The sequence below is a fragment of the Aquila chrysaetos genome, chromosome 5 (genome assembly GCF_900496995.4).
Source record: "Aquila chrysaetos chrysaetos chromosome 5, bAquChr1.4, whole genome shotgun sequence".
Classification (NCBI taxonomy): domain Eukaryota; kingdom Metazoa; phylum Chordata; class Aves; order Accipitriformes; family Accipitridae; genus Aquila; species Aquila chrysaetos.
Genome location: NC_044008.1, coordinates 6,175,945 through 6,248,033, shown reverse-complemented (window position 1 = coordinate 6,248,033; position 72,089 = coordinate 6,175,945). Strand labels below are relative to the sequence as shown.

Below are 72,089 nucleotides of genomic sequence, written 5' to 3'. Positions count from 1 at the left end.
TACTGGAGCAGGTTTAAGAAAGACATCATTTTTCTGGAACTATTTTGCCACAAAATTCTAAAAGCAAAGTTTGGGAGATCATTGTTTTCCAGTCATTTTTTATGAAAATGACACAAAATGATAAGTATTGCACTTTGACACACCGTAGGTATTTGGTTTAACTTATGCAGTCAGCTAATAGGAAATCTGTGGAGATAATGCGAATCTTCTGGTATTTAATTATACACACCCCAAGTATAGAGATTATATGGGCATGTAGGGTAAGATTCAAAGAAGGCTCTAGGCAACCAAATTGCCTTGTGGGTAAAATTTCGCTTCCAGGATGTCATAGTTCAGTGACTGTCTACTTTTAAGGTGTTTAAAGTGACTATTTGCAGAAAGTTATTTTGCTGAGGTGATTTCTCAATAGCTTGTTATTCTCCTTTTGAACTAGACCAGAAATACCGTGTGCAGTTATGTGCTGTGGTCTGAACAGCTACCTGCTGCCTAAATCCCATGTAAACTCATGGGACGATGTCTTAGCTCCTTCAGTTGCCCACGTTGGTAGGTCTGTGAAGAGCGTATTTGACTCACATTGACATGATGGGACTCCTCACAAAAAGCATTACTATATGTAGATATATTTTTTTAACTTGTTGAGGTTCTTTTACAACCTTTTTACAATTTGTTGATCCCCTGGTCGATACAGTCAAAAGAACCTAGAGAGCAATTCAGCTCACCTGAATGTAAACAAAGATTAAGTTGCTTAAACATAGGTTTCTAGTGCCACCTGATGTACCCTTGAGGATCTGAGGTGCACTGGGAGACTGGCTCATATAACACAAAATGTATAATCCCCAGAGCTTTCTAGAGGAGCGTCTGGAGGACAGGCTGGATGCCTGACTCCATCCCAAATAGCACTGGATGCCTATTTGTGGGCACTTAAATTGAATCCCACATTTCCGATGACTATAGTGGAAGCTTAGGCACCTAGCTTATACATAGATATTTGTAGATCTTTTTGTAGATTTGTAGATCCTTGCCTTCTCAGGGTTGTGAAGGATCTGAGCTCTGGAATCCCAAATGAATGGAGATGCTTCCCTGCATCTTTTAAACAGTTTTTTTGGAGGAAGATCCAAAGGCACTCCTGACTATGGCAGCTCTGGTAGGAGCCTGCCATTTACCTGGTGGGACTTGTAACCCCAGGAGCAGGCACCAACATGCAGTGCATTGAAAGGTCTATGCTGAATATGTCCTAAATCCTACCTGTTACTCTGAGTTTGAGTATTATAGTGTATCTATGAAATGACATGTTACTAATGCTAAACTGTATTCTGCAATTGCAGTGTTATGTACTAACAAATGTATAAAGTAAGTATATAAAAGCAGGTGTTCCTTATTGAATGTACAAGAGTTTATTGTCATCTAGGGTGCCACACACTACTTATTTCTTATACGTATCTCTATGTACGCCTATATATGAATATACAGAGGTATGACTATGTATTTTAAAAGAGAGAGATAGGCACATGTATAGTAGGTATAACTATATGTAAGAATTGTTATGAGTTGTGAAAAGCTAGCGTAAAAAAAGCATCTTTACAGAAGCATAATGGAGCAGTAATAAATCAGCTTAGCGCAATTCATTATGCTTGCACTTTGGTTTTTCAGCAAGACAGCACTGCTCTTTGCACTTAAAATGTTAACAAGGGAACAATGCTTTTACTACATCTGTGGTCCAAAAACGTGTGTGCAGAGAAGTGGTTACGTAACTCAGCAGCCCTGGATGGGTCTGTGCATTCAAGCTCTAATGGATCCATCTGTGCTTCCCTACGCTTGCACCTATGTTATACCCACACCTGTGACTTTCAGAGAGGTGGAGCCGACATGTTAGAAAACAGAGAGGAAGAAAAATCGAGTTTGTGAAAAACCTGTTGAAGAGATTAATTAACCTCCTTCCATATGGAATCTCTTTCGTGAACCTATAGCTGAACATAAATTCACTTTACATCCAGGAAGATGGGATTCTGTTTTGTGTTTGTGTCTGACGATATTGATGGTAGAAGCGGGCACGCTGCTAACCTTTGGAGTCTCAAATCCTTGCTGTGCTCTGCAAGCCACATGTATTGTGGCAAGTGCACAGTTACCCACACTGGCATGTCAAGGCAGCTCAGCCTTGATATCAAGACATGGCCTCAATGGGAGAAAATTAAGGTCATTTCCATCTTTGAGTGTTGAGAATGGCAACAGGAATAACAGCAGAGTGTATACTATGGTTACTAGGATGTCGTTCTGCCTACAGGGATGTGGACTACGTCACTTACTTTCTTAAATGGCTACCAGACGGTAACAACTTCTGACTGATTCATAGCTGTTGAGGTCCAAGTATCAATTTATTGAGTAGCCTGCTTCCTCATGCATTCATGAATATGGCATTTTATAGCTGACTAAAAAATACCTTAAATATATTTTTAATTTTTTTTTTCCCCTCTGTCATTAGTGTCTTTTCAGAGACAGTAAAACTGGGGGTATTCCAGGGTTTGGAAATGTAGCCGTTCCCCTGCATTCAAAGCATTTCACAGTCCACAGAAAGTCTAATATACCATAATGGCATTTTATTATGGGTACTTTACCCATTGTACAATAAATGTCTTGAGGACTGCCTTTGTACATGTATTTTTGTCAAGTGCAGCATCGTGACCTTGCTTTCTAGTTCCAGCTCAGGAGCTGGATCAGGATAGTTGAATAAACTACAGTCCACCAAAAGGAAAGTATATGGTGAAAAAATTGTCTCTTCAGGAACTGTGTAACTGGGACATCTGTGAACTGGTCAGAGATAATTAGGCTCAAAATCAGTGTGTTTCTGGCAGGAAAACAAGTTAGAGAGTATTAGCTACACTTCTGGACTATTATAAACTTTTTCTAAGGTAGGTTTTATGGTCTCCTTCCTTCCAGCTCAGTGATTTAGGCATCTGATTTTCACTTTGAAAGCAAAAATTCCTTGATTCAAATTGCAGATGAGCTGCTCCCACCACAGCTTTCTTGAAGGCATTTAAATACCACATAGAAAAGTGCACTTTAGAAGCCCCCCTGAGTATTTGCAGAAGATGGTTATGACCCTCATGACCCTCTCCAGAACACAGTGCAAAGCTCCACCAGAACCACACGGTATTTGGCCAGGCCTATTCTGGTCCTATACACAAAATTTTTGTAATTAAGAGCTACTCATCTTCTTCACCCCAGCCATTCCTAACCTCTGCTTCAATTCTCAAGTCTGTGAAATGTCTGGTATGGTTTCTGACCTTAAACAAATCCAAAGCAGCTAAATGTTTCTTAGAAGTTGTTTCATTCCTCCTTCTTCTTTCTGTTGTTTTATGCAATTCATCTACTGGCTCAATCGCAGATAAACTAGCACAAATCAATGAAACAGATTTCAATCTTAATTGCCTCTAATTCTCAATGGAATAATTAATTGAACATACTGTATCCTGCAAAGATTCTGTCCTTTGTTCTGCAGTTTTACTGTGCCATGTTTAATTGATTCTGGTAGAAGCTTATAATGGACTGCAAGAGCTCTCTTCATAAAATAATAAAATAAAAAAAATTGTAAAAAAGGCTTACTGAATTGCATGTGAAAAAAGGCACGTTTCCAGCAGCTGGATGGACTGTAACTTGTAAATTTTACCTTGGCTCGTAAAGCAAACAGCTCTTACAATAGTCTTCTATACCACCCCCTTCTCGACAAAGCCAGCAGATAAGATTTATTGGAGAGATGTAAGAAAGAGATAAGGATACATTTAAAATTACTCTGAACTAAACTGTGATCCTAATAGCAATGGTATAAAAGAGACAATTTTCTGAAAGATGTCCCAGCATCATCAACGGTATGTAATGTTGCTGCTTTAGCACATGCCCGCTCCTTTTGCAGAAAAACCCGAGGAATTATTCATTCCTCTGAACACTGCATCAGTAGAAGGAGAAGTGATGATCTTTTTATTAGGGCACTGTGATTTATTAGGGTACTCGGACTCTTCCATTTCTTTTTTTACAGATTTTAGACAGCTCACTAAACTCTGACTATAATCGAGTAAAGTTAGTTGTCAGTCAACACTGCTTTTTCTTTTATTATTTGGCTTGTATATTACCCTCTTTGGTTGTGGTTTCACGAGAGTTTGAAGATTTTCTTCTTTTTTCCCCAGTTTCCACCAAATTCTGTGCTCCAAGTTCCTTATTCCTTCCCGTGTGTCACATTTCTCTCCACACAACTGTGGAACTGTTGTTCAGGTTTTGGTTTTTGGGGTTTTTTTTTTGGTGTTTTTTTTTTAACTCAGTGCATTTTAGAAATCTATCTGAGTTATGGTGCAACTCTGCAAAAGCAGCACTGGTAGAACAGAGGTATTGAATTATTCTGGTGAGACATGGGCTGGAGGTGCCCGGGGCATGATGGGGTAAGAAAATCTTATACAGGTTTTTCAGCTGGAGAAAATGTACCATGGAATGACACAAATGAATCAGACAGAAAAAAAGATGACGAGCTATTAGGGCTGTTGAAAGGGAAATTCAATTGACTGTCATCTTTATACAAATCTGTGTGACTCAGGCTTGAAGTTACAGTGAAGAGGTCTGAGAGAGCAGAGATAGTACTGCTAAAGTGCAGGTTTTTTTGGCTGCTTTTTAGCATAGCCTTGTCCCATGTGTTAAATTACAGCCCTGTCCTACTTTACCATTGAACAGTACCACTGAAATGCATTTTCATTTACTTGTTCTTTTGTATCATGTAACATCCGCTTTGTACAGAGATGCAAATAAATATAAAAAGTGCAGGGAAATAGTGAACCAGAACCTTTGTGTCTTGTTTTGAGCTAAGACCCTCTCCTTTTGTGCTCTGCTCCCTTTTTCTGCATGCCTTCTACCTTGTCATATTCAGAGCATGCCTCATTTAGCTGAATTACTCAGGTCACCTTAGATTAATTGTGCAATTTGGCACTGATGCCGCTGATATATCCCTATCTGAGTGCTGTGTCAAAGAAGTCATAATATAAGCAGGATTTAAGAAGATATCTGCTAGCAAACAAGAACACAGACTAGGAAATCTGGTATTTGCAATCACCTTGTTTTTTATGATTAATTAGTGGATGTACTGGAGTAATAATCCTGTACATGTGCAATTTTGCTCTATATTTTCCAAGCTCCATCCCTTCAATTCAACCTCCCATCCTCATTAATTTTCAGTGCGTGGTGCTGAAAATGTTCCCTTCCTACAGCAGCTTTGTCTTGTAAATCTATTTTCTTAATTAAGAATTTTGCAAACAGAGTGGCAGTGGGACCATAGGATGCATCCCATTTAAAAAATAGTCTACCCTGAAAAGCTGGCTTTCATTTTCAGTTAAAATCAACTAATATGGGAAGAGATTCAACTGAAAAGAGATCCCAAATATTTGCATAGAAACCTATGCTGTCATAGAAAGTCTCTGAATGAGAGAAATTGATGTTGTTTAAAACACTATCTTCTTCTGTAGGCATTGCAAGTTAGCCTGTCCCCAGAAACCCTAATCCAGCAAAACATTTAAGCATATATTTGCTTTAATCAGCGACGGCAGTGAATGGGATTCTTGCAATGCTTAAATTTCAGCATATGCTTAAGTTTCATGCTCAGATTCCTGGTGTATTACGTCAATGTTAAAAAAGTATCACAGCTTAGAAAATCACAATCACATTAAAGCTAGATTCTTTTCTTTGCTTGACTTTTTATTATATGTTCAATATGTAACATTAATATTTATAAGCATATGGAAGGCATATTTAGAAGCACTTTCCTGTAAATAAGATGCTTGGAATCATTACAGCATTTCTTGGTTTTATTTTTCTTCATCATTTTCTGCTTCCTTTTTCTGTTTTCATGATTTTTTCCTGAACTTTTCCACTTTAGGTTTACCATTCCTTTAACACACTGAAAATAAGCAGCATCCTTCCTTCTTTTCTCATTTTGAGCTGTTGTGTCTGTTTGTTTCTATTGACTTCTTTAACTTTTTTTTTTTTTTTTAAAATTGTCAGTGATTTTCTACACCTTTGGCTTTCATTCAGGCTTTCTTTTACTTTCTCTTTTTCATATCTTTCCCATTTTGTTTCTATCTCCATTGCTTTGCACAGTTTCTGCTATGTATCAACAGTGACAAAGAATGAACGAACAATATCTATGGTATTTTCTTTGCCTAAGACCACCAGGAGAAACTCCAGTCCCTCAGTATTTCTGACACGGTGTGCTTAGAAAGTGGAATGCAAAAAGCAATGTACCCGAAGGATACTTTTCAATGTCAGACCTGTAAATATCTGCATATCTAGAGGAGTAAGGATTTTAATTCCAAAGCAGAATCTTTACTCACCCAAAAAGAAGCACAGATAATTACCTAGCAGTACATATATTTCCTGGGGAATGCTTTGGAAACATTAGAAACCCACATCCATAGATTTTACTCTTTGCTTCCTGGTATTGAAACTATGAATGTTAAAAGTCTTATACTATCAATGACCTGAAAAGAGCCTAAAAAAAAATCAGTTTGGTGAAGCTTATTGTCTCATTTAAAGCTCTAAGTTCTGAAGGCTATTTTGTTAGGCTCTGAGAGAACAAGAACATTTGTAAGGTAGCCGAATAGATGTTTTCAATGTTTATTCAGCAGTCCTCTTCAAACCAAGAGGAAGAAGTTTTTTTACTCAGCTTTATGCTAGTAGTGATTGGAAATTTTTGGACAAAGTTAACAAAAAGAAATTAGATGTCACAGTCCAGACTCTGTGAGACACCTCTGACACTGGTTTAGCTGTGAGGCAGAAGAGCACTTAAAGCCAGACACCGTGGAGATATGAGGTCCTCACTTCTGGGGTGGTTTTCCTGGGTGATTTGCCCTAAAACCAGGGAGCTTATGAAAACCCCGCTGCCGCCTCGTACACCTGATATCCTTGTAGAAACACGTGTTGCCAGACTCCCAATTTCAATACCTCAAGAGCTTCTACTCGGCAGAAAATTTTCAGACCAGTTCAGACTTTTTCAAAAAAACAAGGATTTTTTTCCTCAAATTGGAAGCATTGCCTCTTGTCTAAATTATCCTTAACACCACCCATTTGGAATTATTAAAAAAAAAAAAATATTGCAGCAGCAGATTGTTCTCATGTTATTCTTAAGTATGGGATGATAATTATGTATATTCACAGGATAAAAAAAAAAATCAAACTTCTTACATTCCAGTCCTGACCCTCCCTTTAATATGTCACATCACCTAGATTAAATTGTGTAACCTCAGTGTCCCTTAGATTAGCCTTCTGAAAAAGTATGGAATACCATGCTTTGAATTATTTTTCTTTAGTACTTAATGATGAAAGTATGATTTAAATGCTTAAAATTTGCTATTTCTTTTTTTTTTTTCCCCTGTAAAGAAGGGAGAAGAAAGTTGACGGAGGGATTTTTTTTTAATTGACAAGTACAACAAGTCTTTCAGTGGAATCTTAATCTGAAATGCTGGTTCTCTAAAGGGATCACTAGCCCTTGTAAGCACTGCAGCAAGCCTAATTAAAGCAAATATTGAATCAGACAAGATTTACATGGATGTATAGTATATTGCTTTTTGATTATTCAACAAGAAGTTCTGCTAAGCGTGTTTTCACTGACCTGCAAGAAAAAATGCATTCCCTTTAGGTTTACTATAGTGAAATCTCATAATTCCTCATTTCTACACACAAATACCCAGCTCTTCCCTGAGAAATCCTTGTAATTTATGTAGAAAAAGGTGCCTTTCAAAGTCTGGATTGAAATATACAAGGAATAAAAAAAATTATTCTTACTTGAAAAATATCTTGGGTTCTAGTTATGATTCTGCCTATGCTCAGGCCAGCTATAAATGTTTTGACCATGAATTCAGTGTAAATTATGTCTGGAGTTGAAAGTATGTCTGTCTTGTTATAATACCCAGGGTTTAGTTTGCCTGGCAGCTGAGGATAATCAAAGCCTTGTTTTGGATAGAATCAGAGAAACAATCCATATTTTGTCACTGATGCTTCAGTGCAAATAAACAAGTAGGACATGGAGGCAATACTATCTTTTCATTTTAAAGGGTATGCTTTAGAGCTGCCTGACACATCGTTTAACATCCATTCAGGAATGCAGTATTCTTTGCTTAACATTGAACATTCATTTCTGTCTGAATTTATCTGAATTCTTTCTTCAGCCAAAGACTAACCTGGATCCCATTGTACAGGGCAATTTGAGAGTGTGGATGTCTCTCCCAAATGGACTCTCTCCTTTAGAGCCTTATGCACCACCAAACAAAATAATCGGTGTCAGAGGTACAAGGCAATCGTTTTATCTAAAGCCACCCACTCCTCTTTTGTTTTGCTGAGAACATTGTGTGCTTTTTATTTTACATCCTCCTCTTCAGATCTGCAGATGTGAAACCTTAAATGCAGGGTATTAAAAAAAAAAAACATGAAAATTACAGAGCTTTGCAGTCAAGCACTATGTGTCTACAATTCTACAAGAGAAGAGTAGAGATAATTTTACATGTTACTTACAGACATCTATGTGATAAAAAGAAAAATAATAACCTTTTTCACAAAAAAATGCAAAGATTGCTATCTGCATTTAATACCAAATACTAGAAAATGAAAAGTGCATTAGTTTCTATGAAACAGATAAGTCTTTACAATGAAGCTCTAAAGGTGCATTTTTATGAATAAAGGAAACTGTAAACTGAATATCAGAAAATGCTTCCTAGCTGTTAGATCTAGCATAGGTAGACATAAGCAATGACACAACATGAACTGTAAATTTATGAGAAATGGATACTGTAATGGCAAATGAGCCAGAGGAACAATCGTTAAGAAAATCCTCTAAAACCTAAGAATAGTTCCCTCTGTGTCTAATTCTACAGTTATCTGATAAAAAACCTGTTACATTGCACTCTGCCATCACACCTTGCTCTTTTTGGGTTTAATAATAGATTGCAGTTAAAATTGTGGCTGTAAAACTTACTTTTCCTTCAATGGGCCAGAAATTGTCCCTCTGGTACAGAAATATTCCTGGTGTAGGATATAGTTGGCCTTATATCTAGCATGCTCAGAAATAAAAATGAGTAGCTTTTCTCTCTGTAAATGTTAGGTTTATTATAAGCATAATATATTATTATTATTAATTAGTTTCCAATAGCACTTAGAAGTCCCAGCTGAGACTGAAATGCAGAGACGTTCTTTGTCCCAGAGATCTGACAAGATAGAGATAAAAAGTGAAACAAAGAAAGAGATTTGTCTAAGACTGAAATCAGTGAATGAGCTTGGATGAGACCCTAGGTGCCCTGATCCCCATGGACTTTCTGCAATCCACCACTTTTTTGTAGAAGTGTTTTGTGCCACCAAACTGTAAAGCACAGACACTGGAACAAGGTCTAGAGTTCTAGAGAATAAATTTACACGGAGTTCAGAAAAGATATACTGAAGTGTACACACATTCAAAGGCAGATGTAACAGAAGTACATTTATTTAGACTCCCACATACACTTAGGTTGACGTAAGACACATACAATATACAACACCTCAGCAGGAATAATTAACGTCACGTACATATAAGTATAGCATGAAGAACAACTGGTCATGTAGCTTTTCTGTGGAAAAGGAACTGGATTTACAGTGTCTCAAAATGGGCCAGAGCTATACTGGGAAATATAAATAAGAGTATAACCTACAAGACACAGATGGATTCAGCTGCCTGAACGTAGGCAAGTAGTGCCATTTTAGACACCCTGGGATACCGGAGATCTCTGTATGGGACAGACAGATGACACAGAGGAGCTGTATGAGACTCATCCCTTTCTGAAGAAGAAGGTGGAGACCAGATGAGATAACCCTACGCTATCTCTATGGGTATTAGATGGCTACATGGGAGCAGCACACAACTAAAAGCAATTATCTCTGGAATCACTGTTCCAGAATCCATATCACCTTATTCTGGCATCTACAAGATGTGCTGTCTATACACCTACTGTACACAAATGAGTCTTCCCCAATACAGACGTTGGAGTTTAGGATGCAATTCCTTTGGCTGAAAGCGAGCATCCACTTTGTAATGAAACCATTTGTGCCCTGAACACTGCTGATTTTAAGGAGGTGATGAGCTCTCTGGTGAGTATAAAAGGAGCCTATGGTGACTTGCTCCGCTGCAGACATCTACATCACAGAAACTGGAATGAAGTTCCAGTGAAGATGAAATCCCTCCCACTGTCCACATTTTGCTCACAGGGCTTGGGTCATGCTAGACAACGTTCAGAAGAATAAGGAAATATGGCCTATGAGAAATCAGTGAAAGAAATTAATAACCTGATGTAGGAATGGTAGCAGTCTTCAGATACAGAAATGGCCACTGCAGTGTGAAGGGTAGCAATCTATTCCTCAGGCCAGTGCCAGAAAGGATCAGAAATAATGGGTTTCAGTCAAAGCAAAGACATTAGGAAAAAAAACCCCAAAACCAAACAACCCCCCTTTTGAACAGTGTGGATAGGGAAACATCGAGCAGACTGTCTGGGAAGTTGTGATCACTGGAAATCTACGAGAAGACCTTAAACAAGCATCTGTCAGGACTAACACATCTGCTGTTGATGCCTCTTAGGGCAGGGGGATAGATGAGATAGCCTCTGAGATCCCTCCCAACCATATGAGTCTATGACACAGAAATGAATAATTCACTTTTTATCTTTGCAGAGATGTGGAAATAAATAATAACCAAAAGTCTAATCTTAGCAAAACTCAGAAGACTAAGAAAAACACATATAAATCATTGGTAATCCCGTAAAATAATTTATACTGCACTGCAAAAGTGCTCAGCACCTAGACAGTTAGGCAGCTTTTCATAATAGCCCAACTACAATTCAAATGTCAAGTGAAAACAGACTTGCCAAGTCTACCAACCAACAGCTTAGAGATTTTCTAGGCAAATTGCCATACGAATTTTGAAAAATAGAGCAAGTAAGGTGGAGAAATAGTCCCTTCTACCCCATAATGTGTCAGATCTTTGACTGTACATGATCCATCATTGTGACAAAGACAACATTCGATTAATTTACAGTCAGTTTTATTGCTGAATCTACTTACTCATAGTCTGTGCTACAATTTAGCATAGCCAGGCGCCCATACATAGAGAAGAAAGGATATTTGAAGTATCCTTCCCCCAAGATAGCCCATGTCAGTTACTAGCATCAGTATTATTAACTCTGGGAGCATGCACTTGAACAAAACAGGGGCTGCCTACAACAGATAAAAAACAGATTAAGAACATTTGTTTTAAAAAGGTTAAACTGTGTATGAATAATTTATTCAAAATGCCCCATGTAATTAGCAATACAGAAATTATTTGGTAATAACTAAAGCATTACTGTGCACTTTCTGAATTAACATAACAGCCTCTACTGTCAATCTATGAAAATGGTATAAGAACTCAACAGTTTCTCAGATAACTGCTTTTGCATAAGCAGCTTTGGTGCTTCTGAAACTATTTTGGCTGGATTAACAGCATCAGGTGCCCTAGATATGAATAGTATTTTTAATTGGTTTTAATATTTCTTTCACTGATTGGTATCAGTGTCAACCTCTGTCCTGAAGGTTTTGAACTACAATACTTGTGCCTAAAGCTTCACAGTTACTTTTCTTGGAGTGTCGCCAAAATAATGCATCTCTTTTGCTGTCTTATCCCCATTTATCTCAGGTTCTGAAATGGTGTTAGTATGAAATAGTCATCATTTAAGAGCTTCATTCTCTGGTGGCCTTCACCTTTGGGTTTATGTGGCTTTGTCGTGGTACCCCATTAGATGTACTGGTTGTTCTTTTCCACCTCATTCAGTGTGGATGTGGGTGAAGGTGTTAACATAAACATTTGAATTGATTCCTTTGCTCCCATCTATGCTTCCCAGGGTGTACAGAAGATCAGAGAGGTGAATGAAGGATAAAGACAGACTACTGGCCTGAAACCTTGGACAGAAATTTCTCAAGAAACAAGTGGCAAAAGCTGAACTAAGGTCCAAGTGAAACTGTCTCTTAAACATGTTCAAATAAAGGTTCTAATTCCACAAGCACAGACCTTTGCTGATTCCTGAAATATCACTGGATTATGAATACAGAAATTTCCAGATATTGTTTTTCCATCTCTCTGTCTTTTGTACTCCAGCTTAGGCTTCGCTGAACTTGACTGAAGCTGTTTGTCTCAAAACCACTGAAATCCTTTGTTACTTTGGTGCATATGAGGGGGCCTCAGGGAGAGTTTGCAAGTTTCTAAATCTCAGATCTGTGGAAATACACCAATGCCTAACTCTTGATCTTGTGTTTCAAAGGAGCCTTATCGGTATGATATGTGGTTTGGAGGTGTTGGATCAATGCCACGCAATGAATTTAAAGCTCTCTGCTTTATGGTGGAGAGGTCTAGACACTACAATTGACATATCAAAGGAAGAAATCTGAGTTAAAGGAGCACATAGAGAAAGGGGAAGGCAGGAAGGGAACGATCCAACATGCAGCATAAAAATGAGTGAGAGGTGGCAGGGCAAAACCCAGACAGCTGAATAGTGGACTTATGGCTGGATGTTAGCATGAGACAGAGAAGATATATAAAATACAGTTTTGCTGTCTAACTTTGGTAAAGCTGCCTGGATGGCAAAGGCCAGTTTCTTAACAGCTTCTCTGATTTTCATGTTGTGTAGCACAGAGGATTAGCCATTGGTGTGAGATGCAGAAGAAAACCCTTCCAAATCAGGCAGAATGGGGATTGAAACCTGACTTTTGCTCTTCCCAATCCTTTATACAAAACAGGGACCAGTTGCTATCTGTCTACTAAGGTGCCATAAACCTAAAGACACTTTGAGCAGCTGTGAACTGTACTTTGCTCTTCCATTGTCTGTAAATGGAAAGCCTTTAGTCCTTGTTGCTTGCTTTCTCTTTTCTCCCCCTAAGTATTGCAAATCTGTAAAACCCACTTAAGGAAAACTTAATGGGTACATCTCTGCAAAGATTTAGGACTTTGAATTTTGCCAAACATTGTCCAAAAACTTCTAACCAAATTTACTTAGGAGCTCCTTTGGTATTATCCATTTCTCACTGGCAAGCAAGCCTGAAGTACGCTTTCCAAATACATATGAGTTTTGCTGTTTGGATGCTCAGCCGAAACCATGGACTTAATTTTCAAAAGTAATGAGTACCTACACAGGCCTGCTGATTCCAGATGGCTGAAGACCTTTGATGGTCTTTGAAAGTGCAGGATGTAATAACCCACTGAACATCCCAAAAGGAGGCAGATGACGTTGATGAACATCACCGAAAACGGCTTTGTTTTTCTCCTGATTTCTAAAATTCATACCAATAACACTTAACCCTCTTGGGGGGACATGTATTCATGAGCCTAAATTTGAAAACGTAAAGAACTGCAGACAGCTATGCTAAAAGAGGACCAAGGAAGACACAACAGAGTTCTCCCTTGGAAACATGCAGTGTTATTGTGCTTGCTGTCAGCTTTACATTTCAGAACTGAGCATGACACCCCAAGCATGCTTGCTAAACCAAATGTGAATAAAAATTCATTTTACAGTGGTTCTGTTACCAGGAAACCTCTATTAACGATGTCCAATTTTGCTCCAATATACATATCCCATGCTTAAGTGTATCGCAGTCTGTATTATTTCTGTGTGTGTTTATATGCCTGCTAAGATTTATAGTGTATAACCATTCAATTGACACTGCATTGGAAAAGAAAGCTCTGCAAATACAATGAATGTACATAAAAATCTTTCCTGTAAGAAAGCAGAGGAAACTTCTTTTTACAATATATTGTATGCAAAGCAGATGCTGATGCTGCTTTGAATGTTTCATGGGGTTTTTGATAGCATCTAATTTGCCTGTACTATTTACAGCATCAGTAAAAAATGTTCTTCATTTTACAAATGGAAAAATGTCAGAGAACGAAGCCGTATGTTTGAGACAGCAAGGAATTCTGTAAGTTCAGTCTCCTTCGTACTTTCAGGGAAATGCAATGAAAAAAATTTAAGAAAAAATAATCAGGTGTACAGACTCCTTGTAATCACCTTTTCAGATCATCTTAGCTCTTGGGCCTGTGATGTACATAAATTTAATTTATAATGTGGGAAGGAGACTTTTGGAAAGAACTTTAGCCTCATTTCCTCCTTATGGCCACTCCTGTCTGGGCTTTTGAACATTTTTCTGTCTTGAGGGAATTCTGTCACGTACTAAACATCCTGTTGAGTTTACTGGGAGTAAAAAGGACATTCATAGTTCCTTGCAAAGTAAGGTTCTATACATTGGTTTAGATAGATTTCAGGAGCATGTCATAAATATAATTGTGCATATGTTCGTATCTCCCCCAAAATACATCATTATACCTTTCCCCTCAATATACATCAGCTGGAATGACTTTCCACATTCTGTGTTAAAAGGACATTTTTTTCAGATGATATATTCATTGTTAGTAGATGCAATAAAAACTATAAGAGTAGATTGTAGAGAATTGTCAGATGTAGCCTGTGGTTAAAATATTAGCTATTAACTAATTTAAGAATCCAGAAAAAAAAAATTTAAAAAATTTCAGCCCTTCCTGCTAAGTGTTCAGTATAAGAAACATGAAAAATTGTCTAATACAAGTCACATATGAGAGATGTTAAAAGTCTGTCTACTGAGATGCTGATCAGAAGTACTAAGTGAAATTGTAAGTTCTTGCCCTTCTAATTCATTTGATTCTCCAGCAAGATGTCCTGGTACTTTCAGCTTCCTTTAAACCCTTCTGTTGTATTTCATCTAAGTTATCTATGTTTCCATACTTTTGTCACATTAGATAGGTATGAAAGCACATTATATATACTTTTTAAGAAACCTCATGTTTGTCCAGTATAAAATGAATAAAATAATCTATAGCTCAAGACTCATGGCATGATTTCAATGGCTAGGTTCCAGGTTTGTACTCAGAGCACAAAACTTCAGACCTAAGTGATAATGGATTATTTTCTAACAAGCATCACCCTGTTCTAAATATTAAAGTACATTACACACCGTGACAAACCCCTGAAACTACAATGCTTCATCATGCAAGAGCATCTCACTCTCTTTGCTTACCACTTCCACTTGTACTGTTAGTTTTCCAACTATTCAAAGAGAAACTCTGTTTTGGTAACAGCTTGTTGACAGAACTCCATGTTTTCCCAGTATGTACTTGAAGAAGATTAATGAATCTTACTAACATGCCAAGTCAATCTGTTCCCTTCTGTCAATCAACTCCCATAGAACAAGTATGTGTGTCTCACTGGCTATATTTTCATGCGGATATGCTGCAAAAGTTTAATTAAAACGCTAACCAAAACTGATCATGAAATACATTTTAGAACACTATTTAAGAAATAATTGGATAGGTATTAGGTAAGCCTTTTAATGAAGGACTGTTTCTTCAAGAGGTCAGTGAGGATGAAGGAAATAAACAATATGAATAATTTGACAGAATAATTCTTATGATTGAATTTTGATTTCTGCTGTCATCTGGGTCAGCCTATTTTTAAAAATGATGCCTACTTGCAACACCTTACTTGGCTATTGTCCAAGAATAAATAATTTACATTTAAAAGGAAGCACAGTATCACTCTTACCTTGCTGGCTAGGGTGGGGAGGAGAAGAAATTTTGTAAAGAGGGAAAGGAGATGACAATTTTTACAAGACTGACTTTTCATGTCAGCAAGCAATAATGTATCAGCCTATACTATGATATCCATTTTTAAAGAAAGAAATTAAGAAACAAGATGGAGATTTCTCCTTCCCTTGAATTCCATGGAGTTCCAGTGTGTGCAGGACACTGCCATCACTGGTGCAAGTAAAAAACTGTGGGGTAGTATAGTGCTGCCTACCCTACATTACATAAAACCTGAAAACCCGTAGACTTCAGGTCTCAACCAGCTAAATTTGCCATATTGCAGGTTAACTATGAGTGAACCAGAGCATGGATCAATTAGCCAGCACAGTCAGAGCTGATGCTGTGGAGGGAGCAGTCCTTTGAGAAGGAAGTAATAGGAGCCAGGGGAACACCCAAGGGGAAGTCAATCATGTTAAGGGAAAAAAAATGAAGGACTGGAGCAGAAGCAAAGAGAAAGAAGATGAAAGCTCATCTGTGGAAGACTGAGTACCACTTACAGAGGACGAAAACCTGACATTCCCAAAACCATTTCTACTTTTATTACTCCAGTTTTGCAGTGATTAAATGCTTTCCTCAAAACATAAAAATAGAAAAATACATAGGATGTAAAAATATGTAAAGATATACGTGTATATGTCTTGAATAGATTGTTAACAACTGTAATTCCTCTTGTACACTGAAGTAGGTCAGCTTCTAATCTGTTTTCTAGTTAACAAAGAGGTCCAAATAGAATGAAAATTCAGTAGGGCCCAGAAAAACATAGTTAAGGCACTGCAGACAACTTCAACAGCTGAAACACATTTATTTTTTCATAAACAGTAAATGTTGGTCAATTGGCCTAAAGAACAAGGAATGATTATGCTTGCAGTGATATTACATCACTGAGGGAAAAATAACAACAGTCGCATGACCTGTTTCAGAGAACATACATGTAGTCCCTACCCATCACAGTCATTGGAAAAGGAGCCAGACTACCCCATCTTTTCTAGTGATTGAAGGTATAGCCCAAAATCTTGAAAAAAGTTTCAGCGGACAAAATTCCTGCAGGGTCATGGGGTTTTGTCCCCTACCACAATGAGTGCTGGTAGTAGCTCTGGCACTGTCCAGCGTTTAAAAGCTGCTTTTCTGGCTTTTTTTTTGGTCCTACATCCATAGGCCAAGAACTTCTGGTGGACCCAGCCCATTGTCAGTTGACTTTAGGTTGATCTTCATATCCTTCTGGATGTAGGCTCTCACTTCAGTCCTCTAGTTGTCTTGCAGTTTCTCTGCCATATCATCTGCTCTTGGTCCACTTGAACAGGCTGAAGTTGCTTGGAACTTGCATGGTGAAAACGTCCTGGATCAGTGTCCCTCCTTTATATATATCTGTGAGAAAAAGCAAAGAACCAATCATGTAATTCCTTTGCATGATCAGGAAGACAGAAGATAATACACCACATCAATATCCAGACATAGACTACTGAGACATCTACCCACAGGTCAGATTTTGTAACTTTGCATCTGGAGCCCAAACCTGACTGTGTTACCCTGGAGATCACACAAAGAACAGGACATCAGAAAACTACAAGTAAATGTCTGAGAGTCTAGTAGAAATGGCCAAGAACCTTTTGCATTTTGGTAATCTATAGATTATGCTATTGGGGATGAAGCAGGGAGCAATGGAGCTGATCTGTTTTTGTGTATGAATACACTATTTCAGGAAGAATCCGAGAGAGATGGGTGAAACTGTGCTCCCCTCCACCCAGCAATGCTGTGTTGTTACCATCTCACTGATCAGTTGCTTAGTAAAACCATTGCCCAGTGAGGGGGTTATGCAGAAGTAGCCCCAGACTTCAGAACTAATCTGGATCCTGCCATGGAGATGATATGTACAGGGACAGGAAAAATGCAGGATTGTGATCTGAAATGGGATGGGCTTCCTGCTATCATTCACTATCAGGCCTGGGAATATCAGCAGAAGATGGAATTTGATGTGCTGGGTGAGGTACATGAGTGAAGTCTAGCTAAAGAGGTGAGAAAAGGCTACTGCTGCTATGTATCACTAGGTAGTGATTAACTCTACAGTTAATTGACTTCACAGTCTTTTGGGAGCTAGGTTTCCACCTCTAAGCAGCTCTTGCGGACAGAACCAGGTGGCCCAGCTCAGACATAGATTTGGTGTTGGGCAAGGGAGAGACAGGAGGACACTGCAGGCTGGGGTCTTCTACTCAGATCAGAAATGACCAGACTTATTCCAGTTGCAAGCACTGAAGTGTGTGGGGCTGGCAAAGTTGGACAATAACATTTCTGGTCATGACACAACTGCTTACATGGAGAACTTCCATCTGGCTATGTTTCCATGCCTCTGCTGTCTAATTAAAGGAAGTTTCTGGTTTCATGTAGTTAGAGGTCCAGAGCAAGTTGAGGAGGGCATCAGTTCCTGAAGTGATGGTGGGCAGTTTTAAGACAAAAGGAAACTTTAACGTGCTGTTATTGCAGTTGTCATGCCCAGAGGGCCACATCCATCATCTGGTCCCTTGGCAGGATTCATGTGCCCCCCACTCACGTGCCCCCACTCCATGTCCCCTCCCCCAGAAATGTACTCACCAGAGGCCAGCTCTTGGGCTGTGGAAGGGGTCTGGCTGTGCCTGGAGAGATCTGGGAAGGTCATGTCTTGGATGATGACACCAGGTCTGAGTTTGGAAGTGGGCTGAGCCTGAGGTGTGTTGAGGACCCCTTGCCGAGGTGGCCCTGGCACTTCTGTTGGACACTCAGCTCTGCCCTGCTGACAAGAGCCCGTGAACACTAGCACTCCCTGGTGATCTGCCATCCAAGTATCCTGTGAAAATAATCTTAAAAAGGAAAAGTGCATCTCACGGACCTAATTGGCTCAGTCCTTTCTCTAAGGGAAAATCTTTTTTTACCTTTTGTTTTTGAACTGAACACTGCTCCGTTGATATAAGCCTCAGCCTGGCTTCTCCAAGTAGTGTTTAGTTTTCCAAAGAGTTTTTCCATAGGTCTTCTCAGACAGAAACCCACGCCATGGTTCCATCTAAGGGCCAGCCTCGGTCCTTCCCTGTGACCTGCTGTAGCAATAACAGCGGGTGGAGAGTTCCTTCACAATTACAGTGCTTTCTTAGAGACCTGCTGAAAGTGAATATTCTTGGGATGGGGGGACTGACAGGCCAAGAGAAATCATGACGATGCTGTTACATCTAACAGGACATGTACAAAGAGAACGTGAGCGTAATGACCTCACCATGAAGAACTTTTCCTCCCAACTTGCCTACCTAGGCCACTGTAGGCTCAAGCTGGAAAGCAAGCAACTGGGGAGTCTGCACTTCAGCGCAAACTGAAACCTAAATGTGTATGATGGCATATACATGATTTATGTGACTTGAGAGCCTGGTGGCATGTGTTCATGGGGAACAAGAAAGGGTTGTCTCCTCTGATGGTCCATGCATCAGGGATGCAGAGCAGGAGGCTGCCATGGGAAAACTTAGAAGAACTTGCACAGTCCACAGCAGTCTGCTGTGTCCAGGAAAGGAGCAGTTTCTCTGCTCTGAGGTTCCCAGGGCTAAGTGGACTAGAAGAGCTCTCTTTTCCAAGGTCATAGTTCGCTTTGTTTCCTTTAATATTAGCAATTATTAAAATTCTCCTGTTGAGTGTAGAATGACATTTCAAGATTTTATTAAGTAGGCCTAAGTATGCATTTCTTCACTGAAATTTCAAGTAGGATGTCCTGAGAGAAGCCTTAGGAAGGTTTGATTTGGGTTTGTTGTGTTTTGTTTTGGTGTGGTTTTTTGTTTTTTTTTTTTGTTTTGGTTTTTTTTTTTTTTTTTATATTTTTGATGCTTTAAACTGGGGCTTATACTGGCAAACACAGGAAATGAAAGGTTCTTATTCATAAGAATGCCTGAGGCACAGAGCATTAGAAATACCATATACATTACTAAAGAGTTTGATAACTTAATTGTGGTATTGAATAACTGCAGAAGCCCAGCACATGCCTATATAAACTGCCTGTTTGTGTTGCATGGTGTGGTTAGGATATGTCTAGATATCTGGTATGCAAGCTTAATGTATGAACTGTTCTTTAAATTGCTGATTATATCCTTAGGCAGGTTTTAGTGAACTAATAGGACTTGTTGATTGGTAAAAAATAATCATGAATCCAAGTTTGCACAGGACTGTCTAACATAAATATTTGCCTTAAAGGTAGTAAGTTTTAAATGAGTGAGTTAAAACACATAAAATATAAAGTATAACATGAACAAAATTAGAAAATCTAATTTAGTATTAAAACACTTATCAGAAAATTAACCCTCATTTATGTTCACACTTTTTAAAAATGGAAGGCCAGATGTTTCATACAACAAGTCATAAGAAATATCAGCATCTTATCCCCAAACTGGTTCTCATTCTTCTTGAAAGACATTTTCTTTGTAATCAACTGATATCGATACCTTGATTTATCAGAATGACACATTTAAAGAAGGCACAAAACTCTGCGATAGAAGTTAATGAAGACTGAGTGCTCAGGGCATTTTTAACACTTCATTTTTCCTTAGGGAGGTGAGAGAGGTTGTGATTAATTCTAGCTTTTCTTTCTCTGCCTTGTAACAGATCAAGTATATGAAAGTGACCCAGAGTTACCTGTTCTACTTAAAAAAAAAAAAAGGCAGAAAAATACCAGGTATATTCTCTATTAGCTTTACTGCATGATAAACAAGAAAAAAAGAATTCAGATGTGGCAGGTGCAAACTTACTGCTGCTTTTCTGTGAAATTTAAAGACAAGTCTTTAGGAAAGGCCATTCAATATATATTTGCTGAACCTAATCAGTGCAACCTTAATGCTGACACTAGATTTCATGTCTGCAATGTAACAAATCTGATACCTGCTTATAATGCTCCAGAATTTCCAGCACTTGGGCTCTAAAAGACAAAATCAAAATGTTTCATGAAGTGTAACTTGCACAACTCTACTTCTTTAATAGTTAAAGAAACCTCTTAGACTCAGTGCACATGCTCCAGCAGGAATGATGCCACTCAGAAATAAATTGCATGTCTGCTTAAGATTCTTCCCCAGCAGTATTAAAATCTGTCCAGTAAAATGATACGAACTAAATTTGCCATAGTGCTAATTTACATTGCCATTAATGAGAACACAAGTTTTAAATCACAGACATAGAAGTACTATTGTGCATCCAGCCTATTTCGGCTCCACTCAGGGTGATAAGGCATTCTCTAGACAATTGTAATTATGAGTAATTTGTAAAAGTAATAAGAACTGCTTTTTATTACAGGCAATAAAAATCAATTCTTCATTCAATTATGTTTCCTGGCTATGATATGATAGCTGCCCTGAGTGAGTGCAACAAGAAAAAAGCTGAGCTAAGTTCTAAGGACAAGAAAAAGACAATAGCATTTAAAAGAAAAAAATCTACCAAAATTTCATCTCCATTTCAACTTCTTGTCATAAAGACATGGTAATAAATGCCTGTGACTATTGCTATAATCCTTCTATTTTTTAAGACCCCAAATTCACATATATTCACGTAAATTTAAGCATAAGTGCAATTCCATTGATTCAGTAGGACAATTCTTGTGGTTAAGGTGAAGCAAAAATGTAAATCTTCGTAGAATCAGGGTGATGGTGAAGAAAAGCATTTTGTATGTGATTAGCTTCCATGCAATAAAACTTGTTGAACTCAAAGTTAAACATTAGCTCCAATTTTAACATGAATTAGAGCTCAAAATCACAGATACATTCTATTTAATAATACATGCTTTTTATGCTTCAAGGAAAGGTGTTTATTTTTAATAGAGGCAGCATTGGAGAGAGATTTTGGACAAACAGGAAAGTATCTGGGGACAAGTCCCTGGTTTTGATTTCTATTTTTCTTTTTAATTTCAAAATTTTCTATTCAATTAGAGGGGTCTGGAAACAAAATCAAACAAGTGAACCTGTCTGAAAAGCCCATTTAATAAAAACATTTTGCATATTTGGAGTTTTTTCATACATTTTTGGTTCCAGGGGAACTGGAACTGAGGAGCAAGGGTGGCAAATTTCATTTTGGAGGTGGGACCTGATTTTTGCTTATTATCTTAGCCCCCTAGCCAATCTGAGGGAAGGATAGTAAAGAAATGCAGGGGCATAAAGATATTAAGCACACATGTCTGATTAGGTGACTTGCTATGGCAGTAGTCATTTCCTCATCTGCCAGAGATGTGAGGTATTCATGGAAGTGATAAATTGAGCCTCTACTGCAGAGGGGATTTGAGGATGGGCCACTTTACACTGCTACCTTTGATGTCCCTTCTTAATAAGGAGAAGACGTGGTACATTTCATTGAATTTTGATTCACAACGATAAAAATGAACCTCACTGAGTCTGCACAAAGTGAACCCCCCTATAAAGACTATTTAATGGGCAAACTGTTCAAGGAGTAGATGAGTCTAGAAGTTTATTGGGGAGCCCAATTTTTACAACCTTTCTAGCATAACACATTACTACTAAGATAGCAATGAATGTCAGCTGAAGTAAAGAGTAATTTGTGGAGCATTTTATTAAAAAAAATCCATATAAAATATATACTCTGGATCATCTTCTTTTCTTCTTGGCTTATATCTCCCTTTTCTTTTAAATTGTATGTATTTTAGAAATTTACCTTCTTCTCTTGAGTTCTGTATGTCAACTACTTAGAAGGAATAAACAGATGAATAAGAAATTTTCTGATTAACATTTATTATAAAATTCCTAGTTTATGAATATTTGGGAAGAGTGAGTTTTATGACATCATGGTAACCTCAAATTTGTAATCAAGATTTCAGATACTCCTCTGAAAAGAGCTGTGCTAGTTGGCAACTTGTACTTATAGTGACAGAAACAGAGATATATATTTCGTAGGCAAAAGACACAAATTTCTTATTTTTCAAAGTTAGTTGATGGAAGACACAAGAGGATGAATCTCTTCATATTCAGCTGGGGATTTCATGGTACCTTGAGGAAAGTGATCCACCTGAGAAATCCATTTCTTCCACCATTTTAGTTCTACGTGAATCAATACCATTGAGTAAGGCTGCACTCTTGCCAGTTAATAACACACTTGAATGAACCGACAGCATATCAATATGTTGGCAGCTTTGAGACATCCCCTTTTAGAAAACTCATATAACACTTATGTTCATTAAAAAAATTAGCCAAATCCATAAAATACTCTCATATTTATATATATAGATGGTATATCTTGGGGATGGATTCATTTTAGTGATAGCTATTTTGCTTTTTCAAGAGAGTCCCATTTCTTCCCATTCTAAAAGGTTTTTGTTATGTTAGTCCAGAGTGATACATAATTAACTTTTAAAAGTTCATCTTGGTTTTCTGCAAGGTTAACACAAACACGTTTAAATCAGTTATATTTAGGAAGAATTCTACAGTCTTGGGAAAGCAGATGCCAACACCTCTGTTTTACCATAGCTAATTTTAGGCAATTAAGCCCAATCTACCTTGTCCATGTTACTTCTTTCCAAGGAGTAAAGTGAGTTGTGTTCAAAAAGCTATACATCATCTGCATGAAGAACAGTGTCATGTTTTCCCCCTTGTCCAACCTTTACTCCTTTCAGTCAGAGGACTCTGCTGATGTGTGGTTACCCAGGGGTGAGCAGTAAAGTCACATTATGCAACCAGATCACTGGCCCTGCTGCTGTAGTCAGACCTTGCTCTGCTCAGCATAATCCATCTGAAGAAGCTCCATTTCCTTGAATCCTCAAGCAACTTTTAGTGTTGCATCCCCTTGGCTCTCCTGGAAGAGTAGGAATTCAGTCTAGCTCTCGAATGAATTCAAATGGATTGCTCTTTGGGAAAGATCCATGGAAGCAGTTTGAAAAGATCAGCGTTTTAATAGCAATTATCTCTCTCCCTCCTCATGACAGAAATGGGTATGAAACCACTGGGCCTACATAAACAGCCATGAAGACACAACAGAGACAGAGGCTACTAACCACTAGACTCAAAAACCTTGAAAGCAGAAACTCCGTTTGGCTTGGACAGCACAGCTTTCTAGGGTAAAATGCTGCCCCTTTGCATGAGATTCATTCAAACAAATGTAGAAATCTACAACGCAGACATCTAATGTGAACGAGCACTCTAGACTCTCGGTTTAGTCAAAGAAGGAAATAGGTGTTTCACGGAAACAATATCATCCTGCAGTAGATACCTGAAACGGGTCATACCCTAAAAATGCCTGATTTCCTTTGTTGACTATAAAGGGGAACCTAGTGTGACTAGCTGGAATGGACATCTCTACGCTGTAGTTCTATAAATTTGGGTGAGATGAATCCTGCTGTGGGTGCCTGTGTTTCCTAGTAAGTTCAGACATTCGGGGATTTAAATACAACCTTTGCTTGGTTTTATGACATTCTGTCATTCATGATCTAAAAGATAAATGTAAAAGGGAAAGCCCGTTTGTATTTAACATTTCCTGCTTTAGCTGAGGCTTTAATTCCTGCCTTTTCTTTAAAGCTGTATGTAGTATGTCTTGAAATACTTACACCTTATGTCCTCCTTGACAGATATCAGAAAACTTTCTGGCTGTCTCGATTCTGCTTTACCTGTGATAACTGATGTATTTGTTCCAACTGTAAAAATAATGTGAGGGCTGGCTTCAAACATTCACAAGACCTTCCTGTAAATCTTTCAGAAGTCTCCTACATTATCTTCTCTGCCATGGCTTCTATACCTTCCATTTTTCTATGCACAATCTTTCCTTTCTTCCTCACTACTTCCTGACTATTGCATTTTGCAGATCTTTTTCTAATTGCAAGATTTTACAACGTTTTTCTCTAGATCGCAACTGATACTGCCAATTGGTTGGCCTTATTCTGTCTTGCTTGACATCCAGGGGTTATTTTAGAAAAGTTCTTTCCAAAATTAAACCGCCAAGTGCATTAGAAGTTTTTCATCCTTCTTCTTGGCTCTCCATCATTCTGGATGCCCTGCACATTCTTGAGTTAAAATTTCCAACCACAATTTTTCTTGGGAATAGCTTCTCAAAGCACTGCCTTTAGAGGAACATCCAATTCAAAAGTGAGGAAGGTTCTCTTAGGAAGAAGAAAGAATCAGGGAATTCTGTACTGAACTGGAGTACAAATTTACTACCCACATCTGTAAACGCAGCTTGGTTCCCTTTAATCCTTCACAAAATTCTGATTTTAATCAAGTAAGTTTGGAATAGAACACCTGCAAAACATCAACATGACATATTTAGGCTTTTAGAAAAAAATCAGGGTGGAATGTTATAGTGAATAAACTATTTTTCAGAGTGCCCAGCTCTAGTGTCAACAAGAGGGCATGCTATCCTTCCTTCAGCAGTGAGTCTGAAAAGGACTGACGTAACCTAACCCCAAAAGCTCTCTAATGCAAATTTACTGTCATAAAAGTGGGTGCTCATTATACTGACAAGACTCAGTTTTAATATTGGCAGGTGTAATGCAATCTTCTCCTGCATCATGGTTCCTCAGCCCTGCGCTACACCATCCTTGTTATTCCACTTCTGAAACTCTCTTAAGTAGAGAACTCAGCATTTGCATAAATTCCCTGAGGATCTAGGAAGAAAATGTTCCAAGGCCCTCCGGGGCTAAGTGTGTATGGTGAAGTATATGAATAAATCTGTCAGTTTCGAATCATTAGGAATGGATGGCTTTAGGGTTGATTTTAAATGGGTGCCGGTGTATCTCAGGGTTTTGCTAGAGACAGAGGATGGGCAGGATAAGCTTATATTATTCTTCTTGTTTGGATAGGGTTAATGGGAGTGTTACCAGGGATTGTGTGGGAGTTAATTGTATTAACAAGGAAAGATAGAGAGCCAAGCAGCGTCTTCTGAATGTCACAGCCATTTTTTCCTATTTTACTGCAAGCAGTCTAGGTGGCATAAATCAGTACCGGCTCTGTTTGAATTTATAAAATGACTTCCAACTGTCTCATAGTATTTATCTTTTCCCTGTGAATTGAAGACAAATCATATAGGTGGATAGGAGGCAGTGCTTTAAAGCACTGAGTTTAGGTATATATTATCTCAAATGTATATGTGCTGGTCTTGTTAATGGGAATATAGACTATTGGTACAAGTCATAGGAAAGTAAATCACCTTACCTTGTCTTAGAAGTCTGAACTTTCAGACTGAATTACATGGAGTATGGCCAAAATACCTTTCAGGCCCTAAGGTAAGGAAGGATGGTCTTGTGTTGTCAGTCTTAGCTTTGAATGTGATGTGCCTGGCTCTGGCTCTCCCTAAGATTCTGTGTGTGATCTTCTGTACATTTAGGCGAACAGCCTCAAAAAAGTCCACAAGATCCATTATTGAAACACCTAAGGTTTGATTTGTTGACGTGCTAAGCGTTTCAGTCTACACATTATTTGACCAGGAGTTAGAGTGAAAACCATTTCTGAAAGTCAAAGTTGCTTGACTGCTGTCAGGTTCACAAAACACAGGTGACAAAAAGGCCCTCATGTGCTAACTTAGTTGCTAAAAAAATGCTTAAACCAGCAGAGCTAAACACAAAAATACAATTACAGCTTGAACTGAAAAGCAAAAGCTGTAACTGGGGACAAGGACAAACTCTTTATCTTCTGTGGATCACATTGGCACTGAGGAAGACGAGTGACACATACTTGCTGTACCTTGCCTTCAAAATCTTTGTCTTAGACTCAATATATTGGAGCAATGATACTTAAATACTATCATTTATGAGGCTTGCCAGGTTGTCATCTCCAGGATGCCCCAGAAGGACTGGTATACCATTGTGCTGTGTAAGTAAGTTCCTCACTTACTTCCTCAGCCCCCAGTGTGTCTAGTAATCCAGATAATGTATGGTGAAGTTGCATTCTCTAATGGTGGGCTCATTTGGGTATGATATCAAATACATATATATTTTAAAAAAAAACCCAAACCTGAGCTTTAGGAACAAGGGAGAGCACATATATTGTCTGTGAAATACTATGTGCATTAGTCTTTTGCATAAACAAATGATATCAGAGATCTTGCCCAAGCATAAGTGAGCAGATTCTTTGTCGTGTAGAAAGATGCTCAGCTTTTCTAGTAGACTACAAGAAATATTCCTCAGCTGCTAACTTGCAGCAGGTACAGATTCACCTACCAGCAGTCAGACTTAAGGACACAACACATCTTGGCTTCTAAGACAAACTCCATACTGCTGCACACGATTAGCTGTTACAGCGACATGTACATTAAAACTGCTTCAAGGTGCTAATCTAGAACAGGATTTTTGTCTTTTGACAATTGTTCAGCAAGAAAAGGTACAATTCCTTGCTAACTACACAGCTTTGGTAGAATGGGATATTTCCCTTTCCTGTTATTGCCACACTGCAGACTCCATTTTCCTTAGAGAAACCTCAAGAAGCAGTACTCTAGTTTTGAACTATTGCCATCAACTCTCTTAACAGCAGACTGTGATATTTTTGTTTTAAATACATGAAAAGTGAGCAAAAGCCATAGGTGCAGAAAAACCAAGACCAATTTAGACATGACTGCAGTAATATTAAGTACTCTGAGTTTATCCAGTCCGGACATTTCCTCAGGAACACAAACAGACACAACTGTAATAAGAAATTTTTAAGTTATTTTTCAGGCATATTCTGTAATCTGTCTATTAAATATCTCATTTTCAATAGAGATAATTTAATATAAACTAATAATTTTATATAAACAAAGAATCTGCGAATTTCTGTGACTATTTTTTTTGCTATACCATTAAATGGAGATTTCTCTTTTGACTGCTAGACTGTTAATTGTGTTCTGACATTTTGGTCTCATCCATTTTTTCAAATAGTTTGTTGCAGCTGTGAATTTTCTGGCAAAGCAGGGTTCTGTGGAAAAACGCCAATTCTTCTTAAATATGGTGCTCTGAGAAAATATCTCCTTTTTTTTCTTTTTTCTTTTTTTTTTTTTTTCTTGAAATTTTACTAATGCAGGTTTCTATCAGAAATGAGCTTGGCCTTCTGCCAGATTATCTGATAGAAGCCCAGATCTTCTGTGGCTCTGGGAAGCCTCAGCGCATCAGCTGCATTCAAAGCAAAGGCATGATGGCTCTCGGCATCTTCAGCTTCAGCACGGTCCAGGCATGTGGGCTGCTTTAGGAACAGGGAATCTAGAGCACCTCAAGGTTTTAAAAGGTTCTGCACTTCCCAGGAAATGCCAGAAGTCTGGCAACTGAGAAATGCTCCCCCAAACAGCATAAGAACTGAATGGGATAAGGGATATGAAGAAGCAAGGTAGTCAAGAATGAAAGAGGTTCAGAGAGTTTATCTGACCTGGACAAGACGGAACTCACAAACTTGTCACATCCTGAGCTGGAAAGCCCTGAATTTTCCCTATTCTTTTATTTATTATGATGCCAAGTGATAACTTTCAGCTTTTCTGGAGTCCTGGAAATACCAAGATGAGCTTCAAGGTCCAGAGCTCTGGGGCATCTCAGCCTCACAGAATCCCTCAGATTCTCCATACTGTTGTGTATAGGAGGCCTGGACACCCTTATTTCTATTCCATTGTTTGATTTTAGCACATATGTAGAGATTCTGCCTTTAGTTTTTAAAGGTATTTCTCCTTAAAATAATGCAGAAAAAAGGAAAAGGGAAATGGAAAAACAAGCCAGCCACTGGTGACTGATTAATTTCCTTTTGACACATTATTTTCCTGTTTTGTTGGAATAGCATAACATTTGCATGAACATGAAATCCAGGAACATGGGCTTTTAATAATCAAACTGCTAACTTAAGTGTCATAGCAGTATTTGCATGATTAATGAAAGGTGTTTATACAGCCGCTTCTTCTGTTTCATTTCAGCAACTGTGCAAAACTACTTACAGAGAGTATGACATGTTGCTCCCTTTATAGAGCAGTCTCCATATGTTCATTAAGGTGGAAAAAAAACAAGGAAGCTAAATGCAGGTGTCAGCTGAAACCTGCAGAGGATCACTGCTTCACTGGATTGTGCTTTCTTCTTTGATTTGCAATTAACATATTTCTGGACTTCAGACATACTTCGTCTATTGTCCCTGGGGTATCAGCATTTCGTTTACGTGGTTTGATTTCCTTCTTCCTTTTTTTTGCTTTTTAAGGGTTATATTTTTACTGACACAAAGAAAGATGTCTGAGGGCAGCAAAGTATTCTGCTGCATTCGACTGCCAAGTGATGACATATTAGGATATTTGCTTCTCTCACTATTTTTTTTAAAGCACACAGTTATCTTTATGCTGAGGACCTTGAAATCTCTTGGGAAGACCATCTTAAATGAGGAATCAAAACATTTCAAGCTTCTCATCACAACTGCAAATTGAAAAACAAGCACTTACACACTTACACCACATTCACTCACCTAACTGAGGGACTTTCTTCAGCCTGTATTTAATGACATAATGTAGCAAATTTTTGTATTTGTACCGTAAGTGACAAGGTGCATTGCATGGGGCTGAACTATTGCAACCATCCCAAGAGAAACCAGTACTGCAAAGTTTGAGAAAATCCTCTGACCGCACCTTCTCCCTCTTGCCTCCTCCCTCTCTCTCTTGATTACCTCTGCTGTGGCACTACAAAGGAGCAAGCAACGTTAATGTAGTGGAGCTCCTGCCTTGACTTGCAAGGCTAGAAACCAGAAAAAAGCAGCTTAAAACCTTCTTCTGTAGTGGCCTCCAAATTCTTATCTTCATGAGAGTGAGTGGTGAGAATGGCTGATGTCTGGACAGAGTTGCCACCGGTCATTATTTCTGTCCTCGAGCTGGCCAGAAGTCCAGACGAGAGAGGCTGTTTGCACGCTGGCAAGACTTGTGGTGGTATTTGAAAGGAGGTAGTTGTCATGCTGAGCATTTCCATGTTGAGAAGCTAGCGCTCCTACTTGGAGGGGGGAAAGTTAGTCACCTAAAACCCTGGGCAGAGGGGGGAAGAGAGTTTCCCAGAGTAACATTAACAGTAGGCAACGTGCTAACCAAAAAACCATGGAAATAGAGAGCTATGGATGTGCCATGGGTGAGTGAAGACATTTTTTCAGGACTCACTGTTATCTCACAGACTTCCTTCAACCTATACTGTTTACGCTGGTAGAAATGTGAGTACGTCCCGGTAGACGCATGCATCATACATTTCTTGGACATGATAATATCAGTAAGGCTCATTTCTATGTACTTCACATGGCTTTCTTTTGAAGGTCCCTGTCTCAGATTTTTAATATCAGCTTCGTCTATAAATATGGGACTGTATTACATGCTCTCTTGTATATGTCCTTTTATTCTTTTGCCCCTTTGCTGACTTAATTGGGATTATGGTATGACCAAGGAAAGGAATCATAGGAATTGTCCTACTGTTTTCACTCTCAAGTCATGTCTTTATCCAGTGTAGCCCTAGAAGCTTCATAAAAACATTAAAGAAACTGAAACTTGACGGAGAAAGTTACCCCTTCCTGAAACACTCTAATCTTCTCCTAACCTCTTGCAATTGGAAGTTGATTTAAGAGCTGGAGCTTCTAAGGTGCAAAATATGCCTTGACCTTTACCTGTTATTTCCAAGGAAGTAAGGAGGTGAATACATTTAAGGAGAGCAAAACTTAAAAACTTTTTGTTTAAATACAGAAACCTGCTCTGCTTCAGGATGTGTGCAAGTTGAATAAGGGATAGACTTGATAGCTCTGCTGAGCTAGAGATGTTAGAATTCAGTATTCCTATATGGTGCTGGATTTGTGTTTATACAGGGTAACATTTTGCAGAAGGTTCATACTGTAAAAGACTGCTCTGGCTGCCATGACATGGGCGTATTAGTATGGGAATACTCAGTATAGCAGCTGCTTTTTGCAATCATAGTTTTGCACCTGATGTATAATACCCTCCTCAAGAAAATGATTAGGCAGTAGTTCAGGTAAGAGATCTGCATGTTAAACAGCTGAGGTTGCATTGGGCTCCTGTATCTGTGCAGAGTTGCTTGCTGGTAAAATGAGCTCATGCGCTAACCTTGGGAATTTTTCTTACTCCAAAAGAGTCCAGCTCATAAAACAAAAGATATCAGAGTCTGGGTATTTTCCTCTTCTCAGCTTATCAACAACAAACCTTAGAAATGATGGTTTCACATATGACAATCATATGTTCAAGAATGAACTTAGCTCATTTTCCTCATGAGGATCTTACAAACCAGGCACTTTGAGAATGGCCTGATGGAAATCTGTATATTCTTTATTGCATCTTTAAAGACTTGCTGTTCCTTTAATTGTTGTTTATGCTTCTCGTCACCTAACTTTCTGGTTGAAAACATTTTACTGATCCTGTGCTCAAACCTCACCATTTTCCTCTTGCCTGGCTTGGTAAGGAAGGTGGGAGTGCAAATGGAGATTAAAAAAAGCTGCAAATTTGTTTGCAGAGAATCTTTTTATGGGGCAACACTTGTTGGTCAGTGACAGCTGCTGTTACAACAGCTCAAAAAATACAGAACATCTCTTTGCATAACAACATCTTAAACAGATTTCAGAAATGCAATTTACAGGAAACAGCAAAAGCCTGGGTGCACTCAGCTGTCTGTACTACACTTTCATGTACACTTTTCCTCTTTAAAACCAGTATTTAAACATACAGTGGCCACAGTAATTTATGGAGCAATCCCGGAAAAATTCTAAATCAGGATTAGTGTCTATTAACTCTATTAAGTTCTATTTGGCAGTCGACCAAAGCGTCAACTGAGCTCACATTCCTCTTTATCCAGTAACTAATGCTGGGGAAGGCACATGTACAATATCAAGTGGAAAAAGGTGTCCGGGGTAATACTGCAACTATCAGGCCAAATTCTCTGCTGGCATAACTCATAGCATTTCCAAGCCAGATCTTGCAGAATAGCCCGTCTGTCTTGAATTAATTTTTCTTATTCACTTTTTAATAAGCAACTTTCCAAGCAATGAGGGTTTTTTAGCTGCATGACTCCTATTAAAGTCAATAGGAGTCATGTGGCTAAAACCCTATGCGATGCTTGAATTTATTGGAAATTGGCATCTGGTGCTGAGAGCACTTCTATTGTTTGGTGTTCCTGCCCAATCGTTGCTTTCTGCCTGGTCATGTAGCTTCTCATGCACCTACTTGCTGGAATCTCCATGCCTAACCTTTCTATTCCTTCCCCAATACCCTTTCACGCTAAAAATAAAAGAGCCTCCTCTGTAGAATCATTATTGCCTCATGCCCTTTTGTTTGGATGTTCTGTATGTGGCTGCTTTGTGCAGCCTCAGCTGTTGCTGAACTTTGCTATTGGCTCCAGTGAATCATTGCATTGTTCATGCAATCAGTTCCGTTTGCACAATACTTTAGGATCTGGATAGATGAAAGGTGCTCTGCAAACAAAAGCTTGGCTCCTTACCATTTTCTTCCGAAATGCTAGGGGTTAAAATACTGTCAAGTGGGTCTGATGTCATTGCCTTACTAAAAATGAGTTTCTAGCAGGTGTTATCAATTATTACTTGATAATTTCTTACTCCCCCAAAGTGATGCTATTCCACTGAAATCAAGGGCAACATTTCAATTGATATGAGAGATGCACGTGTTAGCTCCAGACATATTTTAACCAGTGTGAATATGGGCTGAAGAGTCCAACCCTAGGAGCATTGCTGTAGGATTTACTTGTCACTAACTGAAAGCAGTGTATATTTTGTTAGAAACAGCAAAGCAACTTTTTGTTTGGTTTCCTATACATTTTATATTGATGTACATTTGGACAATTCGCTAATATGAATATGTATCTGAGAGGTGGCCTTTTTAAAACAACAAAAAAAATTCTGATTATTTTGTACTGTAAAGGTTAGGGCACTGACACAGGTTACATCTGGGATGTGACTGAAAATAATGCTTCCTCCAGGCATTACTGGAGTAGTTTTGAACCAAAAAGAGGCATCTTCACACATGAAGATTCATTCTTCTCCCAAAGATGGCTGTGAACATCTGAGTTTGAAAAAAAGGTTTTATTAAATGACAATATACTGGAGTTTACACATAGTTTTAAGAACACTGTATGGGAAAGTTATTAATGATTGAGTCTGAGTATTGTACAGCTCTGTAATAAAGGACAGAGGGTGTCCAACATCCTGAAGAGAAAACACAATTCAGATTCCTTCAGGCACTATATGTTTTTAAAAAAATAATCTCAGGATTGAAAATCAAATCTATCAGGCAACACTAGTCAAGCAACTTGGGACTGTGCCAGCCAGCCTATTTTAAAGGACAGCTAAAGTAGACTGAACATTATCTTCAAGGAAGATCTTGAAGAGCAACAGAGCACTGAATGAATATAAAACTGTTTCTGGGACAGTTGTTGAAAACCTCATTAATTCATCATATTTTAACATGGATACGCTATGCAAAAAAGCAGTGTTTCTGTGCAAGACAATTTTGCATTTATTCAGTCTACCAGAAAGATATTTTACCGGAAAGATTTTATTTTTTATTTTTTTTTTTTTTTTTTTTTACTTTTCATTGAGTGGCTTTAGTGCTCATCTAAAGATGTCAGAGCTTCAGGAGCTTTATTGGTCTATGAGAAGCGCAGCAGTAGCGGTGCAAACATCAGTCCTTGAACACTGCTTCTTGCCCTCGTTCTTTGGGGCTGTGCTTATAGATAACTGGAGTCTTTTTCTTACGCTTCTTCTCACCTCCAGTCTTGCTCCCCTTCCTACCAGAATAATGCAAGTTAGTGGCAACTGCCGTGATGGTTTTTCAGGGTTTACCCTGAAAAAAATGGATTAATGTTCTGAGTACATTTTACTTGTAAGACTACTGCTGCCCAAGCTAAATTGCAAGTGTGTTTCCATTTGACAAGGTTCAGAATGACCTTTGCTCATTTTCCACAGGATTTTCCGTGGAACATTTGCCATAGCCATGTTTATCAAAGTAGTTTTTTCAGATTTTCCACTTTTTTAGAAGTCCAGTGTTCGGCCTGAGAAGTACTTTGTTATTAAACAAAAGATTCCAGAAACTGTCAAAGATAAAATGAGTAACACGAGCATACAAAACGAAAGTGCTAATAGTAATAGTAGCATTTTGGAAAGGGCACGTAGATCGGAGCTTTGCTTGTGAAGAAAACAAGAGACTTTTTATTGAAAAATAGTCTATCTGGAGTAAATCTGAGCTAAGCTAAATTTGAGCTGTCCTGGAGAAAGCAAAAAACTGTGTCACACTATGGCACATCCAAACTAAGCAATCCCTAGCTAAAAGATTTAGCAGAGAGAGTTAGTTTTAAACTAAAGAAGACCAGCACTTTAATCTTTTTGCTTGATTTTCCTTTCAAACACAGTCATCCATTTAGCTCCCTGCTGTCCTCATGAAGAATTTCCTTACGATGAAATCAGGGTTCGGAGATTTATTATGCAACGAGCAGAGCAGGTTCAAGCTGATAAAGGCTTCCTGGGTGAGTGAAGGATGCTTAATGCCAGGAAAGATACTCTTTTAATGTGAGGTTCTTGACCATTTATTACATAAAAATGTTAATCTGATAGTGGTTTTAATCTGCTTGTTATCAGCGGTGGCTGCTTCGTGTTAAAGACAAGATAAAAGGGAGAGCTGAAGAAGCAGATTTGGGGAGCACTCGCTCAGTTAACACGCCGGATACAACACACCTGCTTCCCATTTATCTGCTTTTGCAGAGTGAGGAGGAGAGGGCTTACGGCCGCGATAATGCAGCGGCTCGGTGGGCCGATGGGGCAGCGGCGTGCCCGCGCTAAAAGGACACTGCACGAGAGATAAGCCGCGATAAAGATTGGGACAGTCATTTCCCAGGAAGCTCTGCAAAGCGGAGGATTTGCTTTACATGCCATTTCGAGGGGTGCTCCGAATGCAAAATATTTAATCCCTGCTCGCCAATCCACGTCCCCCTCCCACCCCACAAACTGCTGTGTGAGCTGCAGAATTAATGAAGACAAACGTCCTGCAGGTTTGCAGCCGTGTTGTGTCCCAGGCTGGTCCCAGCTAATACACAGGCTACTCCTCCCCATGAAATCTTGGCAGGCGAGAGACTTTGTGACTAGTCCTGGCTTTTGTGCACGCAGAACTACTTGCTGGTGCAAAACATAGAGTGGCTGGCAGACTGGGCTGAAGTCTGCTCATGGACTCAGAAGTTATTAGTTACGGTGGCCTGGAGGACAAGCACTGTTATCATATAAGTCTTGTTTTCTAGGAAGACCAAGATAAAGGTTATCTCTCTCTGCAAGACAAAAATACAAACTTTTTCTTGAGAGATTGCGCTCAGTAGTAAAGCTTTTTAGGTGTTTTTTTGAGTCGACACAAACATTTGCCATCAGTGGAGTAGCTAGCTAGGAAACAGCTTGCCCATTTCAAAAAATGTGGGGGATTAAAATCAGTTACCTTAGGATGAAACCATGACCAGTCCAAGCTTTTTATGCTGAAGGGGACGTGACCTCATTCCCTGCGCTGGAGCGCTCCTATTTCCCACAACCTAAATGAGTACCATTGCAGCCAGCCACGTTTTCATTTTGAGGTGACTACCTTTTACCCAAATGAGATATTTACAGTAAGGTTTCTGTCAAAATCAATATACTGCCTTAAAAAAAGACTGCTTTGGCAACGCAGTGTCTCCTAACGCAAACTCACATCGCTGAGAAATTTCCAGCTGTCTCACAGGCTGAAGGTAGGTTCACACAGCAGCTGGTGTGAGTGGGTACAGACTGTACAGACACATACACGCTGGCTTTAGCGTAACCTATGGAGAAGCCGCGGCAACACAAGCTGGGTGCATCTAGGAACAAGCTATATATTAAGCAGATTGCCTCCGAAACGTTGATTTCAAAAGCTACTTTGAAGCTACGGGGCTGAAGTCTGCACATGCTTCAGTGGACGTGAACTAGTCGGGTACAGACAAATGGGTAAGACTGGGTGGGTGCCGTGAGGGTGCTGCCCAGTGTCTGCTAGCCAGTGGAATCAGTGTATTACCAGAAATCCTGTACCACACCTTGTACTCAAGTAGGATTTCTATCCACATATGTTAAATCCAAGGAAGGCACATATTAGCAATCCCATGCCATAGGCATATATGTTCATAAGGGAAACCACGGGTAGAGCGAACAAAACTCTCAAAGGCAGAGCAAAACTTATGAAACATCAAGTGTGTGTTGGTTAGTCAAACACTCATTAGCTGTTCCACTCAACTGCATTTAAAAATATGTGTACTGGGGAGATGCGCAGCTAGGAGCGTGGAACATCTGAAGCTCTACATTTCACCAAAGAGCACAAGCAATATTAGCAGAAGAGTTGCAAGGTTCCCCAAAGTGACTGGGCAATACCTTGGTGCAAAGACTGTTTAAATGAGGGTTTTCTCTTGAGTTCAGATCTGGGAGCTCCTTGCTCAGACCACCAGGCAGACCAGCTTTCACAGATGCTGGTTTTAGGTTGAGGACTTCAATCTTTCCACCACAGCAACTGAGGAATCATGTGTCTAGACTGTATGTGGTCACTGCTAAACTCAGTTCAAGTTCATCTGAAGACCTCAAGCCCTGTCATATTCATTTTATATTGGTAAACAAAACAAAATCTACCATGGTACAAACCTCTGGTCATAGGCATAGGACTGACAAGAATGATGATTGCAAAACAAACTGAAATACGTTAAATAATGAACTCCTATAGATGATCTCAACTCAGCCTACATTCATTCCCCAGGCAATCATCTGAGTAAATACTCTCTGTACCAGGCACTAAACGGGTTAAAATTATTGGGGCAGCAGGAGAAATACTTTGTATGGCAGAAGCTTGGGTTCCTGTGAGTTAATGGGGACTCTTATCAGATAGATCCCAACTGATCTCTAGTGGCAGGACACAAGAAGGAGCGAAGAAGAACAGTCACAGGCACAAAACCTGTGGCTTTATACATCAAGTCCAACATCCGAAAGCAAATTGGAAGTCAGTGCAAGCTGCAGAGAATAGGTGTAATGTGCATTGTTCGCTAGTTCTGCTAAGTAAGCGATCAATATATTTACTCCCTGGATAGAATACAATTTTGCTGTTGTGACAGTGCTACTTCTACTACTCTGTGAAGAAAAATGACTCTATGGAGTCTGTGATCCCTATCTGGTCAGAGCCTCCACTCTTCGAAAGATATTTTTAAAGATAGCTGAAAATCATAAAAAACAGACCTACTGGACATTTGCAGTACGCCAAAGCCAAGAAATTCAGATGTAGAATAAAATTCAATGGCTAGTGATTAGCCCAATCTATTTTACTGAGATACTGCCAAGTTATCTGGATGGTTTCAGCAGCATGCAGGACTTCTGCAATCCTTACATGTAACAGACAGAGTTCAGGATGGATTAAAGCTTTTTGCTGAACTTCCTTTCATATGGATTATTAAAGGAAACTCTTATCTTGTCGGTGTTTTTTGTTTGTTTGTTTGTTCATGCTTATTCAGGTATCTGGCTTTATTTCAATGTTACAAATGCAAATTCGCCTACCCACTGCATTCAGGTTCAGGCTAATCAGCAGGTAACAATCACAAGTAACAGCTCTGTCATATCTCATTAGCTATGGAGAAGGGAAAGAAGAAAGGAAGGTGGGAGCCATGATGAATGGACATTGACTTCCAGGTAGAAGTGAAAAGAAATTACGCTGATGAGGCATGTTATTGCAAACCTACAGCTTGCCTAGGAATTTTCTGCATCCCGTATAAGATAGCATGGGAAGTTGAGAGAAACAGAAGCAAAGAATCGTTTTTCTGGGAAGCTCTTTAAGGACCTTGTAAAATCATGGCAAAACCGACCTAAAGGAAAATTCTATTTTTTTGACCATTGCAGTTTATTACTGGGAGATTAATGAGGAGAGTTTGAAACAGAAGATTAATGTGGTCTATTCTTATAACCTGCTCTCCTCCTCATTAATCTCCCATTATTACATATGCACTAAGCAGCATGTTACTTCACCTTCTCTGAGGCACAAGTCTACCAACAGCTCTTTTTCATTTGCTTCCCTGTACTTCTCAGAGGCCAATATTCTACTAAAATAATCCCTACTCCCCTCCAAACCAACACCCTCTCCCCCTCCATCAATCCCTCACCACCACTAATGAACAGAGAAGCCAGGAAGGAAAAAAAATAATAATCAGACTTACAGAAATATCCTTTTTGGATCAACTTTTGATCTGTGTACAGATATTTAAATACAGTTGTTGAAATCAAACAAAATACTGCAGAATTAATAAGATAAGATTTTGATTTTTGCTTCTCCGTCACAGGTAAGTTTTACACTTATTTGTCTCCTTTTTGTCTTGGGAGAGCTGGGTAGCCTTTCCTTTCATTCTCGGTCTCTTGGTCTAAAGAAGTCAATGAGCTAACATCACAGATGGCCACCACCACCTCAGCTGTCAAAGGGAACGCACCCAGAAGAGGTAGAGCTAACAGCCGAGGTGGTCTCATATATGCTATGGCTCAACTTCAGGAAGCAATGCATACTATAGAGCAAATACACAGTGGAGCGGACACTGAGCTACCTAAACACCTTATAATTATGAACAGCTTGCTTTCCCAGAGCGTGCCTGGGAGAAGAAGAAATCTTAGCTGTATTTTGATGTTATACAAAGATGAAGAACCAGCTAGATTAAGTGATTTATTTAGGGTCACTCAGGACATCTCTAGCTGAATCAGAAACAGAGCTTCAGTACCTGGAGCCCTGCTCCAGTTAACAGCTGTATCTGCCCGGGTGACAGACTACACTTTCACTCTACAGAATAACAAAACTCTCCTGAATACACCTTGTTAGAAATGTTGTCCCCTATAGCAAGATTGCAAGAGATTCACAAGCTTCCTACGTGCACAGAGGCCAGAACAATCCTGTCAAATGCTGTACTAAATTATTTTTCTGTAAAATTAGTTGGGTACAAAAGAGTAATAGCAGAAAAGGAGGAAGGAGAAGAGCTGCTCTTGGAAGTTTTTTCTTATTATGCAAACACGGAGTCCAAAGATTTTCCAGGGAATTGTTGTGTTAAATAGCCACAGTTGTAAATGGTGAATTCATAAATGAATACAAATGTGTAGCTGTCATAACTGGCAGATGACACTTCCTGAAGGATAAGCTTGTACTCTTCCCCAGCGAAGGCGGCATGCAAGAGTTGCATCTCCTGAGACTTCTAATGTACAAATTCTTTGGCAATTTCTTCCTAAGGCGGAACTGTTTTTAATTTAGAAGACGTCAACCTACTTGTACTAGTGGGAGAAATTAATAAGCCAAGGATGCAGGTCGGCTGTACTGTAATACTGAGCAGATATGTCTCCATTAATTGCAGGATTGTCTGTGCTCACTTAAAAGCTGTTCTGTCTCAGAGCTTGATCCTATTGCCTTTCTCAGATAAAATTCCCTCGAGCTTCTAACACCTTTTCTGCTGCTGAACCCCAGGGGTGCACTTGTTTCATGTCTGCACACATCACATGATGAACCACATATTTCTTCTATCTCTATAGCACGGATATGAATACAGATAATCATATGTCCTCTAATACTAAGCTCCATTGCATTTATCTGTCCTGAACATTTAGAAAGTGCTATTTTAGAGATGGGGAATTAAAACAAAGAGAATCTAAAAGCCATATTCAAATGGACTGGATTGTAAACAGGGCTTTGGATCTAATATTTTCTCCTGGCTGCTCTAAGCAGCCCCCTACATGGTGCCTTACTAAATTATCAGTTCACAGAACCATAGAATCACAGACTGGTTTCAGTTGGAAAGGACCCTCAAAGATCATCTAGTTCCAACCCCCCTGCCATGGGCAGGGACACCTTCCACCAGACCAGGTTGCTCAAAGCCCCATCCGACCTGGCCTTGAACGCTGCCAGGGATGGGGCATCCACAGCTTCTCTGGGCAACCTGTGCCAGCGCCTCACCACCCTCACAGTGAAGAACTTCTTCCTTACACCCAATATAAATCTCCCCTCTTTCAGTTTAAAGCCATTACCCCTTGTCCTATCACTACCTGCCCATGTAAAACATCACTCTCCAGCTTTCTTATAGGACCCCTTAAGTACTGGAAGGCTGCTATAAGGTTTCCCCAGAGCCTTCTCTTCTCCAGGTTGAACAACCCCAACTGTCTCAGCCTGTCTCCATAGGAGAGGTGCTCCAACCCTCTGATCATCTTCATGGCCCTCCTCTGGACCTGCTCCAACAGGTCCATCTCCCTCTTACGTTGGGGGCCCCAGAGCTGAATGCAGTACTGCAGGGGGCGTGTCATGAGAGCAGAGTATAGGGGGAGAATCCCCTCCCTCAACCTGCTGGCCACGCTGCTTTTGATGCAGCCCAGGATGCGGTTGGCTTTCTGGGCTGTGAGCACACATTGCATGGTCATGTTGAGCTTGTCAACCAACACCCCCAGGTCATTCTCCTCAGGGCTGCTCTCAATCCACTCATCACCCAGCCTGTATTTGTGCTTGGGATTGCCCTGACACGTGTACAGGACCTTGCACTTGGCCTTGTTGAACTTCATGAGGTTCGCACAGTCCCACCTCTCCAGCCTGTCAAGGTCCCTCTGGATGACATCCCTTCCCTCCAGCATGTTGACCACACCACACAGCTTGGTGTCATTGGCAAACTTGCTGAGGGTGCACTCGATCCCACTGTCCATGTCACCAACAAAGATGTTAAACAGCACCGGTCCCAATACCGACCCCTGAGGAACACCAACGTCACTGGTCTCCACTCGGACATCGAGCCATTGACCGCAACTCCTTGAGTGTGACCATCCAGCCAATTCCTTATCCACCAAGTGGTCCATCCATCAAATCCATGTCTCTCCAATTTAGAGACAAGGATGTTGTGTGGGACAGTGTCAAATGCTTTGCACAAGTCCAGGTAGGTGACATCTGTTGCTCTTCCTTTATCCGCCAATGCTGTAACCCCATCGTAGAAGGCCACCAAATTTGTTGTTCCTTGGAATTGCACACAATTGTTGTTCCTCAGAAGCAGGCAACTTTCTCCCCTGACCAGATGTGGGCACTTCATACTGCCTGAATTTAGGCCTGAGAGTCTTGACAAAGGAGATACAGTGAGTCTGTGACAAAAAAGATGTTTAAATCCACATATCAACCCTTAGCCTGGTACTTTTTTGCCAACTTTCTGACCCTTCTCCACCTGCAACTCATCTAAAGACCCTGTGCAGCAGATAGGGGGAATTTACTGGAGTTATCAAAATGTGTCCTCTTGAAACAGCATGGAGGAAACCCCTGGTCTAAAGGACTAGGTGCAGTATTTAAGCTTGCAGATATTCTAGCAGATTTACAGTGCGCACATGTACATGAGAATAACCAAAGTCCTTTACTTTTCCCCATCCACTTCTCTCATGATTATTCCATGCCAGTAAGCAATCTATTATCTTCTGGACTAACTTATTCCCCACATTTAGTAACTCTATTCACACTGTTAAGTGAATGATGCTCTCCAAATACCAGACACATATTATGTACAATTAGACTTCCTGAATCTAAGGTTAGGGTAATAAAAACTTGCCAGATTTAATGCTGTGGTCTCCATACATAACCTATGTAAATGTTTCTAAATGAAAACAAATTGAAAAAAACAAAACAAAACAACAAAAAGAAGAACTTTTATTCTTTGGTGAAATTCTGTACAGTTCAGCACACTCCTAGGCAATGGGCATGTGTATTTTTTGCAGTGCTTGCTTTTTTTTCTGAATAGGGAGGAAGTCTTCCCCTGTGTACAAAAGCAGCAGATATTAAATTTTGGATAGTGCTTGTATTTAGGAGCAGAATTCAGAATTCACTAACAACAGAGATTCACCAAGAGGCTTTGTTTAGGAAGTGAGTAGATTCTACTAGCTTAAGTATCCTTAAGAATAGTTTAAGCAAGTGGAAAACATGCTATATTAAGTTACAATCAACTATTTTAGTATTCTTTAAATATTTGTTTTAATTGAGGTTGAATTGAGATTTCTAGTCAGATTTTGATCTTAGCTAGGTTAAAATACAGTCAGTGGAACTACCCCAGATTTACACTGACATCAATAAAATAATTTTTTGTTTGTTTGTTTGTTTTTCTGGTTTCCTTTTATTGGAAAAAGACTGCATAAATACGGGCAGTTTTTTAAGGGAACCGTTTCATAACATAAGCTTCTGCATATTACTAATAAAAAGTCTTTATAGAACATCCTTATTTATGCTGTAAGTCCATGAAGTAGGGGCAGTCAGTATTTTCTGAAAATGAACCATACTATCCTTATTAAAAAAAAGACCAGCCTACCAGGTCTGAAACTATTATGAGCAACAGAGGGAACTTCACACTCCTGAGCAGGAGCTTACTATTGACTTACAACCGTATCCTTTTACAAACCAAAAGTATAGTGTGGTCTAGTATTTGATACAACACTAGACCAAGACTTGGGTGTTTCACTGAGTTATTTATGACCTGGGGCAGATAAACCTGCTCTCCCTGCCTTCCTCACTTCTTACTCTTTGCATGTCTCTCTTTTTCAATGGGAAACTTTTTGGTGGAGACTTCTTTCTTTATGTACAACACCGAGCACCAAAAAGCCTCAGTTTTAAGCAGAGATTCTAAAACAGTAATATCAACAATAAACAACATCTACTACAGAGTACAAAAGGCTGAAAAATGGTATATAGAAAAACAATGTGGAAACAAATTAATTTGAGATATTTAAGGTTCAGAAAATTTGATGATTCAGTCTAATTGGGCACATTAAACAAACTATATTCAAGGGATATGCTCCTGGCACGCTGTAAAAGCCTTTTTTCCCCCCTTTTAAAATGAGAAATCTGGTTAATTAAATTTACTTACTAAACAGCTTGTATTACAACAGTAGAAAATGACAGATGTCTTTCATAAAATTAGTCATATTGTGGTAATTTTCCCCTCTCCCCCAAACATTGTGTGATTATGGACATATTTTCTCCTGTTAAAAAGCTATCTGTCATAATTGCTAATGAATTCAATGCAAAAATGTTCTGAAAGAAAAGGTGTTCTGCGTGAAATGTAGAAAAGTTTTTCTGTGACACATTTTCTCATTGCAACTTTATTCTGTGGGCTGTTAACTGCTTGCAGAATACTGCATAATTTTAAAGGCTTATACTTATAAAGGCCAATCATGTATTAATTCATTTGGTATTCATTGAGAGACCTTTAATCATGATGGATTAATTTATTATAAATGCGGATATAATATGTTATTTCATAATATCACCACTGTAATTTAGCAATTAAACAGTCTGTTATTATTTCAATCACTGCCCAGATCTGTATCATGATACAATGTTTTGCTCCACGGTGAATTATTTTACACTACATATAGGACAATGGATTGTTTTGAAGAGTAAACCTTTAGGGAAGCAGAAATATATAAGATAATACTTTGCGCTGATATTCTCCTTTGTCTCTGAGATGATTCATCCTAAATACTTAGAGCCAGCTAGTCAGAGGCTTGAAGTGATTACAGGTCTGATCCAAAGCTTGCTGAAGTCAATGCTGCCCTCAGTACCTTAGACCCTATCGTGAGTGAGAGGGGTGTAAATACTTAGCAGGAAAAGGATGCGAAGAGGACAAAAATCAGGCGGGTACACCAATTAAGTGCAATTTGGGGTAACAAGTAGAAATGGTCAGGTACAAGAAAATCTAACCTGTTATTTTTTGAAAGCTGAGCGAGAGTCCATTACTGCTACCCTGTACTTCTGCTCCTTGCACAGACAATTGCAGGGCTTTCCAATGGGCCTGGGTTGAGGCCATCATACCCCCATTCTTGAACTGCGTTCTTGCACAATACTTATGCCTTCTGACACTTTCGACTCAGAAGAGGAATTGGGTGCATTTATGCTGATCCAATTTCACCAGTGTCAGATGTCTAAACATTACGGCGACCCACACGGATGACCCCAGAGAGGATCTGACTCAGAAGTATAATTTCCGTATTACAGGTGTGCAAACTGAGATGCTTGGAAAAGAGGTATCTTGCTTTGATACCTACAGTAAGTGTGGAAAGATAAGAGGTAGAATCTCTGGAAAATGTATTCAACTGTTTCTCTTTGTTCTAACCACTTGGCCCCATTTCTTTCTCTAGGATGTGCTGTTGTCATGTTTGAATTGACACCATAGCAGCATATAACTACACCATTTGCCACAAACTCTAAAGCTTTTTTTTTTCTGAGAGGGGAAAAGGTGGTAGAAGTTGCCAGGTCTGTATCTCTGACCGGACACTGGAGAACAAATTGATCTGTTACTTTGCGCTCATTTTTTAAACTCCCTCTATTGACATTTAAGTAACTGATTCTTCTCCATCATTGTTAGCTGTCTTTTTTCCTGCCTGTCAAGAGCTTGCTAAATTAAGATTCACAACCCAGGATACATTTCATATGAACCCAAAAGGAGTCAATATGTTTACTTAGATAAATGGTTATTTTACAAGGTAGTGTAAAATGCATAATTTTCTGTGGTATATAAAACCATGAAGCACAATCCATCATGAGTGACTCATTTAATCTCTGATGTATCAGTGGATGCCTTCTTCAAAGAGCAATCTGGAATAAGTGATTCATATTAGGAGATCTGGAAAAAAGCTGCACAGAGAGCAAATGAAGAGATCAGAATCAAAATGATGATAATGTATACTCGATCATATGATAGAGATCACAAAATCCTGTTAACGCCTCCAGTGTATCACCCTCCCTGTCCAGGATTCACCCCCTCAGGAGCATTTTCTGCTGCTTTTCCTTCTCACATTTGGACTGGATAACAGAGCTATCTGCAACAGGAGATGAAGAGCATTTTTACGGGCTAACAAATCTACTAGAACCAATGGTTTTAATCTCTCCTTGGCTACAAAATCAAAGCCAAGTTCTCTGCAGGTGTAAATGGGATCTGCTCCACTGCCTTAGGTGGAGTTTCACTCATTTACACCATTAAAGAATTTGGCACTAAGGATGTTGAGATCAAAAGGTTTCAGCTGGCAAAGGGATGTGCAGAAGAGAATCTGTCTGGGGAAATATTCTGGGAAGACTTATCTATCCTGTGGAAAGAAGACTTATTTTTCCTCAGAGGAGTCTGGTATTGGTGAATCCAAATTATATTAAATTTGGGGACATCTCTTCTGACCCTGCTAATTCTAAACTTGCCAGCTGCATAGGAAGCCTGCCAAAACCTGCAGAAGGAAAACACAGTGATGTGGTCCTCTATGTGCATTTTCACATCGTCATATTATATGCTTATTGTGTATTTTTATTTTCCACTGACATAACACTTATTGGTGGCCTGTATTGTTCATTTAATAAAACCAGGACTAGAACACGTCCTGCCATAGGTGCTTGCACAATACCACCAAAAGAAGTAGCATTATTAGTAGATGTGTCTGCATGATGCCACCTGCTGCATTGCCAGAAATAATTTTCACCTAAATTGGAGCTCCTGTATATGCAATGAAGCCTTTGCCATTATTATTTCAGAGACAACTAAGAAAGATCTGTTTATTTGTTAATAATCATTTTGGGAAATATGGGAAGCAGTAAAATATCAAGACTCAATTAGAAAAACTATCTAAACTGACATTTCAAGTGAGTAGAATAACACAACTCCCACTGCCTCCCCCCGCTCCTGCTCTGTTAGATGTATGCAGCTGACTTTTCCAAAGGGATGGCATCAGTATATTTATGCTTTTATATCTTTGGATGCTTGTTCAGAATCCAATTTGCTCCTGGGCAAGGCCATATGGATGAGTACCTGGTGTGGTTTTTTGGATGGATACAGATGGGCTTGGTCCGAAAGCCAGCTCCACTCCAGCAGCCCTCATCAGGTCTCATTAGCTCAGTACCAACAGCCAACCTTCTTTCCTCTAATGAAGGCAGAAATTTCCTTGCCTCTGCCCACACCCCTTCAGGTAACAGGAGGATGCTGTACCAGGGTTGCACCAGGTTAGATCAGATGTCTATTCAGCCCACTGTCCTGTCTCCACCAGTGGTCAATAGTGGGTGCCTAGAGCAGGCTGTAAGAGTAAAGCAAGCTTATAATACTTTCCTATCTTCCGAAACTTTGTGGTTCAGGGATGTCCTGTAGGTATATCTACCCTGAATTTGTATTACAGCGGTTAGGGATATACTTTTGTGTTTGAAAACATCCTACTTGATCTGTACAGTCACATGCTGGCAATTATTCCCATCCGCTCTTTTCAGGTCCCCTATAACAAGGTTGGCGAGGTATGAAACTGCACTCATCTGAAGTTCAAATCAGAGTGGGTGAGCACTCTGGAGAGGAGACTCCCTTTGTTCTGCATTTCTATTAGTTTTGTCTATACTGAGAAAAAAAATCAAGGCCAGGGTTGTGGCTTAAGCACTATTGCCTGATCATTCATAGACGTTTAGTTGATAGTGTGCTCCCCTGCAGAGCTTTGGGTTGTACCAACTAACACTCTCCTTCAAAACATTCAAGCTTGTGTTGAGGGACAGTAGGTACCAACAGCAACGTTGGATGCTTCCAGTCTGTCTGGGGTTGCAGGAAATGTGTGCAGACAGATAGAAGCCATGCCATGCTAACGTGCCTTGGGGCTACAGGGTGGTCCTTGACTGTTTTATTCCATCTTACTGACATCATAATCATAAAGGCATGCCCACAAGTAAGGTATGGATAGTGCAGTAACAGGGACCACTATCACCAGCACTATCAAAACCAGTTTTATTACCTTCTGTTTCACTTGTTAGTCCTGAGAACAAAAGTCTTCCATCCCAGGAAAACTAACTTTAAGGCAATGAATAAAGCTGCGTAGAGAAACTTGGAGGCATGGAGGATGTTCTGAGTTAAGAAGATCCCCAGACTAGTTTTGCAACATGTGAAAAGTAGTTCCTTTTGAAGTGTTTCCTGTCCTACTTCAATGTCATTTGGTTTTTCCTAATCTATTTTGTGGAACTTATGCAGAGATATAAATTTATATAAGATAAACCACTAGTAGGGCTCATGGATTACCATTTTTGTTCTAGTAAAATCTTTGAAGACTAACTCATACAAATTTGTGAATCACACCTCATGAGAAAGACTTGCCTGAGCTTTTTAATAGTTTGAGGTATTAAGTAAGTTGATTGGAAATAACAGAAAAAAGAACTGCTTCTGTATGTTCACTCTTGTATTCAACCAAAGATAAGCATCTGCAGCACAAAAATATATTATTTTACTGTTGAAAGAGAAGGAGGGAAAGAAAATTAAACTATGACAATGTTTTTCTGTTTTATGGCAGTGAGCTTGTCTTCAAATACAGAAGGGGTTTATTATCCTTGCTCTAAATCATACAGCTTTTTGTTTAGATAAACACATCAACTGATGATACTTCCATGTTTTTCCAAAAGGTGATATCTCTGCAGTAGGTTATGAAATGTCCTGAAAGGCAAGAAAATTGTCTCTGAAGAAAAGGAGTACGTGGACAGAGTATTGCCTTCCAGAAAATCACTTTATTGCTTATTTGAACTCAGAATTTGCAATTCTGCTGCAAAGAAGCAGCATCTAGATCTTTGTATGTCAGCAGTTAGAACTGGGAGAATTTCTAATACAGAGATACAGTATAGAACAACATAGAGGTCTAAGGATCATATTCTTTATTATATTGACTACTACCTGTCTGCACAACACTTTGAACTACTGCATCTATATAAGCAAGTTTGAAACCTCTAAAACAAGACAGGATGCTTTGCTGCAAGAATACAGTCAACCTATACTACAACCTTACAAAATATGGTTATCCCTACCACAGGAATTCCTGGCTAAAATTATTTTGTCTGTGTTATGCAAAAAGTTGTACGTGTTGGATCGGTAACTTCTATAGTCCTTAAAGATTAGTCAGGCTCTGGAGACCATCATTTGCCATTCTGGGGCAGATGCTCAGCAGACTTCAGGGGGTCGCTCTGATCAGCAGAAGGTCTGGCAGGCTTTGGTTATATGAGTGGAACTTAAATCATTCTCAAGAAAACAAAACTGAAATGAGCACTAATGTAAGAACCCTACATTTTAATGTTGTTCTGATGTGGGTATAAATACACTCCTGTGCCCAAAACAAGACGGTTGGTGGCTTTAGTAAAGTGTGTTTATATTTTCTGGGTTTATTCATAATTCATTTATTAATAAAGATTTCAGCTGTGGTGGAGTCTTTATCCTACCATAACAGGAGCTCCTGGCTTCGTAACTTCACTGGAGCAACCCAAATGATGAATATGAGCTGAAGAACAGAAGCCAAATTCTTCTAGGCGCTGTGTATTTGTGCTTGCCAGAAAAATTATGGCCGGTCGAAGGAGCAGGAGATGGAAAGTAGCCACCTCTCTTTTGGCGCTTCTCAAAGTCCACTGAGGCCACTATGCAAGCCTTTCATACTTGGACCTACATAAGTACCTTCTGAAGCTGGATACAGGTATTGGGGGGCAGCAGAGACCGCTTATTTATGAGTTACGTAGCGGTCCCTGATGCAGCAGTTGCCGTAATGCATAGCCTCAATGCAGCTTATTCATACTCCTGGCAAGAATTATCCTCATGGGGAGCTGTGCTTTTGGATGTTGCTGGCCAGAATATGAGCATACTTTACTGCTTCTCTTGCAGAGTATGAGTATATTCACTCTGGGGGCAGTTTTAGCATTTGGCCCTACGCCTGGACATCATTACTATTGGGCACTTACACTGAACACAATCACGCTGACCAAAGTCTGTACTGAAAAGATTACATTCTCCCAAACCAATATTTTCAATTTGGCCCTCATGCTTTTGACAGCAGGAAACTTTTGGAAACACCATAGGCAGTGTTTGCTGTAAACAGCATTACCTGAAAAACCTGGTGAATATCACAGGTTTCATGAAAGCAAGATAATATAAAATACGGTACCCTCTGGTTAAACGGGATGAGCTGAAGTGAAGCAGTTAAACAATATGTGCTCCACATGGCAGAAAAGCTCAAACTGCCTTTAAGCAGCTCTTCTAAGAAAGCACCTGGTTAAAGAGTGTGAGGCAAACCGACAGAATTTACTTTAACTACAGAGAAGAATATTTTCCTGCTTATACTGCAGACAGGTTTACTTTTAAAAATTTAAAAATGTTATTCTACTTAGAAATGGGACTGACGAACAGGCAGCAGCACCACATGTGAGTATACCCTGAATCTAAAAGGGGAGGGAGGTTTGAATTTCAAGCTGCAAGTATTCCTATTCATATCACAATTGCAGTAAAGTGTTTTGCTATATCTGGTAATAAAGAAGTATAAAGCAGCTATAAAATTTGGGTACAAATCTGAATATCGCCACATTTACGGCATCTCAAGGCATTGGATTTCCAGAAACTGTACTTGTTAGTTTGCTTGGCAGAGGGGATTGACTGAAAAAAATACGATGATCCTCCTGCAACAAAACATTTACTTACTTGCTGAACTTAAAGCATTTCTGTGGTTGCAGTGGCTTCTATGGGACTATTCCCATACCATAATCTTAAGTACATAATTAAGGGCTTTACTGGATCAGCGCCTAAACAACCAGTGCTGATTTCTATTGAATGCACATTATGTTAAGGACCAATTGTAAGCTCATTAAAATGAACAGAAAAGATCCAGCAGACATTGGATCAAGCCTCGTCTCAGGACTTTCATCAGAGAAACAACATTGTCTCTTGTTTACTCTTTCGCAGGTTGCTGAGTTCCCAGACTTTGAGTCATTGATTACATCATATTATCAATGAAGTTAGAGATTTGCCATCTACTTAAATGGGTACAGCATAGGGCATGAGGAAACAAAAAGCAGAATCAAGTAAAATTTGTGATTCTCTACTTAAAAAGCAAATGAGAAAGCAGACATGCTTATGAATTCATGGACACAGAATAGCCCCCGTTTTAAGAGCACTGTGTGCGCCATGCAATGTGTTTGATAACATACATTGCATTTCTTTGGAACAGCACTGGCTACGACTTTTACCCTCCCTCCCCTTCCCTCAATGCCCAGACTAATAAATCTCCCATTTGTCTCACCTGTAGTTACAATAAAGCTGTTCTCAACAGTGTTAACATCTGCCATGGTCATTCTTCTGGGGTGAGAAAGGCAGAACATTTTCATTGCTTGTTCATTTGTGAACACTAGTTAAGTAAAGCTGTCACTTGTGTCCAATTATGGGTGAGGATTTTATAGCACAGTTTCCTTCCTAAAGCTAAACTGACATGGCCAAGCCCCATCTTATAGGCATTCTTAAATTCTTCTCAGCCATATTTAAAATCCTTATGCTAAGAGGTGGCAGGTGCCATGTGTTTTCACAGCTACATTAACAAATGCAATTTTGTGGCAACTTGACCATGCCAGTGAAGCAGTAAATTTCTGTAATCTCTATGGTTAAGAATTTCACACAGGACTTTTCTGGGAATATGTAAAGCCCATTAGTACAGCAGCACGATGAAGATAAAATTAAAATACCTTTACAGTAAAAGCCCCCCCAAAAAAGAGTAAAGTCTGGGGATTTGTTTCACTGCTGGAGCAACGAAACGTGTCAGAGGAAAATGCTGAAATAGAAAAAAAAGCTTCACTGGGCTCACCCAGCCTGCTCTTCTTTTCAAATGACTGCCACCAATTTAGGTGAGAAGTGATAATTTGGCTTACACAAATGCTAACATAGGCTTATCCTAAAGTATAACTGGGATGCAAAACTTTATAAATCTCTTTTCCAAACCCTTACTCCCTGTTACGGTACACTTACGCTGGGATAATTGTCCTCACAAATCTTTTTGCCAGCTTAGGGAGATGACAGCCAAAACTTCCCTAGCTCCTAACATGTGCAACTTGCAATGGTGTACCCGCACACCGGTCGTTAGCTGTTTCACTCAAGCCTGGGAGAGCTGCATTTACCAGCATGAGCTTTGCTGTTGGAACCGAGACACCTCGGTGTTACTCAGGGCTGCCGAAGACCCCCCAGCTTCAGCATCCCAGCCAGCGTGAGGGTTGGGTGCGTGTCGCATCGCATGTAGAGCCTGAGGGTCTGTTCTTGGGGAAGGAGCGTTGACTTGACCTGCTTTGGAAAAGGATCTGTGCTGAAAACGGGACCGACACCGCTTTCCCTCCTCCGCAGCTCGTCACCAAACCGTCAAATCTTCCTTCAGGACTCCACAGTGGGTCCCAGGGGTACCACTGCCAGGGGACAGTTTTACACACGGAGGCAGAGCCAGCATTGTGTCTCTGGCCTCCAACGGGTCCCAAGGCAGCTGCTAGATTTGGCAACAGGGTATCTCGGTTACCAGCAGCAAGCGGATGAAAAGCAGCAGTTAGATCCTGCACAAATTCATATATTACTGTTTTTCTGACCTGTAAGTCATTTCAGTAGATATTTCCCAGATTTCCTACAAAATCATGTGAGTGATAGATTTTTTTCTTTCTTTAAAAAAGAAGGATGTGATTCCAGTATAATCACCTCACTTCAGGGACCAGATCTTCTGGAACGAAAAGAAAACAACCTGCTCAGAGCGCAATACTAACCAGAGAAAGGATTGCATTATGGATTGCTCACAGACTTCTCCAGCAGAAACCACTCCTGCAGGTTTTACCACAGGGTTTGTGCAAAACCCCTAAAGAACACAGATCAAACAAGAAAACATCTTTGAATGCTTATGATTTGTTGTGAGACAGAAGTGTTTTGAAAGTTACACTTAGCAGCTCCCTCAATCTCTTAAGACTTCACGCAAGCAAGCAAGGTTGGGGGGAGATCAGCTCACACGCTTCTACACTCTGGGTGGCTGCACTGAAGCCAAAAAGTCTATTCATGGAGTGGCCCTTTGAAGTCAGTGGACTTTTGTCATTGATTTTGAGAGGCCTGGGATTTCACTCGCAGTGTGTAAGGTTAAGCATGTGTGTAAGTCCTTGCAGGATCAAGGCTTAAATGTGTAAACCTGTTCAGCAAGACTACCCAGCCTTTAATGTCCTGTGAATGTGGTCTCTCTCACTGCGCGACACTGGGTAGGCTGCTATTGCTCTTCAGTCAAGCACAAAGGCTTCGTTTAGTATGCATATGTCCTTCATAATCGTCAGTGACTTAGGATACAGCAAAAGAAAGACGTTAGGAGAGCTGCTTATTAATGGAGTGCCTATGGAAAACATTGACTGCATCAGATTGATTAAGAGCCACTATTAATCTATACTTCTGTCTCTTGTTATCCAAAACACAGGCAACAGGGCTTCTGGATTGCTCACTGTGTCAGTGGCTTGTACAGTGCTTATACATTAATCACCGAAAATAGCAAACGTATAAAAGATCAGATCTTGTGTTCGGAGCTCTTTTTATTATGTGAGCAGTTCAATTGCGTATTATCACATTTTCTGCATGCTTCAAAATCCGGCCAGTGTCCTTGTCTGAATAAAGACTATTTCTGCAAAGCACTGCAGAACTCAGGTTCAGAATAGAGGTACCCCTGTCATACCTGATGATCAACGACTTTATATTTAAATGAATGTAGAATCCAGTTTCTCTAACTTAAACCAAGCCCACACTTAATCTTTAGGATGCTGAAAGGTAGCTAAGTGAAGAAAGAAATGAATCCTAAGGGAGACCATGTTTGTCTGAGGTACAGCGTGTCCGTATTGCTGAATGGCTTAGCTATCTAGTGTGGTCTTATTTCTCTAACAGCCATACTGTGTATTTATATATATTAATATATATTTATGTGCTGACACATTTACTTTTGAAATGAACCAGATTTTCCTTGAAGATAAACATGTCTGTGATGCTCATTATGATCATCCTTAGATACCACCTCCTCTAGCCCTTATGAACAAGGCTGCTCTGACGCTGGCTCCCTCTGCTCCTTTCAACTTTCTGTTCAAGTGGGCTGCGAGCCCACCAGCATCCCCCACAACCCTTCATGCCACGTACTCGGCCACAAAAGCAAATGCCTGGGGCAAAGCACAGGGCCAAGAGGACACAACTAGCCCCTCCACAGATGGCCAGGTGAGACGTAGAGGTGAGGTGCACCGTAACATTTGGGAGCCAGGGATCTCTCTGCAGCAGATACTTTTAGCACTGTAAAGATAGCCTTAGCTGTACAAATTTAGGAAGCCAACTTGTCTGTATGGAAGCTATCAAATGCACGTAGCTTCCTCTGGGTAAGGGAACTTACATCAGGATCATCAGCTCATTAAAATGCTGGGGCCTAAATTAGATAGACTTCGTCATACTCATGGAGTTTCCTGACTTTCAGATTTCTTAAAGCATTGTGGCGTAACTTTTAAATGCCACTGGTCTGCAAAGTAGAACAAATAAACCAATCGCAGCACCTCCTTTCACTAGATCAGTTCAGCCTAGTAAAAGTAACCATGTGGAACAAGATTAACTGTACATTAAACACACTGCCTGGAATGCACTTGTGACAGCATCACCCCAGCAGCCCTTGAGGACTAATGATATATGTGAGTGACATTACCTTGTCTATGCAATCCAGTCCTAATTTCACTACGATTAGCCTTGTTTTAAGCCCACTGCTAGGTATACGAGGTTTGGTAAGTCAATAGTACTACGACTGTTTTTCAAGGTATGTAATTTACAGAGTTTTAAGCCCTCTGTCTTCATGAAGTAGTTACAAGAGAAGCCAAGCAGATGAGGAAAAGATGTCTAAATTAAGCAATGCAACAGTACAGTTAATTAAGAAAATTTGGGTAGGAGAGGCAGTTAAATGATCTGAGTCTTGAATGTGATGTCCTTCAGTGGGATTCAAAGAAAACAGACGTTTAAAATAGGTCAGATAAATCACTCCCTGAAAGTACCTGCTTGTTTCCTCTGACTGTAATGGGACCCTGAGGTGGTTAGTTCAGATGTAGGTGTCTACAGTATAGGTATCTAAATTTGGATCAGATGAATCCTACCTCTGGTGCCCAAATGCCATGAACAGACAGCAAACACTTATATGGGCAATATACAGGCAGTTGGAGATTCCCTTTTGAGAAAGCAAGTTAAAAAAATATATATGCAGAGCTTTTGGGTTGCTCCCCTTTTGTTACCGTCCCCAAGGAAGATGACATTAAGTGTCTGTAACAATGGGAGTAGGAAAGATGTGGCTCCAAGAGTTCTCGGACCACACCAGCCTTAGGATGGGAGCTAAATTATCAGCCTCCACAGGCCACGGGACATGCAAAGCAACCAAAGAAGACTTTGAGTGATAATTATAGTCTAGAACTGAGCTCTCTGGGGCTCTACTTTTCTTTTTGTTTTGTTTCATTCTTACTAATATTTTACTGTTTACCTTAACAGTATGAAATATTTATTTATATTCTTAATTCATATCTAGTGACCTGATAAATACTACTGTGTGCTCTATTGCCTTGGGAGTGATGAAAGTAATTAGGAGGTATTAGATTATTTTTAGGGTTTCCTATACCCTACATGGGGTTAGGAGTCCCAAGGAGTCTACAGCAAACCATGCACACATCACCAGGAGACGAAGGACATGGGACTGGCTGCCAGGCTTGTGGAAGGAGTGTGTCTTGGTAAGTGTTGGCTCAATATGTTATCAATCAGCTAGTGGGGGAGGACCAGAGAGCTGGGGTCACTCTGAGCCAGGTACAGAGGTCTTGCTTCATTGGGTGATGCCGAGCTTCAAGAGTGGTTCTTGCTGGAAGAAGACCGTAGCTAATTTGTTAAATCAAATGGAAACACAGCAAGCCCCTTATAATGCCATAAATCATTCACAGTTAGAAGAGAAATGTAAAAGTCCTTTATTACTAGGATGAAAAAAAGCAACCCTCAGAGGTTAAAAATCTAAGCATTTTGTCATGAGTCTATGATACTTCACTAACTGACCAATATTAATAAATAATCCCCCTCAGGGAAAGAGGTGCTATGGCATGTTCTTAAGCACTTCTTCAGAGTCCTGAGAAAAGTCTGAGAATCCGGCCTCTCTCAGGAGAAAGAAGGTGATGAAATCCCATCGTTATTGCCCATGGCAAGTCTGCGATTTACCCAATTCTACCTGCTGCATGCAACTCAGACTTGCAGTGACTTTATATGGAGAGCTGGAGATGTGGAATAAATACAGAATTATGCCAGCTTTTTCCTGTAAAGAAAATTCATAGCTATGTTATCAAAGTTTCTAATTATAAAATTTCTTTAATATTTTATTAATAGGAGGGGAGGGAAGATGCCAAAACTTATGGCATTTCACAAGTAAGATTATGGGTTGATTTCTGATTGGATGACAGGGCCCTAATAATAAAACTCATAATTTTATACTACATTCCTCTAGTGATGATAGAAGTTCTTTGTGCATAATAGCACCATTTCTATTCAGGAATCTTGTTAACAGTTGTAAACTCAGATTATCATTTTTATTAGCCTAGTGTTTTCTTATTTCTGTGTTACTGACAGGAAATTACAGCAAGTTTTCTGGCTTGCTTTTTTTTGTTAGAAAGAAAGCAATTCCATTCAACTAGAAATTTCCAAGGACTGGGTAGAAGACAATATTGCTAGAAGCCAGCAGCAGTTTAAAGTGCACAGATTAATTAAAAATATATATATTTAAACACTAAATTCAAAGAGAAAGGAGACTGGTAGACTGGGTTAGGGTGGTGGTTTTTTTTTTTTTTTAAAGGTACAGATATCTGGCTTTTTATACTTTATGACTTTAAGAACAAATTCTTGTCACCAAACTCAGTATCTAAACTTGACTGTACTATGTTTTCATGTTGCCTCACAACAGTAACTTTGACATCACCTCTATGACTGAATACCCCTGGCTGCATTCAGGCTCTACTCCATGCAGCCTTGCCCATTGCTGAGATGCCCACCATGGGCAGTGGGAAACAACCACCATGGATTTCTCATGGTTTGGGTGATTAGGAAACTCAAATGAGAGTATTGGTAGTTGTTTCACCCCATTAGGCCACTTGAGCATTGTAAAAGCACTGTTTCTCGGAGAATGTGAGACTATAGCTGCATAATTTACTGTCAACAGCCTACAGTTTATTCATATTACATCAGATACGCTTCTAACTGTCAGTTGATACTGAGTGAATAAAAACTTATTTCCATAACAAGAACACTGAATTCAATCCTTTTCTCCTCTGGTTATAAATGGATGGGAGTTTAGGATTACAAGGGACAAAGCCTAATTTTCTGGGCCTTGCAGACCTTGGTGTTGGCGTGGGGGGGGAGGCAAGTTGTCAGGGCAAAACCAAGATGTGGGAGCTACAACAACCTCATTTCACAAGACACCGGTATTTTCTGCACAAGTGAAGTAAACCTTCGGAAAAGTACCGCAGTGCTTAAAATTGAGGCTGAAGCAGGGAGTGATGAACTTCTGCAAGTGCAGCGCCCTTAACCCTGTGCCCTAACAAAGTCACTGTGAAAGAATGTGATTTTCCATATGGCATTGGCACGTCCTGTCCTCTCCAGGGATGTGAAAGGGAGTCTATGTTTAATCCCTGACTGCTCTTCATCTCCCCTGTCCTTGCACAACTTTGCTCCTGTGATCACACTATACATTTGGCAAAACAGACCTTCCGAGTCTGGAAAGTCTGATGTATCAATCTGCAGGTGATAAATTTCAAGACACTTTTTTTTTTTTTTTAATATTCAGAAAAACAGCTTTCAAGGAGTTAGAGCACTGAATCACACTGCCTTTCTAACTCCATTAGAGTTCCCTAAAATATCCCATCCTCTGTTCAAAAAGTTTTCCTCAGCATGGACACAAACCTGTAACCAACTAACCATAAGAGTAGTGTTTATTCTAAATACTTCAGTAAAAGACTACATGATCCGGTCTTATGTGCAACAACAACTAATTGCAGTTAGGAAAGGAGACTGAGTTCAGTAATCATAAGATCCAGTTCTGCTAGTACTCAGCAATTTCCTCTTAAATACAGGACAAGCTTAGCCTTCCTGTTGGTTTCAGGAGGTGTTGTAGCATTTAATACTTGGCAGAATTACATCCAGAAAGCCTGAGAAAAAACAGACACCTTCTAAGTTTTATATGGGTAAACACAAAGCAAAAGCAAAACACATCTCATTTTCTAAAAAAAATAAAATAATAATGTATTAGTGTCACAAAAAGACTGGAAAGCAGACCTTGGAAATCAGGGGACTGGCAAGGCAGGAACTGCAACACGTATAATACAGATCTGATTGTATCTGGCAGCCTTGTATTCACAGGAAACTATCCACACCATCAAACTCATTCTTTACAAAAAGCAACGTTTGGTATTTCATCTCAAAGTTTGTCAGCTTCTTGCAATTAGCTACTACAATGGTATGACAAGATACGAAGTGGAACATCCCTTCCCCCCTTCTCCAGAAGAACAATGCAAGGGACAGCAAGAACTTTACCCAGCACTGGACAACAATAAATCCTAGATATACTGACCCCACTCGATGCAAGCTGAAAAATATTTATTTATTTTTTTAAAAAGTTTCAGTGTTGCACTTCTCTACCTAGTAAACAGCTGAACAGGCAGAATGATACCCAGGACCATCTCCTCCACCCCCATCTCCACCCCCATCGTATCAGTGCTTCAGGCAACGTTCAGAGAAAAAAAATAACACACACAAAGCCCCCAACTCAAGTATCTTTTCTGATAGGAGCATGGAACAGTAACCAAAAAACAATCAAGTCCTCATTGTCATAGTGCGACAATCACAGCACCGCTTCTGTTGAGCAAATAGTCAATTCACAGAGAGAAAAGCATCATGAGGACAGACACGAAAGCTGTTATTATCCATTTTAAGTAATAGGAGAAGGTCACATATCAAGCAGTTACACCTTTTCATTACATCCTAACCCTCCACAGCAGGGGAACCACACTTATGACTGCGTTAGATATACAAAGCTTTCAGCTCCAAAAAAGGAAAAGAAAAGATGGGGAAGGGAAAAAAAAGAAAAAAAATTAATCTTACCAGCACGTTGCAGCACCAACTTGCTTGAAGGAATGTTGCCTTTACAGGTTTCTCTTTTAATTATCCTGGAAGCAGAAGGGGGAAAAAAAAAGAAGACGACGAAGCAGGGTTGTTAAATTAGCGTGTGCTAGAATCTTTTCAGTTTGTCGCAGAGTAGAAAAATACCAAAAAAAAAAAAAAAAAGCACGCAAAGAAAGAAAGAAAAAAAAAGAAAAAGAAAGCTCAGTAATTTAAATTTGCTGTCAGTTCAGGCAGCATCGCTCTGTCCCGCCCCTCTTCCCACTGGGTTCTACTACCTGCAGGGCTGCAACTGACAGCTACTGTGCAAACAAAAAAAAAGGCAAAAAGCATGCTGGGACCATGCTGTCTGCTGTCTGAGTCTCTCTCCACTTCTGATGACTGAAAATCATTAGTGGAAAGGTTCTGTTGTTGTTTGCTGGGATTTTTAAGTTGGGTTCTTTGCATGAAATCTAATTTATTTTTAATTGATAAGACGCAGCACGTGACGGAAACTGGTGGTTGTGTTTCTCAGCTCTGCTCAGAATGGAAACTGACCTGAACAGATTGATTTTAACAGTATGGTATATGTAGAATATACACAGACGTTTGCCATGTTGCACTTCGCAGGCATGCATTCAGCCCTTCCTGTAATACTGTGTACAAAAATATTTGTTTGAATGGAAAGTCAGGAAAGCATTTCAACAGTAAGCAGTTGAAACTGTGGCACTCAAAAAAGTTGCCAGTATTGTTTTTGCTCTGCTTTTAAGTTTTCCTTCTAAACTTTTTCAAATCATTTTTGAGAATAAAAAGTAACAGAAGTCAGAGGCATAACGAACAACCGGCACAACACTCATGTAGAAAGGACGAATTACCAATCACAGTGCATAAAAAGCTATGTTTTTAACCAGATGTTTAAAAGCATTTTTGAAAGTCTGTGCTAGTGACTTTTAGCAGACTGCATACATCATATGAGTGTGAAATATTTGATGAAAACTAACAGGAAAAACAAGTACAAAAGCTATAAATGCCTTTTTATAGCTATTTTAATTGTTGCTAACAGGGCTAAAATCATCCTTCCAAAACAAAGAGAAGCACAATCTATAACTTCTAACTATAAATGTATTCACCAAAATATGTTCCCACCTAATTATAAAATAAAATTAAAAGAGTGAAATGATGCTTTTCCTTAATACTTTAGTAGCAATTGCTTGGATCATGCCACAGTAAATATGCAACATTTGTATTCAGTTATTGCTCTACTTATGTGTGTAACCATAAAATAAAAAGCTGAAATGTTTAAACTTAATTAAATTAATCTCTGTTTTACTCCGAGTTTGCCATTTACACAGGAATACACATGCATGCTGAACATGCCTGCCATAGACAATTGGTTTCTAAATAGATTTTTAAAAACTCTGCAGAAATTAATTGCTACTATGCCTGCATCCCTTCTGCAGCCTTTACTCATCAAAGTAGAGCTGCTAGGGTGAATCCTACCGCAAGGAGTTGCACAACAGGGTTCAGGGTGTAGCGTCAGCCCTCCTGTTCATGAACAGCCAGCCATGTTAAATTGGTACCACAGTCAACTTTTAAGTTGTGTTTCTTCTCTTTTAAAGCCTCCAGAGCCTTTTCACAGGTGACCACCTGAAGCCATTTCTACAGATGGTAGAAATCTCCCACCATTCCAGATACGAGGCTTAAATTAGCATGGCCGAGAACCATCTCTTTGCAAAGTTCACCAAGATCTCTTAGCAGATTCATTCTGTCTACAAGAATTTTTGCTACCCCCTATAGGTTCAGTCTCAGTATAGAGGGAAAAGACAGCATACAGAGTTGTCTTCAAAATGGAAATACAAATACATAAGGACAGTGAACCTAATTCAGAAGTGATGCAACAATCAATCCCCCAAGTAGTCACAGCAAAAATGCAGCATTTTTCTGCTAGAATTTTCTCTCATTTACACTTGTGAGGCTTTAAAGCCCTATTTTTATGCTAGTAAAATATTTCAGTATGTGTTTTCTTCCAAGTTCAGTGTCTCCTGACTCTGTATCCTTTGTTTTAACTGCAAGGCTTTCCTTCCTTTTGCTCCTTGTTAAGAAGAAAAAATGGTAAATGGTAAAAAAAAATGTGTTCTTGATAATATGACAGCATTTAATCCTTATTTTGGTATCTTCATGCACGCGTACACACACATGCACACATACATACATACTCAATTTCAAAATTCTGTTAAATCCAACTAACTTATTATCCTTCTATATATCCTCACAAAAGTCAAGGGTGGCCTGTTTTTAATGCACTTGGCATTTTAAGCAAGGCACTCAGACCTTCAAAAGACAAATAATTGAACTTTGCCTTTGATGGAATACAGTAGTGTACTAAATAACAAAAACTAAAAAAGCTGGATTTAGCAAGGAGATACAGTCAAGAAGGCAATTTGACTAACTGGTTGAGAAAATGCACAAGAGCTCATAAAATCAAACATTTGTAGAAACACCTTAGTTGTGCTATTAACTTGAAATAAAAATAGTGGTAAAGTACGTTGTTAATATCAACCTTTTCTCCTGTAATGCAGGACACTAGAAAGCACAAGAACAAATGTTGAGGTGTTTAGAAGAGCAGAGTCTGATTGAAGTCAGTGGAAGCTTCATTCATTTTAGGGTTTTAGTGATGCTGCATGTTACTATTAACCATTCAAGGTCTCTGTTAAAATCTGATTTTGATTAAAGGTCATCTGCTTTGGACTGTAGAAGTAAGTTAGGTACTATGGGAAAGATAATACTTTTTTTGTTGTTCTATAGTCAGTTTTTAATGAATCAGTTAAATTAAAGCAGCAGTAATTAATGGAGGTTTCCTACTATATAATGCAACAGAAAGTATCTAATTAACCTTTGTATGCCTTACAAAATACCATCAAGCGAAGCATTTTCTGGTCTTGTTTTAGTCAGGAACATTTTTGCCTTTAACTTCAGTGGAGTTCGTATTGACTGCTTTGGGTTTTTTTTTTCACAAGTTTTCATGTCATTGACCATCAAGGATTAGCTCCTAAAACCACTGAAACCATTTTGTAAATTTCCATTCCTTTTTAAAAAAAAACAACAACAGCACGCCAACCTTCAAAATGCCTTTTTGCACTATGTCTAAACAGACTCTGCTATACTGTGATGGGAAAAGGGTTGAAGAAGAGATTTTAGCCTAGTACGAGATTAGCCCCAGTATTAAAACCAAGACTTGTAAACTTGGCAAATACAAGACGAGACCAGAAAGATCCCTTTCCTCCTCTTATATAGTCTTTCTTTGTAGCCAGATCTATCTAAATGACCTTACTTCAAATAAATAAATCCCTGTGCCTTCCTGCCCCTTAGAAGCAAAGGGGCTCACTCAGCTATATTCAGACCCTTTGCCTATGTGAAGGGAATTTAGAGAAGGTGTGAATTATACAGCCAAGAGATATAAATGTAATTTTGTGTAAACAGCCAACTCCGCTGTTACAGGGAGACTTGGGTATAAACATGGGCCATACAGCCAGCTATGACTTTCAACTTTCAGTAGTCACATATCTTAAGATTTATGACATGTATTAATTATGTCAAAGTAATACCCAGCCTCTAGTGACTTCATGTACCGTATTTCTTTGTGTACAAGCTAAGACTTCTGTTGCGCTAATTAATTCCTCCTGCAGCTTTAAATTGAGGGTGGCTTTCTCATACATTTAATTGCTTTCCCCTGCAGCTTGCAAGGAAAAGGTAGTTCAAGGTGGCTTCTAAACAAAGATATACAGTAACTAAAAGCTCTTGTAAAGAGAGCTTTTTTGTACAGCACCTGCTGTTAATGGAGTACTTTGTGTACAGTTCTGTGTAGTCTTTGAATCCAGTGCATTATTTCAGAAGTAGTGTGTTGTTGGAGGATTTCTACATCTGACGTGGTGACCTATATACGTTAATTACCCTATGCTGAAAAAAAACCCCACCAGGAGACTTCCCCTTCCCCCAGCAAAATCCAGCCAATAAAAATGGTTTGGTAAAGTGAAAAGTAAGGTTGTAAACTTCTGATTGCCTTGTGGATAACAATCACAATTTCCTTTTTTTTCCAGCTGAAAAAAATGGCTTGTTACAGTTTCCATTAAAAGATCATCATTTTATAGTGTGTAGTTTTGCTTACCAAAATTTCTTAGTGAGGAAGAAAAAAGTCTGTAGCTTATGTGATATAATAAATGACAGTTACACATCTTAGTCCTTCCCTGTTGCCTTGCCTGTGGTTGAATTCATTTTTCATACCTATGTTGCTGTCCCCTTGGTACATCCTTTTGTCTTATAAGCAAAGGGGCTAACTTAAAAAAAATCTCTACGGAATTTAGTGCTTTGATGCTTTGATAAATTAACCCATCCTTGTCTGTTAGCCTTCCAAATGCTTGTGTCTTAAGAATAGTTTGGGGGTGAAAGTAAAGCCCCAAGACAAGAAAGAGACAGAGATGTGTATAAGTTCCCTCTCTTTTCACAGGAAAAATAATGTGGAAGATAAGAGTGCCAACTGTATTCGTAATGTGTTTTGGGGTTTGCTTTGATGTTTGGTTGCATTTGATAGGATGCTAACTGATGATTCGATGGAAACTTCCAGATGCCAAAACTAGAAATAGTTAAGCAGAGAAAGAAAATTACTCAGCAGTTTCGTAATGTTGCAATAGCAGCCTTGGGTCTGAGGTGAAAGGGGATGTTTTCCATGCTGGTCTAAATAGGAGAAGGAGGGAAGATGACGAATTCTCCTCACCAGCATCAGGTTCAGGTGTTCATAACTAACTCCTATGAAATTTTCTTCTTAACAGCTCAGAGCAGAAAGGGACTCATTAATTGGCTCAGGAAGTATTTGGACATTTCTCCTTGCTATAGACTGGATAAGTAAAAAAATAAAAAAGACATCTACTAGGCCATTATGAGAAGGTCAACATCAAAACTTTATAGGAGCTACTTCTCTTACATTTAGGAAATTCCACAAGAAATCAGACAGCAATAGCCTTATATATTTTAATGGAGGCCATCACAAACACATATTTTATTTTTTTCTGATACATATCTCCACATACCTCCAGCATGTGCTCCCCAGCAGAAAACCTTTCAGGCACATTCAAGTGTATTTTCACAATACACACTGGTAGATAATTCATTCTTGCACTAGCACTGACTTATAGTTATTTACTGAGACTCCATAAAATGGCTCCCAATGCTCAGTCTGATGCCTCACAATGCTAGTCCATCTATAGCTCCTGCCATTGAAAGAACTTGTCAGTTTGGAGGCTACGTGTTGCCTAAATGTACTTTTCTCCAAGGTTCAAGCGGCCAGTTAACAAAGCAGTTGCAACTGCGTTAACCACACCTTTACTAGCCTGTAATTTCTGAGTCACTCACCCTTTAGGATTATGCAGCTTATCCCCTGGCAAGCATCACTCCATCCTCTCAGACTCTAAATTAATGCCCAAGAATGTGATCACTTTGATGGGACCAGCTGTTTCTTCTGCTGCCAAAGCACTCCAAACACTTTGGCAGCTTCCCTAAATGTGCTCAGTAAATCCTGACATGTACCATAGGAGTGTGCTCTGTGGGCTCCTCCGCAAAAAGGCATCTGTATATGCAGACTGACCCTGACATTTGACTTCTGTGTTTGCACCTTATTGCGTAGGTCTGGGAAGGATCCAAGATGAATTCAGAAAATGCAGGTTGGCAGCTCCTGAACCGACACCTTTTTTGCCTTCGAGCTTAAAACCGAACAGGTGAGAAGTATGCAAATATACAGACAAAGACATGATTTGGTAGTTATTGAGGCTACCTGTAAAATCTTCTTTACCTTTTGCAATCTTTACAAGAGGATCAAGGAATATCAGGCCAGTCAAAAAGGTATTATTAGCAGGGCTAGGAGCAGTGCTTGTCAAAGTTTCACGATGTTTCCTTTTATATAACCCTCTTATGGCTTTTTATTACTCCACATTTTGGGATTAAATTTTCTCTGCTAGGGGTCTGCCTTTGATTGTTGGAAAACTTCAGCCAAATCAACCCAGTCTTTGCTGAGAGCCCGGCTGGGGGAAATGCATCTTAAGATGGCAGTAGTCTTTTCTTTCAGGAGGTCTGCAACTATTGCGTTTCTGCCAGGATTCAAGCAGGCACTTGAAATTTGTCCATAAGGGTGGCATTTATGTCAGGGACAGTAAAAAAATACATCCATAAAGAAAATTATACAAAGGACGGCATTTCTGGAGAAGCTAGTAAAAAAACACAAGATGGACAAGCTATATCCCGCATGGTTTAGGGGATGGTGCAGCATGACTGGAATGGTAGGATGACACCATCCTAGTTTTGGGGGAGAAAGTTCAGGGAGGAAGGCTTAGGCATATGGATTTGTGCAGTGCCACTTGCTCTTAAGGCTGTAACCCACTTCACTTATTAGTGTAGATATGGCCATTAGAGTAAGCGCTGAGCACTTGAACTGTTGGTAGAAATGCTCTGAAACTAAAGACAAGGGAAGCAGGAGTGGCCTGGAGGCAATATGTTTGGAGAGCAAATCTGGACATGTATTCAGGAGGACAGAGAAAGAAAGGAGACCGAAAATGCCTGGACAAAGAGAACTAAAACTGAGATGCTGCTGGAGAGGAGAACAGGGTGGTTATGTAGGACTTCTTGCCTGGAAGTAAGGTGGGAGCAGGCAGTCAGAGGGACACGGAGACTGGAGATGTGCTGTTGGAAACAGGCTGGATAGGTAAAGAGAAATTGTGTAATAAAGAACATATGATTATGTAGCATTGTACAACATGAGCTTCGGAGAAGGGAATGAATATTACTAGTGATCTTAACTGTAGTTTTTCCTAACTTTCTGATGTACTCAGCTTCTATAAACAGTGATGTTCTTGGACAGTATTTTTCTTTGCTAGGAACTGTACAGACTTCTAATGGTGTCCCTTGCTTGACGTCCTTGGTGTTACTGAAAATATGAGTTAATAATAATGAAAGAAAACGTAATAATCAGCCAAATCCCATTAAACTCTTAACTAGTTTCTGTGCCTGCTACTTACTTACTCCTCTGTGTGTCTCTTCTGACAGCAGAGCTTTGCCTTGGAGGGCAAGAAGGTCCCGTCTGTTGAGCTCTGAGGGTATAAATGCTCTTAAAAAGGAAAATATTTGTGTCTCTGGTGTATACAAGAGGCTGGAAGACCTGGCGTTGCCTGCACTGGAAATGGGTAATCTCTGTCTCCCTCATGGCGAACTATGCACAAATTGTGTCATCTTGCACACAAAGGGCAGATCCGATTGGGGCATAAGTTATCATATAGCTGCAGTCACACAGAGGCCCTCAACATGAATACTATTAAAATGTGAAACACTCATAGATTATTTTAGGCTTCACAGAGAGCCATAACAGCTACTGCAATAAATTAGAGCAGTTGCCAGGCACTTATGTATCAGTGCACCCTAGCTGTCACTTTACAGGCTGCAGTGCATCTCTGCTCTGCCGTCGTATCGTACGCTGCAGGCACGTTCCCCAGGCCAGAACTCAGGTGCGTGGCTCCGTGGAAGAATTGTCTTCCAATGGTCTTGCGGTGGTCTCCTGCACAGAGCTCGAGAGACACACAGGGGTCAAAATACGTGCCCAAACCCTACTGCCTGTCTGAACAACCTTTCTTTTTAATCCTCGCAAGATTTCAGCCTAACTCCCTTCCCAGATCCCTTTGTTGTCTAATGAGGCAGGAACAGAACCAGATTTTCCTGAGGACAAGTGTGAGAAACAGCAATCGCTCTGCCTCACGCCTGTGTCGTCAGAAATCTCTGCTCCTTTTACACGATGTTAAATGGCCATTTGCCGTGATGTAGAAAAAGCAATGACCTTAAGCACAGACATCTCCGGGTATAACTGCACTACTGCTCTATAGCAAATCATTTATGTTGCCTTTCCAAAATTAGGAATTTGTATGTTGCACTTAGCATAAGTAATGAAGCAGCAAGTGACTTTTTTTAACTATATTTGTTTCAATTCAATTGACTTCAGGTAATTAAATGGAACTAGTTATTAGTTATTACAGCACTTAGGATAGATTTTATTAAAGTTTTGGCCTTAACAATGAAACTCATTAATCATTCTTAAGTATTGTACATAAAATAGGAACTTCCCACTGAAATGATAGAAACTGCGTTTGTCAGAGGGGAAAAAAAACCTCAACACATAAATTAGACTTAAATTTTGATCGATCCAAAAATTGCTATTTACTCAGGAAAGTCTTCTGAACTATAAAATATTTAATTAAAAAATCTATCAATTCAGAATTAAGAGCTTTTGGAAACAAATGTCAGTAGTTTAATGGAACAAAATAATATAGTTTATTAGAATGTAATATCAGTGTATATATATAAAATATTTCATTATATTAAATCTGTCTCTTATACAGAACATTCCATACATTGTCAGCAGTTTTTGAAAATGTGTACGACTACCTCCATGTTATCAGTATGTAAGGAAAGTCCAAAAGATATTAAATAACCTTCCTACAGAGACAAAGTCAGGGACAGGAAAAAGGACAGATCTCTGAACACAGAGCACATTTCCTTGGAACACTACTACTGTTTTATTTCCAAAGCTGTCTAGATGAAGCAGTAAATAACTAAGTACTAGGGCTGATCTTCAGTAATATCTGGTGATCTGTCATATTAATTAGACTAATGTGACCTGATAAAAAAAAATAATCCCTATCTTACATGAAAACACTGAAGCAAGCCCCTTCAGGAGATTGTATGAGTTTGAAACACGCTTTCCTAGAAATCAAGTTTATCCGATGGGAAAACTTAAGTCAGTAGGAAGTAGCACAAGTTACAAAGCACGGAGGCTCTTCTGTGCTATCTAGTTTACTTTCCAATTTTACCAAAGTTTATTATTGCACAGCTCTAAAATTGCTTACTCCTTCCTTCAAATGCCTGAAGTGCTAAAACTTATGTCTTCTCTAAGTGTGCCTGCTACACTGGCTACTAGATCTTGATTTTGATCTCTTTAAATTAATCTCATTCTCTTTGGCCAACTACAATGAAAGTATTAGTAGAAGAGGAAAATATTTACTTCTGGAGGGACATGCCCACTTTCACATCACTTATTCAAGCTCACTTTTACATGACTTATTCAAGAATCTTTATTGTGTCCTTAGAAAACAATTATCCCTGAAGGGAAGAAAAAAAATGTCTTCACTCCTTGTACTTTGCCCTCTGGTACTGGGATGCTTTCATTTAGAGACATTCTGTCAGATATTGCCCCGCACAAAGCTACAATATTTCATCTTGGTTTATGACTCGTGAATTTTGCCTAAGTCTTTAGCTCAACAATATTTTTTCTTTCTACTTCACACTGCAGATTTATCTCTAACTTTAAGTTTTCTTTCACCCCAGATCATTTTCAATAACCCTGCATTTCAGGTTCTTTGGACCTTCCTCACTTTGCTACTCAACATTAATTATTTTTTCTCTAGTGGGATTAGCTTGCAATTTTCCAGGCTAAACATAGTTTTACTTTAAGCCCACATTCCTAACCTATTCACGTCCTTTTGCATTATTTCACTGGGGTTGATAACCTTTACTGATTTTAGTACCATCTGCAACTTTCATTAGTATTCTATTTACTCTTTTCCTCTGGACCAAGATGAAGACATTAAGGCTTGACCTGACTCCTGCAGTACCTGCTAGATACCTCCCAGCAACTTTCGTTTTTCATTACCTATCATTTAGAATCCTCTAGACAGCTTTCAATGAGTGACAATAAAAAGATGTTGCTTCAACCTTAGAATATCTATTATAAACAGTGGTAAGTAAAACTACGGCCCCCCAAACCCTAATAAAATAGTCAGTAGACTTTCTTTTTGCATGGCTCACTAGCATATCTATAGCTTTGGCTTCTTAAAAAAATTCTAAGCAGTAATCTTCTTTCTGGATGGAAAAGGAACATTATCTAAGTTCTTATCGAATTATTCTGAAATGTGTTATATTCCTGCTTATTCACAATACCTGTAAATACAATTTTAGTGGATAACAATATGGAAAGCTGGTGTTTTCCCTTAGTTGAAGGCTCATTTGCATTTTTCTGTTGTAGAATGAGTTCTGGGAGTGCCTGGACCTCCATCTTCGGAAGAACTTAAATTAGAAGGGAGATGCCGAACACTTCTTGAGGATCTGGGCCTTCCTCCAGGAGGCAGAGTAAGTAAATTCCCAATTGTCCGTGTTATACAGCCCTTCAGCTGCACATAGCAATGTCATGATTGCCCTGACAGAAAAATGAGAGAGGCATGTAGGGAACACCTGACTTATGGTGCACCTTAATGTATCCTTTCAGGCAATTTTGAAGATCATGTAATTGAGAGAGTTACTGCTTGGATCTGCTATGAATTCCCAACATTTCCTACAAGTCTGGACAGTGCTCCTGTGCCCCTGTGGATCTGTGTATCCCCCAAAATTAGCAGGAGGCCCAACTCTTCCATTATAGGAAGTGTGGAGATGCTCACGCACCAGGACCAAGGGTGTACATACCCTTCCCTTATGCCAGAGACAAATCCCAGGCAAGGTGGATTACATACAGATCTAGATCAGACCAGCGTGTTCTGGAGGCTTGCTGCTGCTGAAGGTTACCTTCCAGTCTTCCAGAGATCTTTCTTCTCAGCACACCCTCATATTGCACTGTCAGGATACTGCAGCAAGATGAAATGGCTTAAGGATCCTTTTAATCCATGCTTTCTTGTCCCATGTAGAAACATCCTTCAGAAACAGTACAAAGCTGTCTGTATTATTTTGGGCTGAAATGGTCAGGTTTCTGGCATGGAAAGGGTGATAAGCCCCTAGGCCAGCCTCAGCCTTTACGACAGCCTAGTCTAGCTTAAGCATTTTAGATGTTTAAGCCTGTCTGAAACAAGAAGTTCCCTTCTCAAAACAGAGCTTTGAATTAAAAGACAATTTTGGGGGATCTATTTGGGAACAAGGGAGGGTTAATAGAGCATAGCATCTCTCATAGAATTTCTTTTCATGCTCCCCATTATACTAGAGCAGTTGGACCTTGCTGCTGGCTCTTTCAGGAACAGCTTTAGTGGAAAGGTGATATTAAATGCTCAAACCACTGTCTAATGGATGTTATCTCACTGGTTCCTTTGCAGGAATACCGGTTAAGAATCACTATAGCAGCAACTTCAGTCCAGCCTTGCTATTTGTAAAACGTCAGAGCGCAAGTGGCTTTGGCAGAGATGGAGAAAGCAGTTAATCTACTTAGAATCATCCCTGCCTTACTGACTGCTTGGCTAACAGTCCAGACTGTTTTTTAATATGCTAAAAATTGTTATGTTGGGATGTATATCTGGTAGCTGTACAGACTAAAGCAATAGAGTAGAGTCTCTACATGACTGTAGAGGCTGTGGTAGGAGAGGTTTCTTCTCCTGTCTCATGCAGGTACACCAGTGGTCCCTGGCTTGACTTGATGGACCTGTGAGGCAGCTGCCCATTAAGCTGCCTGGAGTAGTTCAGTGCCTTGATAGCCCAAACTTGGGTCTTCATGGTTGCTAGCTTCAGAGTCATCCTGGATACTTGAGGAAACTGTCCTTGCTGTTAAAGGAGCCTTCGGAGGCTTCTAGGTGACCCAAGGCCATAAATGCTGAGTTGCTGTCCTCTGAGGGGCTAGCTGAAGAGAGAGCAAGTTCACTATTCACAGCCTCTGTTAGCGAGAGGAGCAATGGTCCTCCTCCTAGAAAATGGACATGTTTTCTTATATGTGTCAGAAATACTGTATGTGATACATAGTGATGCACATCTTTTCTCCTGTTGGGAACAGACTTGCATCCTAAATCCCACCTCTCGTCTTTCTCAAAGGAGAAAGCCAGGAGGAATTTCCCTAGTGCATATCTTGTACGAGGCACTCTTGCAGTCTCCCTGGCTGCAAGTGAACTCTGAGTCAAAGGCTTCTAGAGCATGGTTGTCTTGGATTGCCCCTTTTCGAGACTGTCATCCAAAATGAAGTCAAGCCAAGCCTTACACTGATACCTTAGAGACTTTGTACTAAGGAAAAAAACCCCCAACAAACAACTATACAACCCCCCTGCAATGTTGACTAACAATAGCATTGATTGATCTGTCTGTGAAAAATATAGAATCACTATTTTACATATATTTTTACAAATATTCCTTAAAAAAAAGTAGTGAGATGTACAAGCAGAATCTCCTTAAGTAATAACAGTGAGTGGTTTGCTTAAAAAAGGATTTATTAAAATAAGGGCTGCTCTGGGCAATCTGACACTAATACACCTGTTTACCTATTTACTAATTTACCTATTTCCTAAACTAAATTAAAACACTTGTGCATTTTTCCATTTTTAAATGACTGTCTTGTAAACACCCACTTTTTCTTTGCCTTGTTTCTGGATGTATAACTAACAGTCTCTTCTGAAGACTTAAGGAAACTGAGGACAAATGCGACAGAATATTTTAGCAACAAGTTCTTCAATGCGTAGCAAGAAGCAATAAATGGACCTGTAACACTTGTGGTAAGAGTAGTTTAGATGGTGCTGGCAAAAATGGTCATGTGTCCACTTCTTTCACCCCACTGCCAGAGCTTGGTATTGGTCAATAGGTGTCACAGGAGAGAGTCAGAGATAACTCAAACAGATCTGATCTAGTAGTTAGTTTATTGAGTTTTAATCAGAAAATTTAGGTATGTAAAATATTTAATTAGTACAGACACACTGGCAGTCAATACTCTACTATTTACTACACTTAAAGTTAGTATGGGATACAAAGATTATTGCTTAAACTTACTATACGTACCTTAAAAGTTACATGCATGAAAAAAACATCACCAGCTCTTTGGTGTCTGGTGTCAGGTAAGGGATCTCTCATCCTCAAGGGGTAACCTTGAGAGGCGTCCTGACTCAAGGGAAGATCACTGCTGCGCAGCCAGGTGCTATGGAGGGAGAGCTCAAGGGACCCTGATGGCTGCAGGTATTTATAGCATAAAGTGGTTGATTTGTACTCAGATTTTCTCCTGTGTTAATGCAGTTTCAGCCGTTTATCAGCCCAGTCTCCAGCCAAACTGATTTTTGGGAGTTTCATGCTGTGTTCTCGCTACTTGCTGAGCATCTGCCCGGACCAACGTTCAGTTAGTTCAAACAGGAGGAGTGCATCTGTCACACTCTCCGCCCTGTGACTGCAATCAATCCACTTTACTTGGTATGGTCACCTCCTGCCTCTGTGCCATAAATAAAGGGTGGTAAAGACATCGCCTTTTCGATAGGCTGGTATGTAAGTTAATATGTCAGATTTGCTGATTCTTTAACATTGACATGTTCACTCATAGCTGCTATATATTAAGCTAAGCACCATAATTTGATATATAAACAAAGGTTAACAAGAAACACAAAACTACAAAGAGTAACAAGACTACAATTGGGTGTAACATCAAATTCAAAGCTTCAGTTGCTGTTGGTGAGCGTCCAAGGACAGTTTCCCACCAGTGATGTTCTCCATCTTTCTTCACTCTTTCTAGGATGCGGTGTACCTCATCTGTATCATAATGGACAGTAATTTGGGTTCTTTGTCCATTATGTTGAACTTGTTTTAGCAGTTGACACAGGCCATCATGTTGGAACAGTTTTCTTACCAATATGAGATTCATTCCAATGGCAGCAGGCAATAAATGTTGATACAATGTGCAGCTAGATTGTAGCAATTGGTGGGTTGTGACAGGAGCTGAATAGTTCAAGTTGCATCCCATAATTTTAGTAAAATTACAAGTACAGATATTTGAGTGATTGCATATATCTACAGTGGTGTTGTCTATAAATATATAGTCATAAAGGTTCTCATGCAAGCACATCCACTTCCAACATATATAAGTACAGTTTCAAGGGTTTCATTGGGGTGTATTTCAAACTGACAAACATTTTGTTCAGTGTCAAGACAAACGTCTTGGGCCTTAATGGTATTACTTTCACAAATAAATCCTTGTTGTTTCCATATAACACATCCATCAACATTGACAGTTTGCCATTTGTTCCCATTTTGTTGGGCCTGTACTCTATGTTCTAATGGATAGACTACAGTTCCATGGTGATTTAATCCCAGTGCAATGATTGGGTATATGGTGAATACTGAAGCATTGCATATTGTTAAAACAAAAGCTGTGGCTTTATTGCTGGTGTGGTCACAAGTGAAGTTGACTAGATATCACCAATGTTGGAAATCTTTTCCAAATTGAGTTGCATTTTCCCAAATTACCTTTCGAATCTCAGTGGGCAAGGTGCCCTCACCACCTTGTAATTGCCTCTATAGTGGATTGCACACATAACTGAGCTTGGATACAGCTAAGAGCTAGAAAAACACTATTTTGAGTGATGCCAAGTGCATCTACAATTAGTTGGTGGTCCTTTTCATTAATTCTTTCCCATTTAGGCAATATACCAGCTAAGAGCCATTGACTAGTTCCTAGAGCCAGCAAAGAAGATCTTAATGGATGTTCTAGTTTATACAAATCACTTG

The 72,089-nt window shown here is 39.5% G+C and overlaps 1 long non-coding RNA gene across 3 annotated transcripts; it reads right to left on the bottom strand.

Moving 5' to 3' along the window:
* Positions 1–16,467: 16,467 nt before the first annotated feature.
* Positions 16,468–57,845, bottom strand: LOC115342234. Of its 3 annotated transcripts, none has more exons than XR_003923686.1 (3): positions 57,564–57,845; positions 18,272–18,516; positions 16,468–17,050 (listed from the first exon to the last, which is right to left on the bottom strand). It is a non-coding gene; the product is annotated as an uncharacterized LOC115342234 (long non-coding RNA). The 3 variants fall into 3 exon arrangements; XR_003923685.1 differs by having other exon boundaries at positions 18,272–18,503; XR_003923684.1 differs by lacking the exon at positions 57,564–57,845 and having other exon boundaries at positions 18,272–21,009.
* Positions 57,846–72,089: the final 14,244 nt, after the last annotated feature.